The sequence below is a fragment of the Amblyraja radiata genome, chromosome 15 (genome assembly GCF_010909765.2).
Source record: "Amblyraja radiata isolate CabotCenter1 chromosome 15, sAmbRad1.1.pri, whole genome shotgun sequence".
Classification (NCBI taxonomy): Eukaryota; Metazoa; Chordata; class Chondrichthyes; order Rajiformes; family Rajidae; genus Amblyraja; species Amblyraja radiata.
The window spans coordinates 3057206-3129294 of NC_045970.1; the positions used below are offsets into that span (position 1 = coordinate 3057206).

General features: G+C 46.9%; 1 long non-coding RNA gene and 1 pseudogene across 1 annotated transcript; one reads left to right on the forward strand and one right to left on the reverse strand.

The window, feature by feature from the left end:
- Positions 1-16116: 16116 nt before the first annotated feature.
- Positions 16117-16220, reverse strand: LOC116981682 (annotated as a pseudogene).
- Positions 16221-25767: 9547 nt separating this feature from the next.
- Positions 25768-54758, forward strand: LOC116980969. Its single transcript, XR_004414131.1, has 4 exons — positions 25768-25778; positions 33494-33496; positions 36898-36905; positions 54637-54758. It is a non-coding gene; the product is annotated as an uncharacterized LOC116980969 (long non-coding RNA).
- The last annotated feature ends 17331 nt before the right edge of the window (positions 54759-72089 follow it).

Below are 72089 nucleotides of genomic sequence, written 5' to 3' on the forward strand. Positions count from 1 at the left end.
GGAAGGAAATCGGAGCACCCAGAGAAAACACACACAGTCACAGAGAGAACGTACAAACTCTAGTCCCACCTGCCTGAATTTGGCCCATATCCCTCTCAACCTTTCCTATTTCCAGACCTGTCAAAATGTCTTTTAAATCAAAGATAAGACACAAAACGCTGGAGTAACTCAGCGGGACGGGCAGCATCTCTGGAGAGAAGGAATGGGTGACGTTTCATGTTGAGACCCTTCTTCAGAGTGATGACGAGAGTGCGCACAGAGATAAAAATGTAGTCAGAGACAGTGACACTAGTGAGAGAACTGGGAAGGGGAGGGATGGAGAGAGAGGGAAAGCAAGGGGTACTTGAAGTAAGATAAGTCAATGTTCATACCACTGGGGTATAAGCTGCCCAGGCAAATTTTCAGGTGCTGTTCATAAGTTCTTAGAAAAATAGAAAATTTGAGGTGCTGTTCATAAGTTCATAGAAACATAGAAAATATGTGCAGGAGTAGGCCATTCGGCCCTTCGAGCCTGCACCACCATTCAATATGATCATGGCTAATCATCCAACTTAGTATCCCGTACCTGCCTTCTCTCCATACCCCCTGATACCTTTAGCCACAAGGGCCACATCTTACTCCTTCTTAAATATAGCCAATGAACTGGCCTCAACTACCTTCTGTGGCAGAGAATTCCAGAGATTCGCCACTCTCTGTGTGAAAAATGTTTTTCTCACAGATAATGTTTTTCATAAGTGATAGGAGCCTAATTAGGCCATTCGGTCCATCAAGTGTACTCCGCCATTCAATCATGGTTGATCTATCTCTCCCTCCTAACCCTGTTCTCCTGCATTCTCCACATAACCCCTGACACCCGCACTAATCAAAAATATATCTATCTCTGTCAGTCTGAAGAAGGGTCTCGACCCGAAACTTCGCCTATTCCTTCTCTCCATAAATGCTGCCTCACATGCTCAGTTCCTCCAGCATTTTTGTTTACCTTCGATTTTCCAGCATCTGCAGTTTCTTTCTTAAACAAAAATCTATCTATCTCTGCCTTTGAAATATCCATTGACGGCCTCCACAGCCTTCTGTGGCAAAGAATTCCACACAATCACCACCCTCTGACTAGCAGCAATTGGGAAACAGGCAACTGGATACCTCCAACCACTCTAATGTCAGGCCTCCGGAATCATACATGTTTACATGTATCCAACATTGCTAATTATGACCAATGCAGTGAGCTGCAGCCAATGCTCACGCTAAACCCACTAAATTATTTAATCTTCTTCAAACAGATCTCCTGGCAACAACTTCAAGGAAGCTAATTTCTATTTGATCGTCCAAACTCTACCTCCAATTTGCGCTGGGCCTCACTCTGACAATGGATGAGGCCAAGGACGGAAAGGTCACTGTGGGAATGGGAGGAGAATTACGTGTTGATCAACCGGGAGATCAGGTAGGTTCACCAGTAAAGTCTCGGAGGATAATCCAGAAAGGCTCTGGAACCAAAAGGCTCTACTCACCATGGAGGGCAATGTCAAAGATCAATGAAAAACCAAAGATAGACACAAAAGGCTGGAGGAACTCAGCGGGACAGACAGCATCTCTGGAGAAAAGGGGTAGGTGACGTTTCGGGTCTGAAAGTAAATCTTTCCCATCTCACCTTCAACCTATGTCCTCTGGTTCTTGGTTCCCAAACCCTGCGTAACATACTGCATTCACTTTATCTATTCCCTTCATGGTCTTGTACACCTCTCTAAGGTCACCCCTCACCCTCTTGCACACCAAACCTGCTGAAACTCTCCTATGGCTCCGGCCCAAAAGTCCTGGCAACATCCATCGTAAATAGATACAAACAGCTGGAGTAACTCAGCGTCTCTGGAGAGAAGGAATGGGTGATGTTTCGGGTGACCCTTCTTCAGACCACCAAAGTAAATCTCGATACAAATCAAAAGCACATAAATCGACAAGGCCGTAAAGTTTAATTTGGCATTTGGAAGGTGAAGTGGCAGGATATAATTAATGCTGCTGCACAAAACCCTTTGTCGAGAATGTGCCACAGTCATTACTTACGAAAGGCCCGGGGAGCCGTTGGTACGAGAAGGAGTTACCTGGAGCTGTGAGTATAAAAACAGCGCGGGGCTTGCTTCTACAGAGGCCCGGGGAGCCGTTGGTGCGAGGAGGAGTACCTGGAGCTGTGAGTATAAAAACAGTGCGGGGCTTGCTTCTACAGAGGCCCGGGGAGCCGTTGGTGCGAGGAGGAGTTACCTGGAGCTGTGAGTATAAAAACAGCGCGGGGCTTGCTTCTGCAGAGGACCGCGGAGCCGTTGGTGCGAGGAGGAGTTACCTGGAGCTGCGAGTATAAAAACAGCGCGAGGCTTGCTTCTACAGAGGCGCGGGGAGCCGTTGGTGCGAGGAGGAGTTACCTGGAGCTGTGAGTATAGAAACAGCGCGGGGCTTGCTTCTACAGAGGCCCGGGGAGCCGTTGGTGCGAGGAGGAGTTACCTGGAGCTGTGAGTATAAAAACAGGGCGGGGCTTGCTTCTACAGAGGCCCGGGGAGCCGTTCGTGCGAGGAGGAGTTACCCAAATCTGCAACGTTCCATCTCACTTCCAGAGAAGGTCTGGTGGAAGCCTCGGATTGGTGGAAGAGGACCAGAGGAAGCAGCTGATTGGCTTGTATCCCGGGTAAGGCTTTATTGTATTCGGATAAGGGGGAGATTGAGGGCCAGGGCAGTATACTGTTCTGGATGTCAGATGTGGGAGGTCATGGAGTCTGAGTGCCCTCCAGACGTCCACATCTGCGCCAGGTGCGTCGAGATGGGGCTCCTAAGGGACCGTGTTAGGAACCTGGAGCTGCAACTCGATGACCTCTGTCTGCTCAGGGAGAGCGAGGAGGTCATAGAAAGGAGTAACAGGGAGGTGGTCACTCCAAGACCACGGGAGACAGAAAACTGGGTCACAGTTAGGAAGGGCAATGGGCAGAGGCAGGGACTGGTGAGTACCCCGGTGGCTGTACACCTTGAAAATAAGTACTCATGTTTGAGTAAGGGTGGGGGAGACAGCCTACCTAGGGGCAGCGACAGCGGCCGGGCCTCTGGCACAAAGACCGGTCCTGTTGCTCAGAAGGGTAAGGAAAAGAAGAGGAGAGCAATTGTGATAGGGGACTATAGTCAGGGGGTCGGATAGGCGATTCTGTGGACGCAGACAGGAGACCCGGATGGTAGTTTGCCTCCCTGGTGCCAGGGTCAGGGATGTGTTTGAATGTGTCCAAGAAATCCTGAAATGGGAGGGAGAGGAGCCTGAAGTTGTGGTACATATAGGTACCAACGACATAGGTAAAAAAAGAGAAGAGGTCCTGAAAGAAGAATTTAGGGAGTTAGGTAGAGAGTTAAGGAGAAGGACTGCAAAGGTAACAATCTCAGGATTACTGCCTGTGCCACGCGACAGTGAGAGTAGGAATGGAGCGAGGTGGAGGATAAATGAGTGGATGAGGGAGTGGTGCATTGGGTATGGATTCAAGTTTCTGGATCATTGGGGCCTCTTTTGGGGAAGGTGCGACCTGTACAGAAAGGAAGGGTTGCATTTGAATTCGAGGGGGACCAATATCCTGGCGGGGAGATTTGCAAAGGCTACTGGGGAGACTTTAAACTAGTGTGGTTGGGGGGAGGGACTCAACTTGGGAAAGCTAGCAGTCAGTGTGTGAGGCAGGAGGCAGAGAATGGTAGCACTGACCCAAAATGTAGGGGAGAGAGAAGTAAAAGACAATAAACAGAGAATAAGAGAGGGTGGGTTTCTTACATGTGTATATTTTAATGCTAGGAGCATGAACTAGGTGGATGAACTTAGAGCCTGGATTGACACCTGGAAGTATGATGTTGTGGCGATCAGTGAAACATGGTTGCAGGAGGGCTGTGATTGGAAACTAAATATTTCAGGATTTCGTTGCTTCAGGTGTGATAGAATTGGAGGTGCAAGAGGTGGAGGTGTTGCATTGCTTATCAGGGAAGTGATTACAGCAGTGCTTTGGCAGGATAGATTAGAGGGCTCGTCTAGGGAGGCTATTTGGGTGGAACTGAGAAATGGGAAAGGGGTAGCAACACTTATAGGGGTGTATTATAAACCGCCAAATGGGGAGCGAGAATTGGAAGAGCAAATATGTAAGGAGATTGCAGATATTAGTAGTAAGCACAAGGTATTAATTGTGGGAGATTTCAATTTTCCACACATAGGCTGGGAAACACATTCTGTAAATGGGCAGGATGGGTTGGAGTTTGTAAAATGTGTGCAGGATAGTTTGTTGGCAGCAATACGTAGAAGTACCTACTGGAGAAGGGGCGGTGCTGGTCCTCCTGTTAGGAAATGAGACGGGTCAGGTGGCAGAGGTATGCGTTGGGGAACAGTTCAGGACCAGTGATCACAATACCATTAGTTTCAATATAATTATTGAGAGGGTCAGAACTGGACGTAGGGTTGAGATTTTTGATTGGAGAAAGGCTAACTTTGAGGAGATGCGAAAGGAATTAAAAGGTGTAAATTGGGACAGTTTGTTTTATGGGAAAGATGTGGAAGAGAAATGGAAGACATTTAAAGGTGAAATTTTAAGAGTACAGAATCTTTATGTCCGTGTTCGGTTGAAAGGAAATAGTAAAAATTGGAAAGAGCCGTGATTTTCAAGGGAAATTGTACACTTGGTTCGGAAAAAGAGAGAGATCTACAATAATTATAGGCAGCATGGAGTAAATGAGGTGCTTGAGGAGTATAAAGAATGTAAAAAGAATCTTAAGAAAGAAATTAGAAAAGCTAAAAGAAGATATGAGGTTGCTTTGGCAAGTAAGGTGAAAGTAAATCCAAAGGGTTTCTACAGCTATATTAATAGCAAAAGGATAACGAGGGATAAAATTGGTCCATTAGAGAGTCAGAGTGGACAGCTATCTGCAGAGCCAAAAGAGATGGGGGAGATATTGAACAATTTATTTTCTTCGGTATTCACCAATGAGAAGGATATTGAATTATATGAGGTAAGGGAAACAAGTAGAGTAGCTATGGAAACTATGAGATTCAAAGAAGAGGAAGTACTGACACTTTTGAGAAATATAAAAGTGGATAAGTTTCCAGGTCCGGACAGGATATTCCCTAGGACATTGAAGGAAGTCAGTGTAGAAATATCAGGGGCTATGACAGAAATATTTCAAATGTCATTAGAAACGGGAATAGTGCCGGAGGATTGCCGTACTGCGCATGTTGTTCCATTGTTTAAAAAGGGGTCTAAGAGCAAACCTAGCAATTATAGACCTGTTAGTTTGACGTCAGTGGTGGGCAAATTAATGGAAAGGATACTTAGAGATAATATATATAAGCATCTGAATAAACAGGGTCTGATTAGGAACAGTCAACATGGATTTGTGCCTGGAAGGTCATGTTTGACTAATCTTCTTGAATTTTTTGAAGAGGTTACTCGGGAAATTGATTAGGGTAATGCAGTGGATGTTGTATATATTACATTAAATTAGATTAGATTATTTAATGACCACACAGTCAAGCTGGTGGAATTCAGGTTCAGTACAGGATGTTACAAGGAAGGCTGATTCCCGTCAAACATAACATAAAACACAACATCATACAATATACAGTACATGCATGGGGAGGATATGTGCTGTTGTCATAGTGTGTTCAGAATTCGGATTGCGTGTGGGTAAAAACTGTTTTTAAATCGAGATGTCTTGGCGGGCAGTGAGCTGTAGCGCCTTCCTGATGGCAGCAGGTGGAAGATGTGATGAGTTGGGTGGGAGGGATCAGAGATGATTTTCTTCACCCTTGACACGGACCGTTGTGATGGAGTGATTCTATTGATGGAAGGGGAGTGCTGATGATTTTGGATGCTTTGTTAACTATGCGCTGTAATTTATTACGGGAGTGAGTGTCTAAACTGCTGAACCAGACTGTAATTGACGAATTGACTGTATATGGACTTCAGTAAGGCCTTTGACAAGGTTCCTCACGGAAGGTTGGTTAAGAAGGTTCAATTGTTGGGTATTAATGGTGGAGTAGCAAGATGGATTCAACAGTGGCTTAATGGGAGATGCCAGAGAGTAATGGTGGATGGTTGTTGGTCAGGTTGGAGGCCAGTGACTAGTGGGGTGCCACAGGGATCTGTGTTGGGTCCACTGTTGTTTGTCATGTACATCAATGATCTGGATGATGGTGTGGTAAATTGGATTAGTAAGTATGCAGATGATACTAAGATAGGTGGGGTTGTGGATAATGAAGTAGATTTTCAAAGTCTACAGAGAGATTTATGCCAGTTGGAAGAGTGGGCTGAAAGATGGCAGATGGAGTTTAATGCTGATAAGTGTGAGGTGCTACATCTTGGCAGGACAAATCAAAATAGGACGTACATGGTAAATGGTAGGGAATTGAAGAATGCAGGTGAACAGAGGGATCTGGGAATAACTGTGCACAGTTCCCTGAAAGTGGAATCTCATGTAGATAGGGTGGTAAAGAAAGCTTTTGGTGTGCTGGCCTTTATAAATCAGAGCATTGAGTATAGAAGTTGGGATGTAATGTTAAAATTGTACAAGGCATTGGTGAGGCCAATTCTGGAGTATGGGGTACAATTTTGGTCGCCTAATTAAAGGAAGGATATCAACAAAATAGAGAGAGTACAGAGGAGATTTACTAGAATGTTGCCTGGGTTTCAGCAACTAAGTTACAGAGAAAGGTTGAACAAGTTAGGGCTTTATTCTTTGGAGCACAGAAGGTTAAGGGGGGACTTGATAGAGGTCTTTAAAATGATGAGAGCGATAGACAGAGTTGACGTGGATAAGCTTTTCCCACTGAGAGTAGGGAAGTTTCAAACAAGAGGACATGACTTGAGAATTAAGGGACAGAAGTTTAGGGGTAATACGAGGGGGAGTGGTAGCTGTGTGGAATGAGCTTCCAGTGGAAGTGGTGGAGGCAGGTTCGATTTCATCATTTAAAAATAAATTGGATAGGTATATGGATGGGAAAGGAATGGAGGGTTATGGTCTGAATGCAGGTAGATGGGACTAGGGGAAAATAAATGTTCGGCACGCGCTTGAAGGGTGGAGGTGGCCTGATTCCGTGCTGTAATTGTTATATGGTTATAACATGGATAGATGACATTTCACGAGTGCTGGAGTAACTCAGCGGGTCAGGCAGCATCTGTGGAGAACATGGATAGGTGACGTTTCCCAGAGTGCTGGAGTAACTCAGCGGGTCAGGCAGCATCTGTGGAGAACATGGATAGGTGACGTTTCACAGGACAACGAAGCTAGTGGGATTACTAGGGTGGGGGAGAGATGGAGAGAGAGGGAAGGCAAGGGTTACTGTGGTGGAGGCAGGTTCGATTTTATCATTTAAAAATAAATTGGATAGGTATATGGATGGGAAAGGAATGGAGGGTTATGGTCTGAGCGCAGGTATATGGGACTAGGGGAGAATACGTGTTCGGCACGGACTCGAAGGGTCGAGATGGCCTGTTTCCGTGCTGTAATTGTTATATGGTTATATGGAAAGATTGCCGCCAAAAATGCCTTGTGCATTCTAAATGGCCACATAATGGAACAGAGCATCAATTAATTCATTATTACACGGGGCGTGCTGCGGAGTAGGAATAATTGATTACTTCATCGGTTGCCTGAACTCTGAATTATTTCCCCTCTGTGTGATGTACGGAAATAGCTTAAAATAATAAGCCAGTGGTTTCACATGGATAGTTCGATAGTAGCGGTGAATTTATAACTCGAAGAACCTGCTCAAAGAGAGATACAGCGTGGAAACAGGCTTCTCAACTCAACTTGCCCACATAATAATAATAATAATAATAATAATAATAATAATAATAATAATAATAATAATAATAATAATAATAATAATAATAATAATAATAATAATAATAATAATAATAATAATAATAATAATAATAATAATAATAATAATGGATGGGATTTATATAGCGCCTTTCTAGAATACTCAAGGCGCAACATGAGTAGCAATACCAACATGTCTCTACTACACTAGTCCCACCAGCCTGTATTTGGTACATATCCCTCTAAACTTGCCCTATCCATCCAAATGTGTTTTAAATATTGTTATAGTCCACTACCTCCTCTGGCAGCTCGCTCCACACACCTTCTATCCTCTCTGTAAAAAAGTGGCCCCTCAGGTTCCTATTAAATCTTTCCCCCCACACCTTAAGCCTATGTCCTCTGGTTCTCGATGTCCTCAACTCTGGGTAGAAGACTGTGCATTTACCCAATCTATACCTTTCATGATCTTAGACACTTCTATAAGATCAGCCTCCTGCACTCCATGGAGTAAAGTCCTAGCCTGCCCAACCTCTCCCTATAGCTCAGGCCCTCGAGTCCTGGCAACATCTCGTAAATCTTCTCTGCTCCCTCTCCTCCAGATAGACAACGTCTTTCCTCTAACAGGGTTCATATGTGAAGCATAACGGACGGGTACATGGATAGGAACGGTTTAGGAAGGTTATGGGCCAAACACAGGCAGGTGGGACTAGTGTAGATGGGACATGTTGGTCCGTTTGAGTAAGTTGAGCCGAATGACCAACTTGCATGTTGTGTGACTCTAGGCAGGAGAGATAGTTATCCAGTGTCGACTGAATCCATGAGTGGCTATTCATCCCAACCCCGGGAAAAATACCTCAAACACTAACATCAAGCAGTGCACATACGCAAACAAACACAATGTACAGGTCTACCACCGATTCTGCGGCAACTAGTGGTCCAGACAAAATTGCGAGTGCGCTCTTGAAATGCCCCCGGAACTCCCCCCGAAAATGTGGTACCCAGGCCGGGTGAAGCGGCTGATCTTAACCTCATCGGGACTTCTGTGCCGTTCGGCGGGATGAATTTGCCCCCGGCGACCAGAGCCGGCAGATCCGTTCCAATTGCCCACTTCCATGGCCGATATCTCAGCCCACCGGTGCCCTAGATGGACCGCTCCAGTTCCATTGAACTCCCCTCGGAGACCATGACCTCTTTTTGACCGGCAAAAAGGATAATTCAGAAAGGCTCTGGAACCAAGGGTGCCGGAAAATCGGTGGTGGACCTGTACATGGCAGCATCTTTGAATGGTTACATCATGGCCAGGTTCGGCAACACGAAAGCCCAGGTAAGTAGGTGATTTAAAAGGTGGTGGATACTGCCCGGTCCATCAGGGGTACTGACCTCCCCACCATCTTGCGGTCCTGAGAAAATAAGGCCTGTATACCAAAAGCTCTATTCACCATGGAGGGCAATGTCAAAGATCAATGAAAAACCGAAGATAGACACAAAAGGCTGGAGGAACTCAGTGGGACTGACAGCATCTCTGGAGAAAAGTGGCAGGTGATGTTTCGGGCTTGATTACACTGTCCTGATTACTTTTACTGGGTGTATGCCTTGTTGTCATTTTCACCCCTGCCAACAATGAACCATTCTAGTCTGCAGAAGGGTCCCGACCCGAAATGTCACCCATTCCTTGTCTCCAGAGATGCTGTCTGTCCCGCTGAGTTACTCTAGCATTTTGTATCTACCTTCGAACGAACCAATCTACTATTCCTTGATCATCATCTGCTTTCAAATGTCTTCCACATCTCTCGTTCCCCTCACCCCTGACTCTCAGTCTGAAGAAGAGTCTCGACCCTAAATGTCACCCATTCCTTTTCTCCACAGATGCTGCCTGACCCACTGAGATATTCCAGATTTTGTGTCTATCTTTGGTTCAAACCAGCATCTGCAGTATCCCCTGGCTCCGCTAGCTTTAAGAGCCCTATCTAGCTCTCTCTTGAAAGTATCCAGAGCACCAGCCTCCACAGCGCTCTGAGGCAGAGAATTCCACAGAATTCATAACTCTCTGTGTGAAGAAGTGTTTCATCGTCTCCGTTCTACATGGCATACTCCTTATTCTCAAACTGCGGCCGTTGGTTCTTGACTCCCCCCAACATTGGGAACATGTTTCCTGCCTCTAGCATGTCCAAACCCTAAATAATCTTATATGTTTCAATAAGATCTCCTCTCGTCCTTCTAACCTCCAGTGCACAAGCGCAACCGCTCCATTCCCTCAGCATATGACAGTCCCGCCATCCCGGGAATTAACATTGTAAACCTACGCTGCACTCCCTCAATAGCAAGAATGTCCTTCCTCAAATTAGGGGTCCAATACTGCACACAATGGTCTGATTAGGGCCCTGTACAACTGCAGAAGGACCTCTTTGCTCCTATACTCAACTGCTCTTGTTATGAAGGCCAACATGCCATTCACTTTCTTCACTGCCTGCTGTACCTGCATGCTTATTTTCATTGACTGATGAGCAAGGAACCCCAGATCCTGTTGCACTTCCCATTTTCCCAAATTGACACAATTTAGATAGTAATCTGTTTTCCTGGTTTTGCTACCAAAGTGGATAACCTTACATTTATCCACATTAAACTGCATCTGCCAAGCACCTGCCCACTCACCCAACCTGTCGAAATCACCCTGCATTCTCATAACATCATCCCTCACAGTTCACACTGCCACCCAGCTTTGTGCCATCTGCAAAATTGCTAATGTTACTTTGAATCCGTTCATTTACAGTAAATCATTGATGTATATTGTAAATATCTGCGATCCCAGCACCGAGCATTGCGGTACCCCACTAGTCACTGCCTGCCATTCGGAAAGGGACCTGTTAATCCCTACTCTTTGGTTCCTGTCTGCCAACCACTTCTCTATCCATGTCAGCACTCTACCCCCAATACCATGTGCCCTAGGTTTGCCCACTAATCTCCTATGTGAGACCTTATCAAATGCTTTCTGAAAGTCCAAGTACACCACATCCACTGGCCCCCCTCCCTTGTCCATTTTCCTCGTTAGATCCTCAATAAATTCCAGAAGATTAGTCAAGCATGATTTGCCCTTCGTAAATCCATGCTGACTTGGGCTGATCCTGGTACTGCTATCCAAATGCTGCTATTTCATCTTTTAATGATTGACTCCAGCATCTTCCCCACCACCGATGTCAGGCTAACTGGTCTATAATTCCCTGTTTTCTCTCTCCCGCCGTTCTTAAAAAGTGGGATAACATTAGCTACCCTCCAATCCACATGAACTGATCCTGAATCTATAGAACATTGGAAAATGATCACCAATGCATCCACAATTTCTAGAGCCACTTCCTTTACGTACCCAGGGATGCAGACCATCAGGCCCTGGGGATTTATCAGCCTTCAGTCCCATCAGTCTATCCAACACTAATTCCTGCCTAATGTGGATTTCCTTCGGTTCCTACTACATCAGGAGTGTCCTCCTTATTGAAGACGGATCCAAAGTACCTGTTCAACTGATCTGCCATTTCCTTGTTCCCCATAATAAATTCAATTTTTTCAGTCTTCAAGGGTCCAACTTTGGTCTTTACCAATTTTTACCTCTTTACATACATAAAGAAGCTTTTACTATTCTCTTTTATATTCTTGTCTGGCTTACTTTCGGACCTCATCTTTTGTCCCCGTATTGTCTTTTTAGTTATCTTCTGTTGCTCCTTAAACATTACCCAATCCTCTTGCTTCCCGCTCATCTTTGTTATGTTGTACTTCTTATATTTTACATTTAAATTGTCCCTGACGTCCCTTGTCAGCCACGGTCGCCCCTTACTCCCCTTGGAATCTTTCTTCGTATTTGGAATGAACTGATCCTGCACCTTTTGTATTATTCCCAGAAATACCTACCATTGTTGTTCCACTGTTATCCCTGCTAGGATATATTTCCAGTCAACTTTGTCCAGCTCCTCCCTCATGACTCCATAGTCGCCTTTATTCAACTGTAACACTGACACCTCCGATCCACCCTTCTCTCTCCAATTGTAGATTATACTTGACCATGTTATGGTCACTACCTCCTAATGGCTCCTTGACCTCAAGTTCCTTTATCAAATCCAATTCATTACATAACACTAAATCCAGAATTGCCTTCTCCCTGGTTGGCTCCAATACAAGCTGCTCTAAGAATCCATCACGGAGGCACTCCACAAACTCCCTTTCTTGGGGTTCAGTACCAACCTGATTTTCCCAGTCTACCTGCATGGTGAAATCTCCCATAACAACTGTAGCATTACCTATACTACATGCCAATTTTAATTCTTGAATCTACTTGCACCCTATGTCCAGGCTACTGTTTGGGGGCCTTTAGATAAGTTCCATTAGGGTCTGTTTACCCTTACAATTCCTTAATTCTATCCATACTGGCTCCACATCTCCTGTTTCAATGTCACCCCTTGCAAGGGACTGAATGTCATTCCTCACCAACAGAGCTACTCCAGCCCCTCTGCCCACCTGTCTGCCTATTCGATAGGAGATATACCCTTGAATATTCAGTTCCCATCCCCGGCCCTCTTGCAGCCATGTCTCTGTAATTCCCACAACAAGCCATGCGCATGATTTTAGTTTTAGTTTTAGAGATGCAGTGGAAACAGGCCCTTCAGCGCACCAAGTCTGCGAAGGATATTTAAAATAAAAGTGCTGTTTAACGTTCACAAGCTGAACCTTTTTTTTAAAAATCGAATTTGAAGGAAAAGTGAAGAATTATAATGAAAATGTTCCCAAGAGCTGGCATCATTCCGGGGAGCACACTGTAATTTTGATAACTAATTCGACAGGGATTTTTGGGTCTCCAATTCATGGTTCAAAGATGCAAAATGTTGGGTCTTCAAGTGAAGCTTTGACTAAGTCAAACCCTATTTTAAAAGAATTTTAAATTAAAAGGAGTCTGCAGATGCTGTAAATGAGTTCATGTGGAAGAATAAGCAATGGTTAAACAAGCCAATTTATTACATTTGAAGTGAAAATGCAATCTGTCCAATTTAAACTAGTTTGCCTGACCCATGGTTATTTGCCCAGCCTCAAAGATTCACGTTTTCTCACCCCAACAAAAAAAGCATGATTAGTCCAAAACGGAATAGATTATTCTACAGAGGCATCGTTTAAGACTTGGCTGAATCCAACATTCCTAAAGCACTACCATAATTAACTTGTTTAAGAAAGAACTGCAGATGCTGGAAAAATCGAAGGTTGACAAAAATGCTGGAGAAACTCAGCGGATGAGGCAGCATGCCTCACCTGCTGAGTTTCTCCAGCATTTCTGTCTACCATAATTAATTCACGCCCTTCACCCAGGAGGTGGGTATATGGAACAAGTTGCCAGAGGAGATAGAGGAGGCTGGCACAATGGCATTTAGAAGACATTTGGACAGGACTATTTGGACTAATTGTCTTTCTCTAATATACACTGAACTTTTTTTGCTGTTTAGTAAGGGTTTTACAGTGCAATATGTTTACACTAATGTTGTGCTGCTACGTAACCTGCTCCATGACACACTGAGGAGCACCTTCAGCAACAGACTGGTTCCACCAAGATGCAGCACAGAACGCCACAGGAGATCCTGCTTCCCCGTGGCTATGAAACTGTACAACTCACCCCCTTCTGTCATGGGGTAGACTGACTAACCCTCTCCCCCTCTCCCCCTCCCCAATCTTTGCACATCCCCAATCCTTTCCACTCATCACTTAAATAGTAAGATTAAACGATAACTGACCAGTTCGAAGTTTGATCTGTATTTTATGAGGAGTAATGTTGAGGGATTACATGAAGAACCCGCCAGCACGCACGTGTATCATTCTTCAAAGCAGCGGAGTGAATCACAGATACTTGTAATGACTTAAGCATAGTAAGATTAGAGAAAATATACCAGTTGTGTTTATGATCAAGGGTGGGAGCGGAGGGCATGTATTCCCTCAACGTTACTCCTCATAAAATACAGATCAAACTTCGAACTGGTAAGTTCTCGTTTAATCTTACTATTTTACTTCGGAGTCACGTGAGTGACTACATGAAGATTTCAAAGCTCTGTGATTCAAGCCGTGGAACGAGTCCATCATCACGTCTGCCTTGGTTTTGGGGAGAATAGTGATAACATATTGAACATCAATATGATATATATAAATAACCATAAAGTTAATAATAATTGATAGCCCCTGCTTTTTGGGGTAAATTATGGTACAGAAACTTAACAATGTTTCTGAAAAATTCCAGTTTCCATTACTGGTTAGTTATAATCTTTAGAATGTTCTTTCCGATGGCCATCCTGCAGTCCTGAGGATTTTATCCATAGGAACCTCCAATTTAAATGCTGCCGACGTTGCTGCAGCCTGGTGGAGTGAGATTTTAACCCAGTTAGCGTTTACACCAACTTTTGTCAATACTATGTTAACCATTTAGCTGGCCTGGCCTGTTATTCCTTAATGAGGCTGTCTGTCGTTGATGAGAAGTTCCTCTTCTGTGCCACTGATGGTCTGGGTTTGTTCCATGTATATTTGTAGATGTCTCACAACACAGTCAATCATCTGTAGGGTAGGCTCTAAAAAAATGTTATTTTAAGGCCTGCTGACCCCTGTCTGTTTAGTTCCCTAATTCGTGAATATAGAAGTGTAAGTTGCCAGGTGAACTGGTCAAGGTATCCAGCCTTAATTTGGTAGGGACTGAGTCCTTAGTGCCGTGACCTAAGCCATCAGCATGACAGTTTTGTAAAATGTCAAAACTGTAATGACAGCGCTGTGGCTGGAGCCCAGTTCTTCAACAACGTTAAGACGATGCTGATGTCCCATATTTGGGAATACCTGGTCTTTGGGGAATTCCCATAAAAAAGTGTCCCTCATAAGCTGTTGTTCCGTTCTCTTGCCATAGGTAAGTAGATGGGCCACTTCTGGCACAGTTGATGTCACTAATACTAAGCCCCTGTAGGTTAACAAAGCTTCCTAACAGGCTGGATGATGTATTATGGTTGCAACACATCTCCCATTAGTTTATGTATTTTGGACATTGTCTTTAGGTTGATTGTCTGTGGCCCGCTGTGATCATGTCCATTGCTCTGGCCGTCTGTTTTGGATGGTGCTGCATGGTTCTAATCTCATTCCCATTACCACCTAGAACCATGGTTTGGTAGGTCAGTCGGGTACTATTAAAACACCAGACGCAGAGTCTCGTAGTATTTCCCTTAGTACCCCCCCCCCCCCCCCCGATAATGTTGCCAAATTGTGTTGGCCAGATTGTTACATGATGTAGATTCCCTTTCACCCATGTGGTTGATATGTGCTACCACAGTAGTGTTGTTAATTTATAATCTAATAGCCTATTTAATATATTCCAGAGCAACATGACTTTAGGCCATGAAAAAACATCCAACATTTCCAGGTAGTTATACCCAGTGTTAGTAATAATGATGCTTGCTGTGTATTCCATCTTCCTCCACAACTGGAGATGGAATTGGTAACACACCATCCTAGTGCATAGTATCCATATGTAGGACCATAGACTGGTTGCTGACCAATGATAGGATTGGAGCAATGCCCAATGGTATCTTTCCACCATTTAGTTCCAATATGGCTTCTGTACGGCTTCATCATTCTATCGAAATGATCACCATTAATTTTAAGAGCTCATATTTTGGCCCTCTGTAAATCTTTATAATGTAAGGGTCTGAATTACGTGGCTGGAAACCATATGTTGCCAATATTCTTGCTACCAGTCTGATGGATGGTTTATCCTCATGTCAATGATTTTGCTGTATGCCTCTATTAAGGTTGTAACCTCTGTTGGCAAAGTTACTGACATGAGGAACTGAGTTAATGGTGAACCCCAAATAATCCCTTTACTTTGAAGGCTTTAATTTTGATTTAATTGGATGGATAATGATCCTAGTTTCCAAATAATTGTTAAGTGGCTGTTACCGTTTGTTCAGCCCGTCCTAAGTTTCCACACAATTAGTATGTCATCCAAAGAAGCCATTACCATTGTGTGGCTGGTTGTCATATTTTGTAAATAACCTAGGTGCTAATGTAAACACATTAGGTAGTGCTCTATACTGCTAGAGCTGAGCCATCCAATTAGATAAAAAATAACGTCCGTGGTCACCTGTTATGGGTACTGAAATTGTAAGCATCCTTTGAATCAATGCTTGCCATTTTCGTTCTTAAAACGAATATACTTAAGGATAGAAAAGGTTTCTGTTCTTAAAACGAATATATCGCTTTATTTATTTTCCACTTTTCTTTTATTTATTTATTTTATTTATTTATTTATTTAATTTTATAATATATGGTCCCTAGATAAGGGACATATCAGATATTTAAACTGATAAGAACATATATTATACTTGATCTTAGACAAAAAGCCGAGATCTGATCTATGATTGATGCGTCAAGCGTCATATCCTATTTTGTTAGGAAGGGAATGCGTAGATAATAATTCTTCCCTTGCAATGCAGCTAAAACCCCATCTGTTGCTGATGTCCAGTGTCTGTATCCCATATGACATATGTGGTAATTGGTGATTATGTCTGGATACGAGTAGATCGGCATCTGGTGTTCCATATCTTATAGAAACATCAGCAAATACTATAGTCCAATATCCATTTGGTGTTCTCCTCCAAATTCCTCTCTCGATATATCAGCTGGACTAGAAGAGTGTGTGTTGTAAAATTCTATTGTGTATCCCCGGATACTGTTTAAGATATGAGTGTCAAAAAGTTATTTATTCGATGTCTTCTCGCACCAACCTCCTTGCTTCCTTCTGGTTTTACTGTTTTCTTCTGGATCCCCGGGGCCGTGTGTTGTGGGTGTACACATCTTCCAGCATAGGGGCGATACCTTTGAGGATGATGTTTGGACGTTTAGATTAGCTCCAGTTTGGCTTCATTGTCCAACTCCTTGACCTAGATAGGTCACCCCCAAATAAAAATATTTGTTTCGGGTTTACACAGGCCCGCGTCAATCCCGGTTGGATGTAACCAGATGCATAAATTGATTAGTTTAGTACATTCAGGGATTTACAATCCCCGGTGGCAAGTGACAGCTATGGTGTCAGCTAATGTTTGCCCCTGCAGTAGATAGAAAACATATGGTCTATGCTGGCTTCTATCCCTCATAAGCTGTTTGTAGATCTTTCCCAGTTAGCTTTACTCACAGCTGTACTGTTGTTCCCCCTGAAACATAGACAGACATTCCTGTGTGACTTCCCAGATGGGAATGGAATTCGTCAGTAAATTTTTGGGCTGCTAAATCCTTCAGTCACAACATAAGTATTCCTGTATTTCTATCAGGAAAGGACCAATAATGCACTCTATGTACTTTGTGACTTAGAAAAGTCATCACCTCATTGTTACAGCTCTTACATCTGTTTACCTGTCCAGGGTTTGCCCTAGACTTGACCCCAGCACTCTTCTGTCAGAAGAGTCTACTGGGGAGAGAGAAGCATGCTGCTTCCTTCTCCCTGAGTCTGTCTTTTCCTCAACCACTTCCCTGTAATAGTAGAAGTGAAATACAGCCCTGTATAAGGTGCTGCTATGGGACTTACCCACTGGAGGATTTCTTCTTGGACCTGCATCGCTGCAAAACGGTATGTTCTCGCAGGTGCAGGCCCCGCAGTGCCAATGCGGTGCAGTGTACACGGTCACTGTGCCGCCTGTATCCCCGTTGGCCTGCAGTGCTCCAAAGCGCGGTGCAGTGCTCACAGCACTGAGCCGCCCGTACTGCCGTTAGCCTGCGGTGCTCCAACGCGGTTCAGTCCCTCGGGGAGCTGGCCGCTCGCAAACCGCAGGTATGGCAGTTTTAACGCGGTGCAGTGCTTCCCGCACTGTGCCGCTCCTTCTCTACTTGGGCCTGCGGTGCTCCAACGCGGTGCAGTCCTCTCGGGGAGCTGGCCGCTAGCAGCCGCAGGTCTGGTTGTTTTAAAAAACGCGGTGCAGTGCTTCCCGCACTGTGCCGCTCCTTCTCTACTTGGGCCTGCGGTGCACCAACGCGGTCCAGTCCTCTCGGGGAGCTGGCCGCTCGCAGCCGCAGGTATGGCAGTTTTTACACGGTGCAGTGCTTCCCGCACTGTTCCGCTCCTTCTGTACTTGGGCCTGGGGAGCTCCAACGCGGTCCAGTCCTCTCGGGGAACTGGCCGCTCGCGACCCAGGCCCAGCGGCTCCAACGCGTACTCGGTGCTCTCGGGCACTGACCGCTTGCCGCTATTTTTAGTGCTGCGGAAAACCCCAGCACCTTCCAGCCCCTCGGAACCATGTAGTATAGGTCCTTGGGGCTGTCGTCCGAGCCGTCGGAATGACGGCTCCAGAATGCTCCACCGCTGTCGGCGTCCTGCTGGAGCTGAGGTCGGCTCCGGCTCCCGTTTAATGGGGCTTTTTCACGGGGCGAGTTGACGTAAGATGTCACCAGAGTGAAGTGGTCGTGGTCCAGCACGAGTCTCGCACGATATAACGAGGGGTAGATAAAGAGTTCCCACGGTACTCTGCATTTCTGTTATTTGTGCGAGTGACTTGTGCGTCTCCCGAGCTTTCCCGTTAATCTTGAATGAACATCGTGAACTGTAGTGTTGTTAATCACGTGGCACAAATGATGTTACTTTGTTTTCACACACTATATTGGGTTTTTTCACACACTATATTCCTCCCTTGGTTGAATTGGCTCATTTGGAGACATGCCTACACTAAGTATTTTCGAGTACAGGATGGTGGTTATTTTCATTGACGCGCTGTATGCAGCAGCCCACTATGTGCATCGAGAACGCTTGCGTGAAGGCAGAAGGGTGAGATTAATTAAAAAGAGAATTAAGAGGAAGTCTCACTGGGTGAAGCCCATCTTTCAACGGAGACCTCAATTTGGACAATAAGTGCATTCACAAACTTTGTCAGAATTTTACCCGAGCTCTTTAATGAGCTGAAGAATAATCTGGGTTTATTTAGACAAATGTTGTTTGGTGTGATGCACCTTCTCTCAATATGTGCAAGAAGTCGTCTTTTTATTTTGTCAAATAGGAATAAAGACTTTGTCTCACATTGACCGTGATGGTTGTCTTATTTTATTATCTACTGAGAGGTGAAACTTTCAAACGTTTAACCAGTCAGTAGACAGACAATAAATAGTAACAATCGAGCCATAAATGGTGTATACAAGGTGAAGGGAACAACGCTGTGTGCAAGATAATGTTTAAAATCATGCGAGGAATCGATCGGGCAGATGCACAGTCTCTTGCCCAGAGTAGGCGAATCGAGGACCAGATTACATAGGTTTAAGGTGAAGGGGAAATGATTTAATATGGATCTGATTAAATACTGTCAGTAGTAAACCCGATCAAAAACAACACCAGGACGTCTATTAAACACCAGAGATCCCAGTAAACACCCAGCCGAGAGTTATTACAGGTCTAGTGGAAAGACACAAAGCGCTGGAGCAACTCAGCGGGTCAGGCAGCATCGTTAGACAACATGGATAGATGATGTTTCGGGTCGGGACTCTTCTTCAGCGCTGAGTTACTCCCGCATATTGTGTCTTTCCAATGCAGATTAGCGTCTGCGATTCTTTGCTCCTGCATTACGGGGTCTATCTCGATTCCCGATAAAGTCTAAAACCCTCCAGAGTTCTCAGCCCAGGGCGCCCATAAACAAGCCCTTAAAACCACACTGGGGACAGAGGCTGAGAGGTGTACAAAACCATGAGACGAACAGGCAGGGAAATAGACAGAGTCCAGGGTAATATATGTCCTTTGCCCACAGAGGGGATTCGAGGACCAGAGGGCATAGGTTCAAGGTGAGGGGGGAAGATCTAATAGGAATCTGAGTGAGGGGTAACATTTTCGGACAAAGGGTGGTGGGTGTATGGAACAAGCTGCCAGAGGAGGTAGTTGAGGCTGGGTCCATCGCTACATTTAAGAAACATTTAGACAGGTACATGGATAAGACAGGTTGGGAGGTATATGGACCAGACGCAGGCAGATGGGACTAGTTTCGATGGGACATTTTGGCCGGTATGGGCAAGTTGAGCCGAACGGCCGGTTTCCACACTGTAACTCGATAAAGCCAGTGAGTATACGATCTAAGATAGTCCGAGGGTCTCGAATGCGGTAGGTAGTAGTTCAGGAATGCTCTGTGGTTGGTGTTAGGATGGTTCAGTTACATAAGTGCTCAAATGTAGGCACCGTTTTCGCAGTGGAAGCTCCGAGACTGCAGCGGGCGATTGTCGTGTTGGCTGGGACTCCTGTTATCCATGCAGGGGATTGACCTCAGTCTGAAGAAGGCTCTCGACCCGAAACGCCACCCGTTCCTTCTCTCCAGATTTGCTGCCTGTCCGGCTGAGTTGCTCCAAGCAACTGGTGTCTATCTTCAAAGGACTGACCACCGGGCTGGATGTCGGGACTGGCGTGTTGCGTTTCACAGACCGAACTGTCCAATTAATGGTAACAGATGGGCACTGAGGGAAGTCCCCCCCCCCCCCCTGTGTATCTGCCCTTTCTTTAACGTTTGTGCCTCTATGCAAGTATCTCGCGAGCCATCCCAGACTGCCCATTTCTGCTCCCCCTCGTCTTTAATAACTACATTTCCCTAACAATTACTATCTTTGTTAGTTATAGGAGCAAAATTAGGCCATTCGGTCCATTAAGTCCACTCCGCCATTCAATCGCGGCTGATCTATCTCTCCCTCTCAATCACATTCTCTTGCCTTCTCCCCATAACCTCCTGACAGCCGCACTAATCAGGAATGTATCTATCTCTGCCCCTATTCTTCACCCTTTTGACAGTAGTTTTGTTTTATTGGAGACGCGGGAGACAGCGGATGCTGGAATACTGAGCTAAACACGAAATGATGGAGGAACTCGGTGCATTTGTATTTAAGAAGGAACTGCAGATGCTGGAAAATCGAAGGTACACAATAATGCTGGAGAAACTCAGCGGGTGCAGCAGCATCTATGGAGCGAAGGAAGTATTTCCTTCGTTCCATAGATGCTGCTGCACCCACTGAGTTTCTCCAGCATTTGTGTGTGTGGGTGGGAGTAGGGGGGAGGAGGGGGGGGGAGATAAGGCAGCCTGAAGAAAGGGTCGCCTGTCCATTTCCCTCCGTAGATGCTGCCTGGCCCGCGGAGTTCCTACAGTCTTAGAAACTGCTTTAGACAAAAAGAGACACAAACTGCTGGAGTAAAATAGCTCAGCAAGTGAGGTACCTGAACACTCAAAAATGAAAAAGAATGAAAATGTGATTATTTCACCTCCCTTCAACTATTTTGTGTTTCAGCATGAGAGGGATTATAACATTAGAGACATTCATCTTGTAGTGATGTGTTAATGAAGAATTGCAGACATCAATCTGATAGTAAAAAATATATTTATTTAACAATGAGGTAAAACAAGCAATGACAATCAAACTGCTCAGTTACTCACCGTTCGCAGGAGTTCCCACGGTACCCGCAAGAGTTATTACGGATATCGCACGGATATCGCACTGGCCACTATGTTCATACAATGTTGCAATGCTCAACCGCAAGTGTACAAGTCACACTTGGAGAAATTCAAACTTTCTTGAATTTTCTCCCGAGTGACCAAGTTACACGACTACCTGCCGTTAGCGCCACGGTGGTCCAAGGTGGTCCACGAATGCCGTACTGTTATCGCACGAGGTTCCCACGATGTTAAACTCTGGTTCACTCTTGCGTCAAGTCGCCCCGTGAAAAAGACACTTAAGGGAGATAGTGGTGCCCCCGGCCGTTGCTGGCTGCCTGCAGTTCTGCAGACTCTCCCCAGCCAGTTTTCATCAGCCTGCCTGTAAAAAAGGTAAGTCAAGAAACTAAGTTCTCCTACCTTACTTGTTGCAGGTTCAACCCTGCCGTTTGGGAGGAACGTCCTCCCCTCGTAATGACTTGTTCACAATGCGTGTAGCGATAATGGGACACGTGCGTGCTGGCGGGTTCTTCATGTAGTCACTCACGTGACTCCGAAGTTAAATTTCATGTTTCATGTTTATAGTTTAGTTTAGTTTAGAGATACAGTGCAGAAACAGGCCCTTCGGCCCACTAGGTCCGTGGCAACCAGCGATCCCCGCACATTAACACTAACCAGTGATCATCCCGTACAATAGCACTACTCCACACACTGGGGACAATTAGATTAGATTAAACTTTATTAATCCCCTTATTCAGGGGAAATTCAGATGTCCTTGCAGCACACTAATAAAAATACAACATAGTATTCAAAAAGAAGTTCAACACAAATACATCCCCGCACAGTGGTTCCCACTGTGGGGGAAGGCACAAAGTCCAGTCCCCATCCTCTTGTCCACACAAAGTCGGGCCTATTGAGGCCTCCACAGTCGCCGCCACGGCCCCCGATGTACTCTCCGGGTGATGGTACTCCGGCGTCGGGAGAACCAATTACAATGTTACCAAAGCCAATTAACCTACAAACCTGTACGTCTTTGGAGTGTGGGAGAAAACCGAAGATCTCGGAGAAAACCCACGCAGGTCACGGGGAGGACGTACAAACTCCGTATAGACAGCACCCGTAATCGGGATTGAACCTGGATCTCCGGCGTGCAATCGCTGTAAGGCAGCAACACTACCACTGCACCACCATGACCACCTTTATCTTGTGTTTTATGACTGTTGGCAGATCAATTCCCTCCTTGGATAGATAAAGTTCTATCGTATCGCAAGTCTGTATTTAATTGTTCATTTTGTGACATATGACAATAAAACACTCTTGACAGATGCATGGATAGGATAGGTATGGAGAGATGTGGAGCAAATGCAGGCAGGAGGAACTAGTGTACATGGGGCATCTTGGTCAATGTGGGCAAGACAAAATGTGCAGGAACAGCAGATGCAGGTTTACACTGAAGACAGACACAAAATGCTGGAGAAACTCAGGGGGACAGGCAGATTACAACTCAGCGATATGAATATTGTTTTCTCCAACTTCAAGTAACCCTTGCCTTCCCTCTCTCTCCATCTCTCCCCCACCCTAGTTATCCCACTAGCTTCATTGTCCTGTGAAACGTCACCTATCCATGTTCTCCACAGATGCTGCCTGACCCGCTGAGTTACTCCAGCACTCTGGGAAACGTCACCTATCCATGTTCTCCACAGATGCTGCCTGACCCGCTGAGTTATTCCAGCACTCCGTGAAATGTCATCTATCCATGTTATAACCATATAACAATTACAGCACGGAATCAGGCCATCTCGGCCCTTCAAGCCCGTGCCGAACATTTATTTTCCCCTAGCCCCATCTACCTGCACTCAGACCATAACCCTCCATTCCTTTCCCATCATATAACCATTTAACCATATAACAATTACAGCACGGAAACAGGCCATCTCGGCCCTACAAGTCCGTGCCGAACAACTTTTTTCCCTTAGTCCCACCTGCCTGCACTCATACCATTACCCTCCATTCCCTTCTCATCCATATGCCTATCCTATCGAATTTATTTTTAAATGATAAAATCGAACCTGCCTCCACCACTTCCACTGGAAGCTCATTCCACACAGCTACCACTCTCTGAGCAAAGAAGTTCCCCCTCGAATTACCCCTAAACTCCTGTCCCTTCATTCTCAAGTCATGTCCTCTTGTTTGAATCTTCCCTACACTCAGTGGGAAAAGCTTATCCACGTCAACTCTGTCTATCCCTCTCATCATTTTAAAGACCTCTATCAAGTACCCCCTTAATCTTCTGCGCTCCAAAGAATAAAGACCTAACTTGTTCAACCTTTCTCTGTAACTTAGTTGTTGAAACCCAGGCAACATTCTAGTAAATCTCCTCTGTACTCTCTCTCTATTTTGTTGACATCCTTCCTATAATTAGGCGACCAAAATTGTACACCATACTCCAGAAATGGCCTCACCAATGCCTTGTACAATTTTAACATTACATCCCAACTTCTATACTCAATGCTCTGATTTATAAAGGCCAGCACGCCAAATGCTTTCTTTAGCACCCTATCTACATGAGATTCCACCTTCAGGGAACTATGCACAGTTATTCCTAGATCCCTCTGTGCAACTGCATTCCTCAATTCGCTACTATTTACCATGTACGTCCTATTTTGATTTGTCCTGCTAAGATGTAGCACCTCACACTTATCAGCATTAAACTCCAACTGCCATCTTTCATCCCACTCTTCCAAATGGCCTAAATCTCTCTGTAGACTTTGAAAATCTACTTCATTATCCACAACACCACATATTTTAGTATAATCTGCATACTTACTTATCCAATTTACCACACCATCATCCAGATCATTGATGTACATGACAAACAACAGTGGACCCAACACAGATCCATGAGGCACCCCACTAGTCACCGGCCTCCAACCTGACAAACAACCATCCACCATTGCTCTCTGGCATCTCCCATTCAGCCACTGTTGAATTCATCTTGCTACTCCACTATTAATACCCAACAATTGAACCTTCTTAACCAACCTCCATGAGGAACCTTGTCAAAGGCCTTACTGAAGTCCATATAGACAACATCCACTGCTTACCCTCATCAATTTCCCGAGTAACCTCTTCAAAAAATTCAAGAAGATTAGTCAAACATGACCTTCCAGGCACAAATCCATGTTGACTGTTCCTAATCAGACCCTGTTTATCCAGATGCTTATATATATTATCTCTACGTATCCTTTCCATTAATTTGCCCACGACTGACGTCAAACTAACAGGTCTATAATTGGTAGGTTTACTCTTAGACCCCTTTTTTAAACAATGGAACAACATGCGCAGTACGCCAATCCTCCGGCACTTTTCCAGTTTCTAATGACATTTGAAATATTTCTGTCAGAGCCCCTGCTATTTCTACACTAACTTCCCTCAATGTCCCAGGGAATATCCTGTCAGGACCTAAAGACTTATCCACTTTTATAATTTTCACAAGTCTCAGTTCTTTCTCTTCTTTGAATCTCATAGTTTCCATAGCTACTCTACTTGTTTCCCTTACATCACATAATTCAATATCCTTCTCCAGAGATGTTCTCCAGAGATGCTTCTGAATGGGATGGCAGGATTTTCATATGAAGAAAGACTGGATAGACATGGCTTGTACTCGCTAGAATTCAGAAGATTGAGGGGGGATCTTATAGAAACTTACAAAATTCTTATGGGGTTGGACAGGCTAGATGCAGGAAGATTATTCCCGATGTAGGGGAAGTCCAGAACTAGGGGTCACAGTTTAAGGATAAGAGGGAAGTATTTTAAGACCGAGATGAGAAAATCATTTTTTACACAGAGAGTGGTGAAACTGTGGAATTCTCTGCCACAGAAGGTAGTTGAGGCCAGTTCATTGGCTATATTTAAGAGGGAGTTAGATGTGACCCTTGCGGCTAAAGGGATCAGGGGGTATGGAGAGAAGTCAGGGATGGGATACTGAGTTGGATGATCAGCCATGATCATATCGAATGGCGGTGCAGGCTCCAAGGGCCGAATGGCCTACTCCTGCACCTATTTTCTATGTTTCTGTGCTCCCTAACATTTGTCGTTTCAGGTCAGGACCCTTCCGGTTTGAGTGGGCCAGTGGAGCAGAGAAGCCAAGACAGTTGTTGCACCAACAGTGGATATAAAAGAAGCTAGAAAAGAAGCTATAAGAAAAGCTCAGACTGGCAGAAGAGCCCTACGTCCCTAGATTCCCAATGTAGGGGGAGTCCAGAACCAGGGGGTCACAGTTTAAGAATAAGACCCGCTGAGTCACTCCACCTTTTAACTTGGTCTATAAACAGATTCAGATCTACCTTAGATCTCCTTTTGTCAGCCTGCTTGGCACTCTCCTTTGTCACCGGCATTCTTGATGTTCTTTTCTAGGTTTATTGATCCGTAACTTTTATCTTTAAAATTTTGATCTGTCGTGGGTACCAGCTGTTCCAATGTCTGGCAAAATGGGTTTGGTGCACCCACTTCAAGTTGACAGATGGAATGGAGCCCGTCCGTCTCTCATGGTTACGGATGCAGTTCACTGTGAGGTCGCTGGCCAGGCATATTATGAGATCACCTCTGATTATGATGGTTAGGCTGAGGGCCGAGCATCAAAAATGTGTCTAGAAATCAGTTTTCGTGACCCAAGTCACCAAACTACATGACATTTTCCACAGATTTAGATGAAATATAATTGAGAAGGAAGTCATAACTCGTCATTGCCAAAAGTCGCACATTAATTAAGTAAACTAATTAAAAATGAGATTTGGAAAATAAGCGCCATCTAGTGGCCAATGCCCGTTTTCCACCATGGACAGCCTATTTCCGTGTTGCAGTCCATTTAAACTATATGTTATTATACCAATATATATATATATATGTAACCTGTAAATATGAATGTAATCATGTATAATTAAGTATAATTGTATTATATAAAAATAATATGATGAATATAATTTTGAGTGTGTTTTTTTAATGACACTGTCGCAGAGGTCCTGCTCCTGAACCAGCCTAATTAATGGGTTAGGGCAGTTCTTGTGGGTTCCTTCCTTTACTGAACCCCACTGACTGCCAGTGTGCAGAGTGGTGGTTACGGCCATAGTGGGACTGGGGCAGTGCCAGGCAGGCATGTTCCAGTCGCTTTAATAGGAAATTAAATTAGACTGCAGCAGATGTCCCAGGTTTTAAGGGCTCATGGACCTGCGTAATTAAAGGGTCAGGACAGATCCTCTAGGTTTCCCCATTTACTGAACCCCGCTGACTGCCAAAGTGGGGAGAGTGGGGGAAACGGCCATAGTGGGACTGGGGCAGTGCCAGGCCTGTAAGAGACCTGTCTTATTTATGATGTAAATGTCACATCCTGGCCAAGAATCGAATACTCTGATGTTTACTCGATGAATATTCATTTTAAGCTACAATGAGCCTATATTTATGTTATAGACCCCCCCCCCCCCACCCCCCACCCCGATGGGGGCAAATGATTGCTATTACCTTTGACTTAAAAGAACACTAAAGTGTTGCATTGTTTATCTCTAGTTTGTGTGTGTCTGTGTGTCTGTGTATGCTTTTCAAACGTGTATCTCAAGTTCAAGTTCAAGTGAGTTTATTGTCATGTGTCCCTGTATAGGACAATGAAATTCTTGCTTTGCTTAAGCACACAGAACATAGTAGGCATTTACTACAACACAGATACGTGTGTCCATATACCATGATATAAATATATACACACATGAATAAATAAACTGATAAAGTGCAAATAACAGAAAGTGGTTATTAATAATCAGAGTTTTGTCCGAGCCAGGTTTAATAGCCTGATGGCTGTGGGGAAGTAGCTATTCCTGAACCTGGTTGTTGCAGTCTTCAGGCTCCTTTACCTTCTACCTGAAGGTAGCAGGGCATTTGTGTGTGGCCAGGATGGTGTGGGTCTTTGATGATACTGCCAACCTTTTTGAGGTAGCGACTGCGATAAATCCCCTCGATGGAAGGAAGGTCAGAGCGATGATGGACTGGACAGTTTTCACTACTTTTTGTAGTCTTTTCCTCTCCAGGGCGCTCAAATTGCCGAACCAAGCCACGATGCAACCGGTCAGCATGCTCTCTACTGTGCACCTGTAGAAGTTAGAGAGAGGGTACACAAAATTGCTGGAGGAACTCAGCGGGTGCAGCAGCATCTATGGAGCGAAGGAAATAGGCGACGTTTCGGGCCGAAACCCTTCTTCAGACTTCAGAAGTTAGAGAGAGTCTTCCTTGACAAACCGACTCTCCGTAAACTTCTCAGGAAGTAGAGGCGCTGATGAGCTTTCTTGATAATTGCATTAGTGTTTTCGGACCAGGAAAGATCTTCAGAGATGTGCACGCCCAGGAATTTGAAGCTCTTGACCCTTTCAACCATCGACCCGTTGATATAAATGGGGCTGTGGGTCCCCCTCCTACACCTTCCAAAGTCCACAATCAATTCCTTGGTTTTGCTGGTGTTGAGGGCCAGATTATTGCGCTGGCACCATATGGACAGTTGCTCGATCTCTCTTTTATAATCTGACTCTGTGGATGCAAGTGTGGATGGATGTATGTGTGCATGTATGTTTGGATGTGTACATGTATGTCTGCGTGTGAAAGGATGTGTGTGTGTGCGGATTTATGTGTGCATGTATGTGTGTGTTTGCATGCATGGAAGTGTGCGTATGGATGGATGTGTGTGTGTGGATGTGCGTATGTATGTATGTGTGTGTGGATCGGTGGGTGGATTGTCGCAGTCATTCACCGGCATGCCATTATCAGAAGTAATTCACTCATTGTTTAAATAATTTGACCAAATAAACAGTGAGACGATCCACATTAAAATAAAACTTTATATAATCATTTTTTTCCATAATTTATTTCTTTTGTGTACTTTGAACCTTTACAAATGATGCAATGCGCTGGTAGGACATGCCTGCGGTCAGTGTGTCAACAGTTGCTGTTTGTTGACTATGACTTGTCATGGATCGAAGCAGTCTCTTTGGGGCCGGCTCATCTGCTTCACCATCAGGAACTGCTTCTTGAGGTGATACACCTGCTTCAGGCTTTTCAGCGTCTTGAACTCAATTGAAAGAGGAAAAAGAAAACAGAAAAGGAATGAAAATTAAAATAAATCAACATCCTCAAATATATCTTATAATTTTTCAAAGTAACATCATATGACCATAAATAAAAAGATTTGTTGTTTGAGTCCTATCATTACCTTTCTTCCTTCTAGACTTTGCTATCGCTCGATTTATTGTTGTTATGTTGCAGAAGTGACGATAGCATTGTGCATGATAACCCGGGATACACTGCTGCCTCCTAATAATAGAAGATAATATGTGTCAGGGTGTATTTTACATCTTTTCATGGTTTATATTATGTAAGACAATATCGACATATCAATGAGGAAATTAAACATGTCCAGGTTAGATGGGATGGCAAGTCTGCAAATTATCAAATTAGTGTTCATTAAACTGGATGATCAGCCATGATCATATTGAATGGCGGTGCAGGCTCGAAGGGCCGAATGGCCTACTCCTGCACCTAATTTCTATGTTTCTATGTTTCTAAAGCACAATGCATGTCCACACAAAACACTTTTGTGTGGACAGGCTCTGAAGAGTGGAGGGGCAGAAGCTGCAAAAAAATCTCACAGTCATTAAGTCTGCATGTACTTCAATTCATAAAATTTTAACTTCTTAATGATAGTAAATGTTGTTAATTAATAATAATTAATAAATTAATTAATAATTGTTAATAAATAATGTTAATTAATCTTAATAAAATTCCACCTCCAGTTTAAATTCAATTTGGAATATTTTGGAGGACCAAGAAACCAAGAAGAATGTTAATGAGAATAACAATAGGTTACTACCATAGAAAAACTAGTTCAAGTTCACATATCACCAATTCATTTCTACAGAAACATCAACCATTTCTGACCATTGCTCACTGCAATGGAAGCCTATAAAGTGCGATCAATATCCCTCCGTTTTTCTCCCGTTGTCGTGGCCTGAAAACGGCCGCTACAGATGGCACTGTGTACGGCAGAAGGGAGAGATTAATTAAAAAGAGAATTAAGAGGAAGTCTCACTGGGTGAAGCCCATCTTTCAACGGAGACCTCAATTTGGACAATATGAGCAACTGCTTAATGTGTTGTGCGAAGAGGATAAAAGTGCATTCAAAAACTTTGTCAGAATTTCACCCGAGCTCTTTAATGAGTTAAAGAATAATTTGGGACCTCTGCTGAAGAAGACTGACACTGTAATGAGAAAGGCACTGGAAACAGGGTTGCGCATAGCAATCACCCTCCGCTACTTGGCCACAGGCGATTCTTATACAAGTCTATCTTACAACTTTCTGGTCGCCACCAGCACCATCTGTGTTATTGTCCGAGAAACCTGTGAGGCGATCATCAAATTTTATTCAGCTGAAGTGATGGAATGCCCCAGTACACCAGATGCGTGGAAGAGAGTGGCGCTGGGGTTTGTAAACAGGTGGAACTTTGTTCACACATGTGGGGCTTTGGATGGCAAGCATGTGGCAATTCGTTGTCCACCCAGAGGTGGGTCAAATTATTTAAATTACAAGAAATTCCACTCAATTGTACTCTTGCCGGTGGTTGATCATAACTACAACTTCCTGTATGTGGATGTGGGCACACCTGGAAGTGTTGGTGATGGCCGGATTTGGAAAGAAACCTGGCTTGGAAAGAAAATGGAAGGTGGAACAGCAGGCATGCCTGATCCAGAACCTCTGCCAGGAGAAGACAGCCCGGACATCCCATATGCGATGGTTGCTGACGAAGCATTTGCACTACGGCCCTGGATTATGAAGCCATATCCACAGCGGAATCTAACTAGGGAACAGAGGATCTTCAATTACAGGCTGTCAAGGGCCAGGAGGGTTGTAGAAAATTATTTTGGCATCTTGGCAAACAGATTTAGATGCTTGCTCAAGAAAATGGAGCAGAAGCCCAAGAATGTGGAGAGTATAGTATATGCAGCATGTGTTCTGCACAACTTGATCCGAATGAGAGGTGCAGCTGCTGGATCAGCAACATCCATCCAGGACGGTGACATAGTGGACAGTGACACAGGGGAAGTAACACCAGGGACAGGGAGAAGTGGTGCGACCAAGTCGGAAATGGTCCCACTGCAGCGTTTCAAAGGTAACTCGGGCACATACTGTGTGAAAGAGCAAAGAGGCCATCTCTGCGCTTACTATAATTCACAATTGGGGAGTGTGCCGTGGCAGGACAGCTATATTGATGGGTAGCCGACCACAGGGACACTACTGCATGTTAGCAGAAATGCATCGCAAATAAGCTGACTTTCTAGTGTTGTCCTCTGAAAAGTGCTTCCTATAAGATGTTCGTCCGCAAAACCTACCATTTAGCACATTGCATTGTCCCTTTTAATGCCTGAGTTTAGGCTTGTTGCGGAGGTTAATGAATATAATGTGTTTAAAATAATCTAGCGTGCCTCATTTGTTGATTTTCGTGTTTGCGAGGCCCTTTTATAGACTAAAGTTTGGTGTGATGCACCTTCTCTCAATATGTGCAAGAAGTCGTATTTTAATATTGTCAAATAGGAATAAAGATTGTGTCTCACATTTACCGTGCTGATTGGCGTATTTTATTTTCTACCGAGAGGTGAAACTTTCAAACGTTTAAATAGCTCAACAATTGATGGACCAGAACACTCAAAACTGATAATGAATGAAAATGTGATTATATCACCTCCCTTCAACTATTTTGTGTTTCAGCATGAGAGGGATTATAACATTAGAGACATTCATCTTGTAGTGATGTGTTAATGAAGAATTGCAGACATCAAGCTGATAGTAAAACATATATTTATTTAACAATGAGGTAAACAAGCACTGACAATCAAACTGCTGAGGTAAAAGCTTTATCACACTTCAGGCTATCATAAAATGTGGAGCAACCGACAGAAACTAAGTAATGCCCAAGAGTAAAAGACACACATATTAACATACAGACATTTATAAAGGACTCTAGATGTCACACCAAATTTCAAGTGGCCAAAAACTAAAATAAACTGAAACTCAAACGGTGAATTAAACACCACATAAATAATTCTCAACGTTCGAGGGTTATACTGGACTAATTGACGTCAGCGAAACCATCTGCCCCTTCTTGAAATGGTGTTTGTGCACGGCCCTCTCCGTAAACGAAAGGCAAAGGTGAATTCCTAGCAGGCTGCTGCTCTGTAAACATCAGTGGCGATGGTGAGTGTCTCTAGAAGGAAATTAAGAAGTACATGTAAAAATTTTCTCACGGACCATAAAATTGCGGGACCTTTCATTAAAGTCCCTTTTAAAGATTAGAGTTATTTTCTTGAATCTCATTAACATAACTCATGAATAAGTTGTTGTTCATATGCGGATGCAAATCTTTATTTTTTAAATTCTATCCCACAAAACACAATTGTTTACCTGCTCAGCACGGAATGGTGGGTGTGCTCCCATTGCACGCGGAAATCCATATGTTGTGTCTGTATACTTTCGAATCACAGAGTGATGTATTAGTCAATGCATAAAAAGAAGACAGATTATGAATTAAGTTTGGGAAGCGCACATATAGTTGTTAATACCTGGTCATAGAAGTGAGGCTGGCGAGGCTGAGGAACCAGTGGACGCTGCGCCTCAGGTGCACGTGCTTCCATTAACTGCACAGACAACACCAGACATTAAAACTATGTTGCTTTATGATGTGAGAAATAAAGAGTTTTAACAGAAACGATGAATGAAGAGAAGAAGTTTAAGAATAGACCTATACCATTTTATTTCGCCTAGTGATTGCCCCAGTGATCATATTCCAAACAAAATCCCAATCTCCCTCATTGATTCCTTCTTCCGTCATAGCTTGACAGAAGTAGAATGCCCTCTGCGTAAAGCTGGTTGGTCTCAGGCGTCCTTCCTCCAACAATTTTATACCGTCTCGAACAGTATTATTGAGCTGAAAATTCACAGCGCAAATATAAAGAACAGAAAAATGCTGGGTGGGTGCATTGTCCAATAAGCATCAAGTTTATATACTCACACTTTTAATGCTGTTTCCATCTGTCCCTTCTTCAGCACCTCCGGATGTGGTGAGGTCGATGCTGGAAATGTGCCTACTGCGGTGCTGTTGGCTGGTGGATGGGCTCGGCGTGGAAGTCCCTTCCAGAGGATCATCCAACGCATGGTCAATGATGTGTTGTTCCTGTAGGAATCACATAAAACCATTTAGACATAGTGTCCAGAGCCTCATGACGACAAAAAATTGTTGTCATAAAAGTGCTTTGGGTGCGCTTGTCCTGGTCACTACACGCACAATATGCCCTGATAGGATCCGCCACCTCTCCTCGATCCACCTATTCCTCTCTGTCAGTGTGCTGCCAGCTGACCCTGTTTTGGTCCCAAGTGCGGTGACCTTTCCATAGATGGTCCTCTGATTAGTGAACCATTGCATGAGTTGGTCATCTGCATTACAGTAGAGTGGTGGAATTAAATAGAACTTCAAGCATTGGATGTATTCCGTTATATTAAAATTTCTGGACAGTAAATAGTGGCCTGTTTAAGAGCCTGCCCTCCGCATTTAATGTGCTATTTCTTGTGCTTCTTGGATCCCTGAGCACAAGTTTGTAAATACAGATGGCCTTTTTTAAGGCAAGCATTACAAGTGAGAATTGCCTGCCCTCATGAATAATTCTTTTTATGGCTCTTAGAGACATGATTCCAACTTCAAACACAGAGGGTGTAAAAGCTGCCTGCGACTTTTTTACTTTGCAGCTGCAGGGCACAGACAGACTTATAAGATAAGTTTAAGTTAACTGCAAACACAGCACTTTTATATCAATAGCAATGTATGTTTTTAAATCTTGGATAACATTAAATGGTTCTCCTCTTGATGAACTTATATATCGTTATATAAACTCACATGAGCACCCGGGAAACTCGGCAGCCTTCGTCTCCAGCAGGTTCCTTTTTCTCTCCCTGTTTCTATCATCCTCTCTGGATTTATCGTAGAGAATCTCGTTAAATTGGTACCATTCTACAAGTTCCCCCTCTTGTTCCCTGGTGAAGTTATATGGCCTTAACTTCTGCCATCTTCCCTTTACATAAGCGTCTGTAGAGGCTATTCCTACAACGGCTACTGGGGAGGCAATCTGAAATCCACCTTGCTCACCCTCTCCCTGCTCCAAGGAGCCCACAGGCAGTGTTATCTGTGGCATCTCCTGTTGCCTCTCCACCTGTCTCTCTTGCTGCGTCTCCTCCTCATTCTCCTGCATGGCAAAAACATCTCTGACACGCTTTACCCCCTTTCTTTGAGATTTTTTGGGAGCCATCTCTGCAAGTGTTCCTGTTAAAAAGATTATCCAACAATGACAATGAGGTGGGACGTCCTCGAAGGACACATGTTCCCTTGCCGATATTGAGACCACCTTTTTTACTCACCTTCTGTCCCCTCTGTCCAGCTTCCGGGTTCACCATTCGCAGGAGTTCCCACGGTAACCGCAAGAGTTATTACGGATATCGCACGGATATCGCACTGGTCACTACGCTCATATAATGTTGCAATGCTCAACCACAAGTGTACAAGTCGCTCTTGGAGAAATTCAAACTTGCTTGAATTTTCTCCCGAGTCACCAAGTTACACGATTACCTGCCGTTAGCGCCACGGTGGTCCACGGTGGACCACGAATGCCGTACTGTTATCGCACGAGGTTCCCACGATGTTGAACTCTGGTTAATGCGGCTTTTACACGGGGCGACTTGACGCAAGAGTTAACCAGAGTTCAACATCGTGGGAACCTCGTGCGATAACAGTGCGGCATTCGTGGACCACCGTGGACCACCGTAGCGCTAACGGCAGGTCATCGTGTAACTTGGTCACTCGGGAGAAAATTCAAGAAAATTGGAATTTCTCCAAGAGTGACTTGTACACTTGTGGTTGAGTATTGCAACATTATATGAACGTAGTGGCCAGTGCGATATCCGTGCGATATCCGTAATAACTCTTGCGGGTACCGTGGGAACTCCTGCGAACGGTGAACCCGGAAGCTGGACAGAGGGGACAGAAGGTGATTACATATTATCTTCAGTGGGATTGAATTTAAAAAATAAATAAAAATAAAGATTTACATCCGCATATGGACATCAACTTATTCATGAGTTATGTTAATGAGATTCAAGAAAATAACTATAATCTTTAAAAGGGACTTTAAAAGGGACTTTACTGAAAGGTTACGCATTTTTATGGTCCGTGAGATATTTTTCACATGTACTTCTTTGAGAGATACAGGTCGGAGTCCTCGGGTCCAGGGGTCCGGAACGCTACCAATCAATGTTGTGCAGAGACCCGTGTAAGGAGTGAACTGCACATGCTGGTTTAAACCGAAGACAGACACAAAAAGCTGGAGTAACTCAGCGAGTCAAGCAGCATCTCTGGAGAAAAAAAGCTGATGTTTCGGGACGAGACACATCTTCAGACTCAATTCCGATTAGGATGTCTGAAGAAGGGCTCCGATTCGAATCGTCACCTATTCTTTTTCTCCAGAGATGATGCCTGACCCGCTGACTTACTCCAGCTTTTTATGCTTTTCTTCCCAGATCTGACTTACCTGCTGAGTTACACCAACATTTTGTGTCCTTCTGTGCATATTAACCAGCATTAACCAGCGTCTGCAGTTCCTTTAGACATTACATAACTTCAGATTTTAGAGATATAGCGCGTGGGAACTCCTGCGAACGGTAAACCCGGAAGCTGGACAGAGGGGACAGAGGGTGACTAAAAAAGGTGGTCTCAAAAGGACACATGGGAACATGTGTCCTTCGAGGACGTCCCACCTAATTGTCATTGTTGGATAATCTTTTTAACAGGAACACTTGCAGAGATGGCTCCCAGAAAATCTCAAAGGAAGGGGGTAAAGCTGGTCAGAGATGTTTTTGCCATGCAGGAGAATGAGGAGGAGACGCAGCAAGAGAGACAGGTGGAGAGGCAACAGGAGATGCCACAGATAACACTGCCTGTGGGCTCCTTGGAGCAGGGAGAGGGTGAGCAAGGTTCGGCAGCCTGGCCAGCTGTTCGACCTTTAGACTTTCGCTTACCGCCGACACCTCCAGCCCTCCTTCTCATGGCCGATCATCGGTTCATGAGTTGGATGGGGTGCCGAATATTCTCCGGTGCCCGGGCCAAAACTCCTCAGCTGGCCCACCGGCTCGGTCAACGAATTGCCGTCGGCAAATTTGTCCCTTATTTTGACCCTTTGACCCTTATTTAGGAGTGAGAAAGTTGTCAACCCTAGTTGGCGTGGGCAAGTTGGGCCGAAGGGCTTGCTTCCGTGCCCAATTACTTCATGACTTTGCACAAATATGGTTAGAATTCTCAATTAATGCAGATAACTGTCTTGCTCTTCCGACCCCTGTGCATGCCTGGCACGCTTGCCAGATGTGGGCTTGGCGTGCAAGCGGCTGAGCAAATAGGGACCCATCTAGCAAGCCAGAAGGAGCTCAGAGGGTGGGTGGTCCACCGAAAGGGTCACGTGGGGAGAAGGGGGGGGGGCGGTTGATTGACAGCGGAGGCGACCATTCGCAGGCAGGCGGCGACGACGTCACAAAGGGAGGGGTCGGGGAGGGAGCGGGCGGGCCAATGGGAGCGGGCGAGGTGGGCGGGACCATGCCCCCTTTGTTACTGTAGCGAGATGGAGGAGCCGTGGCGCGGGGGCAGCAGCAGCAGCGGCGCCGCGGCAACAACAACACAACAACAACAGCAGCAGCAGCAGCAGCGGCAGCAGCGGCAGGAGATGCCTCTGGTTGCACTGCTTGTGCTGCTGCGCCCTGCTCTTCCTCCTTGTGACTCTGCAGGTCAGGCACTTTCTTGCTGCTCTGTCCCATTTGGAGACAGAGGCCCTATTGCCACCTCCCTACCCCCCTAGTCTGATCGGAGCAGATCACGGTGCAGGGATGGATCATCTGCGAGGCAGCAGTAAACACCCTCTCTGTAAAAGGTCATGTCCTTCCTTCACATCGTTTTTGCATTCACGTCCACGTTTTTAATGCAAGCTCCGAGTAAACTTGCACATTCCTGCCAATGGGTCTCTGCCCATATACTGCCAATGAACTTGCATTTACGTGGCGCCTTTCACCACCTTGGAAGATCATAAAGTGCAATTCGGCCAGTAAGTTAGGTTTGAAGCATTACAAATCAAAGCAAGTACTGGAATCACAGCATCTGTGGTTACTACTGGATAGATTAATAAAGGCACTCCCGTTATAAAAGTAAAACGAATTCACGAATTGAAAAGTTGACTGGTAAATGTGTGCACATGTAAGATTTTTATATGCATATGTGCAAGCTTCGTCTTTATGAATAGCGCCTGGGATAAACCATAGTTTAGACATTTAAATGATCGCCATACAAAAGTTATTAATTTATAAAAACTATTTTCCTCCATTTAAAAGTTTCCCATTCATTTAAAATCCAGTTGCAAACATTTTGATGGCTACGTTGCAATTTACTTTCTTGCCATAATACAGAAGACATTTGAGCCGATTCAACCAAGGGAGGATATATATAGTGTGTGAAAAAAAAAGTTACATCATTTGTGTCACGTGTAGTTCACGATGTTCATTCAAGATTTAACGCGACAGCTCGGGAAACGGCCAAGTAACTCGCACGAATAACATAAATGCCGAGTACCGTGGGAACTCTTTATCTACTGCCGTTATATCGTGCGAGACTCGTGCTGGACCACGACCTCTTCACTCTGGTGACATCTTGCGTCAACTCGCCCCGTGAAAAGGCCCTTTAACTCTTGCGTCAAGTCGCCCCGTGAAAAAGCCGCAGGTAATCGTGTAACTTGGTCACTCGGGAGTATATTCAAGAAAGTTTGAATTTCTCCAAGAGTGACTTGTACACTTGTGGGTAAGCATTGCAACATTGTATGAACATAGTGGCCAGTGCGATATCCGTGCGATATCCGTAATAACTCTTGCGGGTACCGTGGGAACTCCTGCGCACGATGAGTAACTGAGCAGTTTGATTGTCAGTGCTTGTTTTACCTCATTGTTAAATAAATATATTTTTTACTATTAGATTGATGTCTGCAATTCTTCATTAACACATCACTACAAGATGAATGTCTCTAATGTTATAATCCCTCTCATGCTGAAACACAAAATAGTTGAAGGGAGGTGAAATAATCACATTTTGCTACTTTTTCATTTTTGAGTGTTCAGGTACCTCACTTGCTGAGCTATTTTACTCCAGCAGTTTGTGTCTCTTTTTGTCTAAAGCAGTTTCTAAGACTGTAGAAATGTAGGGAAATGGACAGGCGACCCTTTCTTCAGGCTGCCTTATCTCTCTCTCCCCCCCCCCCCCCCCCCCCCCCCCACCCCTCCCCCTACTCCCACCCACACACACAAATGCTGGAGAAACTCAGCGGGTGCAGCAGCATCTATGGAACGAAGGAAATAGGCAACGTTTCGGCCCGAAACGTTGCCTACTTCCTTCGCTCCATAGATGCTGCTGCACCCGCTGAGTTTCTCCAGCATTATTGTGTACCTTCGATTTTCCAGCATCTGCAGTTCCTTCTTAAACACAAATGCACCGAGTTCCTCCAGCATTTCGTGTTTTGCTCAGTATTCCAGCATCCGCTGTCTCCCGCGTCTCCAATAAAACAAAACTACTGTCAAAAGGGTGAAGAATAGGGGCAGAGATGGATACATTCCTGATTAGTGCGGCTGTCAGGAGGTTATGGGGAGAAGGCAAGAGAATGTGGTTGAGAGGGAGAGATAGATCAGCCGCGATTGAATGGCGGAGTGGACTTAATGGACCGAATGGCCTAATTTTGCTCCTATAACTAACAAAGATGGTAATTGTTAGGGAAATGTAGTTATTGAAGACGAGGGGGAGCAGAAATGGGCAGTCTGGGATGGCTCGCGAGATACTTGCATAGAGGCACAAAAGTTAAAGAAAGGGCAGATAAACAGAGAGGGGGGGGGACTTCCCTCAGTGCCCATCTGTTACCATTAATTGGACAGTTCGGTCTGTGAAACGCCACACGCCAGCCCCGACATCCAGCCCGGTGGTCAGTCCTTTGAAGATAGACACCAGTTGCTTGGAGCAACTCAGCCGGACAGGCAGCAACTCTGGAGAGAAGGAACGGGTGGCGTTTCGGGTCGAGAGCCTTCTTCAGACTGAGGTCAATCCCCTGCATGGATAACAGGAGTCCCAGCCAACACGACAATCGCCCGCTGCACAGTCTCGGAGCTTCCACTGCGAAAACGGTGCCTACATTTGAGCACTTATGTAACTGAACCATCCTAACACCAACCACAGAGCATTCCTGAACCTACCTCATTCGAGACCCTCGGACTATCTTAGATCGTATACTCACTGGCTTTATCGAGTTACAGTGTGGAAACCGGCCCTTCGGCTCAACTTGCCCATACCGGCCAAAATGTCCCATCGAAGCTAGTCCCATCTGCCTGCGCCTGGTCCATATCCCGCCCACCCTGTTTTATCCATGTACCTGTCTAATGTTTCTTAAATGTAGGGATGGACCCAGCCTCAACTACCTCCTCTGGCAGCTTGTTCCATACACCCACCACCCTTTGTGCGAAAATGTTACCCCTCACTCAGATTCCTATTAGATCTCCCCCCCTCACCTTGAACCTATGCCCTCTGGTCCTCGAATCCCCTCTGTGGGCAAAGGACATATATTACCCTGGACTCTGTCTATTTCCCTGCCTGTTCGTCTCATGGTTTTGTACACCTCTCAGCCTCTGTCCCCAGTGTGGAGTTAAGGGCTTGTTTATGGGCGCCCTGGGCTGAGAACTCTGGAGGATGGGTTTTAGACTTTATCGGGAATCGAGACAGACCCCGTAATGCAGGAGCAAAGAATCGCAGACGCTAATCTGCATTGGAAAGACACAATATGCGGGAGTAACTCAGCGCTGAAGAAGAGTCCCGACCCGAAACATCATCTATCCATGTTGTCTAGCGATGCTGCCTGACCCGCTGAGTTGCTCCAGCGCTTTGTGTCTTTCCACTAGACCTGTAATAAGTCTCGGCTGGGTGTTTACTGGGATCTCTGGTGTTTAATAGACGTCCCGGTGTTGTTTTTGATCGGGTTTACTACTGACAGTATTTAATCAGATCCATATTAAATAATTTCCCCTTCACCTTAAACCTATGTAATCTGGTCCTCGATTCGTCTACTCTGGGCAAGAGAATGTGCATCTACACGATCGAATCCTCGCATGATTTTAAACATTATCTTGCACACAGCGTTGTTCCCTTCACCTTGTATACACCATTTATGGCTCGATTGTTACTATTTATTGTCTGTCTACTGACTGGTTAAACGTTTGAAAGTTTCACCTCTCAGTAGATAATAAAATAAGACAACCATCACGGTCAATGTGAGACAAAGTCTTTATTCCTATTTGACAAAATAAAAAGACGACTTCTTGCACATATTGAGAGAAGGTGCATCACACCAAACAACATTTGTCTAAAAAAAACAGATTCTTCTTCAGCTCATTAAAGAGCTCGGGTGAAATTCTGACAACGTTTGTGAATGCACTTTTATCCTCTTCGCACAGCACATTAAGCAGCTGATCATATTGTCCAAATTGAGGTCTCCTTTGAAAGATGGGCTTCACCCAGTGAGACTTCCTCTTAATTCTCTTTTTAATTAATCTCACCCTTCTGCCTTCACGCAAGCGTTCTCGATGCACATAGTGGGCTGCTGCATACAGCGCGTCAATGAAAATAACCACCATCCTGTACTCGAAAATATTTAGTATAGGCATGTCTCCAAATGAGCCAATTCAACCAAGGGAGGAATATAGTGTGTGAAAAAACCCAATATAGTGTGTGAAAACAAAGTAACATCATTTGTGCCACGTGATTAACAACACTACAGTTCACGATGTTCATTCAAGATTAACGGGAAAGCTCGGGAGACGCACAAGTCACTCGCACAAATAACAGAAATGCAGAGTACCGTGGGAACTCTTTATCTACCCCCCGTTATATCGTGCGAGACTCGTGCTGGACCACGACCACTTCACTCTGGTGACATCTTGCGTCAACTCGCCCCGTGAAAAAGCCGATCGCAGGCAGCTCCGAGATTAGCTGTTAAAACCTTATTACTCTACAACAAGCTGGCTTTGGTGACAATGTTTAATTGACTGTGTTATGGATACATATAGTTTAGGCCCTCAACTTCATGAATGAATGAATTTATTCACATTATAAAAGGGTGCAATTAAATTAAGTAAAGTCCATACAGATAGATTTTCATAAATTCAGACTTTAGATCTTACCTTTCAGTTAGAGTTGATTCCTGGCTGTCTTCTTTGTGTTCCAGCACCTCAGCAGCGACTTTGCTTTCAAGGCTTTCTTCCACTTAGCAGCACATTCTTCAGCCTTTTTAATGCTTTTCTCACCAAATTCAATTACCCTGCTGCAAGTTTCCACGACATGTATTCCACAGAACAACAATTCGGAATCTCCAGTAAAACAGGCATCTGCAGAGGCACCCTCAGCCATTTTGTGTGCTAGCCTGAAGCAAAGCGCGTGATTGGCCAACTGGCAGACAACTCAATGTTAAACGTGCTGTGATTGGCATAAAAATTACCCGACATTTTTCCGGTTTTTCTCTAATTTAATAAAAATGTGCAAGTCTTCTTCATGACGAGTTTCAGGGGTGATTTATATAATTTTTTTTACACAATATGTGAACATTTCATGTAGTTTGGTGACTTGGGTCATGAAACTGTAGAATAAAGCTCCTCCGCCCACAGCCTATGTATAGCAATGTTACAAAATTTTGAGATTTTAAAAATCAAGTCTGTAATTTATCCCATCAGATAAAGCATAAAAATAAGTTTAATTTGACACCTAATTCACTTTCATATCTCAAGTATTTAAAAAGTTATGGCCATTTTCATACTCGGAAATGAGCATCTTGTTCCTATTGATTTTCTATGGACATAACAAAAAAGCTGTGATCTTGAACAGTCAAAAGCCCATAACTTTCTTAAAAATTAAGAAAACTGAATGAAATTTTCAGTTATCATAGATTGAAGCATTCTGAAACAAATATAAAATAATCTTACTTGGATGACCTGAAATTAAAGCATATAATTAGTTAGTTACCTAATTGTAGCTAATTTCAGACTTCAATTACTAGATCTAAACATCTATCCATTTCTTAATAAATGATTAACATTTTTAAATAGCCTAAATGTCCAAATAATATTCACAAATAATTCACAATAAAACATGATTTTTAAATCTCATTTACATTAATTTATAGGCCAAATGGAAGGAATTTAGTGTTTAATTGCTGTAAATAAATGTCCATTTAAATCAGCTTTCCAGTGGGTCCCTGTGGAACGCGCTGGTTTAGAACGTTCACATTGCGGTAGATTTGTGCCCCAAATGCCCAGAAAAATACTGCGCGATATAATGGGCCCAAATTGAGCTACTCGCAATATTAAACTTTGTATAAAGGGATCTTTAGAAGCCCTTTTTAATGTAAATATATACAGCCTAACTTCAGCTGTTTGCTTTATGAGACTCTGCGGTTGCTGGCGGTCACGGGTTTAGAGATTGATTTTTAAACTACTATAACTATTTTACGAGGCCTTTAAAACTAATAATAGCTTTTGCGACGGGGTCTTCCAGCGATTTTTCGTTAATAATTAACTAGGCTGAACATCTTCGATTTGAACAGCCTAGAGAAAATCGCGTTTTAAACCCGCCCCCTCTAAACGGCGCCAAAATCGCGCACACCCGTAGCGGCAGATTTTCAAAGACGCTTCAGGTAGGCTTTGCAACATACCTACTATGTACATCGCTACACGGGACAATAAACTACACTCAACTCAAATGCTCCATTTTGATTTAGGAAATGTCAACAGAGTGGAACAAACGTACACGTGTGAAGATCCAGTCGTTCGAACTGTAGCGATAAACGTGACTTTAAAACATTGTGGAAAACCTGCTCATGTATCTGTTAATGTAAGTGTTTTGAGAGAGAGAGAGGGGGAGAGAGAGAGGGGGAGAGAGAGAGAGGGGAGTGTGAGAGAGAGAGAGAGAGAGAGAGAGAGAGAGGGGGGAGAGAGAGGGGGAGATAGAGGGGGGAGAGAGATGAGAGAGTGAGAGAGAGGGGGGAGAGAGAGAGGAGGGGGAGAGTGAGGAGAGGGGGAGAGAGAGAGAGGGGAGAGAGAGGGGGAGATAGAGGGGAGAGAGAGATGAGAGAGGGAGAGAGAGGGGGGAGAGAGAGAGGAGGGGCAGAGTGAGGAGAGGGGGGAAGAGACGGAAGGGGTGTTTGAAACTCCCGTGATCGGGGTGTTTGAAACTCCCGTGATGCCGTTTTTGACGGGAGCCCCTCCCCTCCGCACGACCAACGGTTTAAATCGCCGCTCGGACCCACGTGGGAGGCAGGGAACAGGCCAATGGGAGGCTGTTGGTACACAAAAATGCTGGAAAAACTCAGCGGGTGCAGCAGCATCTATGGAGCGAAGGAAATCAGACTGAAGAAAGGTTTCGGCCCGAAACGTTGCCTATTTCCTCCGCTCCATAGATGCTGCTGCACCCGCTGAGTTTCTGCAGCATTTTTCTGTACCTTCGATTTTCCAGCATCTGCAGTTCCTTCTTGAACACAATGGGAGGCTGTTGCCGGGCAGATCTCAGGGCTCGGACACGCTGGAACCGGCCAATGGAAGGCAGTTGCCAGGCAGATCTCAGGGTTCGGACCCCCAGGAACCGGCCAATGGGAGGCTGTTGCCGGGCAGATCTCAGGGTTCGGACCCACAGGAACAGGCTCCCTCAATAAACGCTCAAAACGCCCTCAAAATTGCTAAAAAAACATTAAAACTGCTCAAAAACCCTTAAAACTGGTTACAAAACCCATCAAAACTGCTAAAAAAAAGAGTTACAGGAGCATAAGCTGCAAAACCAGCAGGATGCTGCACAGCTGCTTTCCACAGGCAATAAGACTGGTTAACGGACTATGTCCCTTCCACATACATCATACAACAATACATCTAACCTCGCCCATAATTTGACAGCTAGGCACCTGTCAAAGCAAAGCCACTGTTCGTTCTGAATGTCTGTTTTTATTTCAATTTTTAGGCCTATTTTAGATATTGTAGCGGTGCCAGCTAGCGCACGCAGATATCGAACCCGGCGTTCGGAAGCCGCGGTCACGTGATTCGGGAGGGGCTGTTTTTGCGCGTTTTTTCCCTTCCGCGCGTTAATTCAGCGCTGACCACCTATGTGGCAGACGTGTCTGATTTACCTGTATGCTGAAACTTGAACTTTCGACTAAAGTTTGGTTGAAAACCTCAGTAGTCGTTCTTCAGACCGCCAAATTGGTGACCCCGACCTGAAAGCCGGTGAGCCCTGCCTCGGTACGGCCGATTTGCCCATGTGGAGGTACAGTTCCACCAACACCGAATCGATGATGATTGCACCAAGTATTTCCATGCGGCAGGAGCATTACCACAAGACTGTGCCTCGAGGCTGTTGCCCTTTATCAGAGACCCTCCGTCCAGCGGCAAGTACGAAGGGTTGAAGGCCCTGTTATTTCACGTCTATGGTCTTACCCGTAGAGACAGGGCGGCAAGGTTGCTACACATGGACTGCATCGGCCACCGAAGGCCATCAACGATCATGGCGAATATGTTGGCCCTGATGGACGGCCACCGCCCCTGCTTGCTTTTCGAACAGGCGTTCTTAGAGGAAATGCCCGACGAAGTGCAGCTGATGCTAGCAGGAGCCGATGACAATTAAAATATATTATTATTATTATTATTATTATTATTATTATTATTATTATTATTATTATTATTATTATTATTATTATTATTATTATTATTATTATTATTATTATTATTATTATTATTATTATGTCTTCGACCCACAGCGGCTCGCCGAAAGAGCAGATGAACTGTGGGTGCTCAGACGGCGGGACCTACACGCCATCGCCCGCCCCATGGTCACACAACGGGTACAGCCGCTCCTACACCGAGGAGAAGAAGAGGTGACCCAGCCCAGCGCCAAAGACGAATCGCCGCGACCAGTGGTCTACAACCAACGCAGATGGTGCTACTACCACCAATGGCACGGGCTCGGATCCCGAAGATGTCAGAGCCCTTGTTCGTTTCCGGGAAACGCCTCGGCCGATCGTCCGTAGAGTCGAACGCGATCGACCCCAACATACGCCTCTTCGTCCGTGATCGCCATTCCGGCCACCGTTTCCTGGTGGACTCCGGTGCCCATGCCAGTATCCTGCATCCAAACCCCCGTGACTGTCATGCGGGTAAGGTGGGACCAGTTCTCTCGGCCGTAAACGGGAGCAATATTCGCATGTACGGCAAGCCGACCGCAAAACTAAATTTCGACTCCCGCCAGTACAGGTGGAAGTTTATCGTTGCTGAGGTCGCCCAACCGATCCTGGGGGCCGCTTTCTTGCGCGCGTTCTCCCTGTTGGTCGATGGTCGCATGATCCCTGCGTCGGGCCCACGCCCTGACAAGCATCACTACCCGTCAGCGCCCCTGCAGCAACTCGTCGAGGTAGCTGAGAACCAGCAACATTTCGCAGCCCAACTCGCCGACTTCCCGGGGTTGCTCACGCCCCGGTTCAACGGGGCCGTGCCCCATCAAGGCGCTGTCCGTCACATTCCCACCGAGGGTCCGCCGGTACACGCCCGCGCACGCCGTCTCCCGCCCGATAAACTGCGCATCGCACGAGACGAGTTCCAACTCATGGAGGACATGGGAATTGTCCGGCGGTCGGATAGCCTTTGGTCTTCCCCGTTACACGTGGTGCCCAAAGTGTCCTGGGGTTGGAGACCTTGCGGCGATTACCGGCATTTATTCGCCGTAACTACAGCCGACAGGTATCCGGTCCCGAACATCCAGGATTTCTCGGCCCATCTAGAAGGTGCGACCATCCTCTCGAAGGTCGACCTAATCTGCGGGTATAATCAAATCCCGATACATCCCGACGACGTCCCTAAAACGGCCACCATTACCCCTTTCGGCCTTTTTGAGTGGCTCAGGATGCCTTTTGGCTTGAAGAACGCTGCTCAGGCGTTCCAAGGGCTAATGGATCAAGTCGGCCGGGGTTTGCCGTTTGTCTTCATCTACCTGGATGACATCCTGGTAGCCAGCCGCTCGCAGGCGGAGCATACCAAGCACCTCCGCCTACTATTCCAACGGTTGCACGAACACGGGATAATTATCAACCCAGAGGAGTGCCAGTTCGGACTGTGCTCCATCTCGTTCTTAGGGCATAACATCACCTCCAAGGGAGCGCAGCCACTGCCCAAGAAAATCGACGCCATCCGTCAATTCCCCAAGCCATTATCAATTAAGGGTTTATAGGAGTTTATCGGGACGGTTAACATTTATCACCGTTTGGTCCCGTCTGCAGCCGCCGTCATGCGGCCGTTATTCCAATACCTGGCCGGTAAGCCCAAGGGTTTGGTTTGGTCTAAAGAGGTGCAGAAGGCTTTTGAAGGACCTAAGACCGCATTGGCCAACGCCACTATGCTGGTACACCCCAGGGCTTCAGCCCAAACAGCTGTAACCATGGACGCCTCCGACGTCGAGGTAGGCGCCGTCTTTGAGCAGCGGGCAAGTGATCGCTGGGTGCCACTGGCATTTTTCAGCAGACAGCTGCGAAACCCAGAAACCAAATACAGCACTTTCGACAGGGAGCTCCAGACGCTTTTCCTCACGATCCGCCATTTTCGTTATTTCCTGGAGGGGCGTGCTTTCACCGCGTTTACCGATCACAAGCTGTTAACGTTCGCTTTGATCTTGGTCTGCCAAACGGCACCTTGCCTACATTTCCGAATTCACATCTGACATTCGGCATGTGGCAGGGAAGCTGAATGTCGTGGCCGACGCATTGTCCCGTCCAGCGCTGCCCGAGGTCTCCGTGCTTAGTCCCGCCGTTGAGTACGAGGAACTGGCTGCTGCCCAACGGGCAGACACCAGTATGGGGATGTATCGCAATGCTGAATCAGGACTGTAGCTGGCTGAAGTGCCTTGCGGCACCTCCGGCGTGCGAGTCCTTTATGATATTTCCACCGGTAAAGCCTGTCCGGTTGTCCCGGTTGCTTGGCGGCGTCGAATATTCGATACCATCCACAGCCTAACGCACCCGTCCATTCACGCCACCTCCGCTTTGGTCGCGGTGAATTTCGTCTGGCATGGGCTAAGGAAGCAAGTCGCTGTATGGGCTCGTTCATGCATCCCATGCCAGACCTCCAAAGTGCAGAGACATGTGCACCAGCCGGTCCAGGATTTCGCCGTCCCGGACGGCAGGTTCCTGCATATCCGCGTAGACGATCTCACGGGGCGACTTGACGCAAGATGTAACCAGAGTGAAGTGGTCCTTCCTGGTCTAGCACGATATCACACGATATAACGGGGGTAGATAAAGAGTTCCCACGGGTACTCGAGATTTCTGTTATTTGTGCGAGTGACTTGTCCGTCTCCCGAGCTTTCCCGTTATATCTTGAATGAACATTGTGAACTGTGAAGTGTTGTTAAATCATCACGTGGCACAAATGATGTCACTTTTTTAAGACGAGCATTACAAGTGAGAATTGCCTGCCCGCATGCATAATTTATTTTATGGCTCTTGGAGACATGATTCCAACTTCAAACACAGAGCATGTAAAAGCTGCCTGCGACTTTTTTACTTTGCAGCCGCAGGACACAGACGCACTTATAACAGAAGTTTAAGTTAACTGCAAAAAACAGCACTTTTACATCAATAGCAATGTATGTTTTTAAATCATGGATAACATTAAATGGTTTTCCTGTTGATGTACTAATATATCGTTATATATACTCACATGAGCACCCGGGATACTCCGCAGCCTTCGTCTCCAGCAGGTTCCGTTTTCTCTCCCTGTTTCTGTAATCCTCTCTGGATTTATCGTAAACAATTTCGTTGAATTGGTACCATTCTACAAGTTCCCCCTCTTGTTCCCTGGTGAAGTTATATGGCCTTACCTTCTGCCATCTTCCCTTTATATACGCGTCTGTTGAGGCTATTCCTACAACGGCTACTGGGGAGGCAATCTGAAATCCACCTTGCTCACCCTCTCCCTGCTCCAAGGAGCCCACAGGCAGTGTTATCTGTGGCATCTCCTGTTGCCTCTCCACCTGTCTCTCTTGCTGCGTCTCCTCCTCATTCTCCTGCATGGCAAAAACATCTCTGACACGCTTTACCCCCTTTCTTTGAGCTTTTCAGGGAGCCATCTCTGCAAGTGTTCCAGTGAAAAAGATTCTCCAACAATGACAATGAGGTGGGACGTCCTCGATGGACACATGTTCCATTGGCGATATTGAGACCACCTTTTTTACTCACCTTCTGTCTCCTCTGTCCAGCTTCCGGGTTCACCGTTCGCAGGAGTTCCCACGGTAAACGCAAGAGTTATTACGGATATCGCACTGGCCACTACGTTCATATAATGTTGCAATGTTCAACCACAAGTGTACAAGTCACTCTTGGAGAAATTCAAGCTTGCTTGAATTTTCTCCCGAGTCAACAAGTTACACGAGTACCTGCCGTTAGCTGTGGTCCACGGTGGTCCACGAATGCCGTACGGTTATCGTACGAGGTTCCCACGATGTTCAACTCTGCTTACCTCTTGCGTCAAGTCGCCCCGTGAGAAAGCCCCATCGTGGACAGGTTTACCAGGTGGGCGGAGGCAATCCCGTTGGCCGATACCTCCGCCGAGGCTTGTATCGCAATGGGTCGCTCGTTTCGGGGTCCCTTCAGTTATTACGACAGATCGTGGGGCCCAGTTCACGTCCTCCCTGTGGTGTGGTATGGCGCAGCTGTATGGCACGAAGCTACATCAAACCACCGCTTATCACCCGGAGTCTAACGGGTTGGTTGAGCGGTTCCACAGACACCTTAAGTCGGCTTTGAAGGCACGACTAACCGGCCCTGATTGGGTTACCTTGGGTCCTCCTGGGCATCAGAACAACGCCTAAGGAGGACCGCAAAGCCTCCTCGGTCGAGTTGGTTTATGGCTCGGGTTTGCGGGTTCCCGGGGATTTCTTGCCTGTCCCCCGGGACCAGGAGACAGTTGTTGGCGGACCTTCGCGAGTGGGCGTGCGCTTTGGTCCCGGTTCCCACTTCCTGGCATGGTTGACCTTCGGTTCATGTGCGAACTATGTTACGGGATTGTGCTTATGTTTTTCTCCGTAGAGACACTCATCGTTCGCCGTTACAGCGGGTGTACGAGGGTCCGTACAGGGTGCTCAGTACCGGTGTTTCGATATTCACGTTGGACATGGGGGGCAAAGAGGAGTTTGTCTCCGTGAGCCGCCTTAAGCCTGCACATGTGGATGACGATTGCCCAGTGACAGTGGCCATTCCACGGCGTAGAGGACGTCCACCTGTTGTTTTGCCGCCCTCTGCACCTGTTACCTCCGGTCACGTTTCTCCGGTTCCCTTTGTTACGCCCGTCCCTCATTCGCGTTTTTCGCGACCCTCCGGTCCTGTTGTACCGGTCCCCTATGTTACGATCGCCCCACCACTTCGGACTACGCGTTCCGGTCGTACCGTCCGTTTGATGTAGCGGCGCCAGCTAGCGCACACAGATATCGAACCCGGCATTCGGAAGCCGCGGTCACGTGACTTGGGAGGGGTTGTTGTTTTTGCGCGGTTTTACCCTTGCGCGCGTTAATCCAGCGCTGACTACCAATATGGCCAGACGTGTCTGATTTACCTGTATGCTGAAACTTGAGCATTCGAATAAAGTTTGGTTGAAAACCTCAGTAGTCGTTTTTCAGACCGCCAAAATATGTTAATTTTAATTTTAAAGCTATATGTATTTATTCTGTTTTTATTAACTGCACTGGCGGGAACTGATAGAGAAACAATGTACTCAGTTAAAATAACATTAAAGTAAGTACTGAATACTGAACTGCTCAAAAACCCTTAAAACTGCTCAAAAACCCTATGCTCAAAAAACCCTTAAAACTGCTCAAAAACCCCTCAAGACTGCTCAAACCCTCAAATAAACCTTCAAAACAGCTCATGAATCGTCAACACCTCAAAAACCTTCAAAACTGCTGAAAACAACTGAACCCCGATCCCATAAAACTGCAAAAAAAAACTAAAAAACCATCTAAACTACAAAAAAAACTCTTAAAACCGCACGTTTCATCAACCCTCAAAGGCCCTCAAGACCCCTGAAAAAACCCCTCAAAAACCCTGCTTAAAAACCCTCACCAACCCGCAAACCCCTCAAAACTGCTCCAAAAGCCCTCAAAAACCATCAACACTTCTAAAAAAAAAACCCAAAGCTGCTTAAAAAACCCTCAAAATAGCTAAAAATCCCTCAAAAACCCTCAAACCTTCTCAATCCCACGCCAAGCCGCAACCCTGAAAACTGCTCAAAACCCTGAAAACTGCTCAAAAATACCTCAAAACTGCTCAACAACACCTCAAAAAATCAACCCTCACAAGCCCAGAAAACCCCCCTCAAAACTGCTGAAAAACCCGTCAACGCCTCCATTCCTCTGGCCCCTCTCTCTCTCCCCTCCCCCACACCCCTCCCCTACACCCCCACCTCCACACCCCATCCTCCACACCTCCTCCCCTACACCCCCTCCCCTACATCCCCTCCCCTACATCCCCTCCCCCACACCTCCTCCCCTACACCTCTCCCCTACACCCCTTTCCCTACATCCCCTCCCCTACATCCCCTCCCCCACACACCCTCCCCTACACCCCCTTCCCTACACCCCCTCCCCTGCATCCCCTCCCCCACACCCCCTTGCCTACACCCTACCCCTCCCATACACCCCCTCCCCTACATCCCCTCACCCACACCCCCTCCCCTACACCCCATCCCCCACACCCCCTGCCCTACACCTCTCCCCTACACCCCCTCCCCTACATCCCCTCCCCTACACCCCATCCCCCACACCTCTCCCCTACATCCCCTCCCCTACAACCGTTTCCCTATTCCCCTCCCCTTCACCCCCTTCCCTACTCCCCTCCCATACCCCACACCCCTTTCCCAACTCCCCTACCCTACATCCCCTCCCCCACACCCCTCCCCTACACCCCCTTCCCTACTCCCCTCCCCCACACCCCCTCCCCTACACCCCCTCACCCACACCCCCTTCCCTACACCCCTTTCCCTACTCCCCTCCCCTACACCCCCTCCACCACCCTTTTTCTTTCTTCTAAACTTAATATTAGGGAGAGACAGACAGGGGAGAGAAGAGCCACTGCGCAGGCGCGTGGGAAGCGTTGAGGGTGTCGACGGTCGCGTCTACGCATGCGTGGGAGTGTCAGGGCACCGGCGCACTTCATTGCGCAGCCGCCAAGTGCTTCAGTATTGCCGGTGGTCATAGTGCGCATGTGTGTCAGGGACAATGAAACTACAACTCCCAGCAGCCTTCACTGTTTGATTCAACATGGAGCATGGAGCAACAAAATTACTACATAAACTGTTTTCTCTCTAATTACTAAAATAAACTTTTTCTCTCTTCTAAACTTTTGTTAATTTTCATTTGAAAAATAAACTCTTTCTATATTTCCTACATTAACTTTTTTTCTCTCCAATTACTCAAATTTACTTTTTTTCTACTAAAATAAACATTTTAATTTTTTTAATTTGAAAAATAATCTCTCTCTATATTTCCTAAATAAACGTTTTTCTCTCTAATAACTGAAATAAACTTAAAATTGTTTTTATTTGAAATATAAGCTCTTTCTATATTTCCAAAATAAACTTTTTTCCCCTCTAATTACCAAAATATACGTTTTTAATTTTTATTTGAAAAGCAATCTCTTTCTATATTTCCCACATAAACATTTTTCTCTCTAATTACTGAAATAAACCTTTTTCTACTAAAATAAACTTTATTTTTTTTTGAAAAATAAACTCTTTCTATATTTCCTAAATAAATGTTTTCTCTCTAATTACTAAAATATACTTCCTGACATCTGTATTTGAAAGCAAAGCTTTCTATATTGCCTAAATAAACTTTTTTGCCCTCTAATTACTAAAATTAACTTTTTTCTCTCAAAATACTTAAATAAACTTTCTCAAAAGTAATTTATTGGCAGAGCTCACCTGATAACATTTGTCTGTGATTGGAGAAAGCGAAGAGAGATAAAAGGATGCGAGAAAGAGAGGGAGAGAGAAAGAGAGGGGGAGAAAGAGAGGGAGAGAGAAAGAGGAGAGAGAAAGAGAAGGGGAGAAAGAGTATCTGAGAGCGAGTAGGAATTAGGAATAAAGAGATGAAAGAGTACTCCCGACGCTCTCCCCTTTTTTCTCCCTCTCTTCCCTCTCCCTCTCCTCTTCCCTCTCTCTCTACCTCTCTTTTCCTCCCTTTCTCTCCCTCTCCTCTTCATCTCCCATCTTTTTCTCACTCTCTCTTCTCTCCCTCGTTTCTCTCCCTCTCTTCTTTCCTCTCTTCTCTTCTCCCTTGCTTCTACCCCTCTCTTTTCCTCTCCCCATCTTTTCTCTTTCCTTCTTACTGCTTCTTCTCTCTCCTCTCCTCTCTGACTCTCCCTCCTCTTCTCTCTCCCTCCTCTTCCTCCCCCTCTCTCCCTCTCTTCTCTCTCCCTCTTTCTCCTTCTCTTCCCCCTCTTCTCTCTTTTTTGCCTCTCTTTCTTTTCTTTCCCCTCTTTTCTCTATCCGCCTCTCTTTTCTTCTCCCTCGTTCTCCGGGCACAGCTATCTTTTTCGCTCCATCGCTTTCCTTTCTCCCTGTATATTCCCAACTAGGTCTCTCTTTTCCGCGATCGCGAGCTTGGCCGAGAGAGGAGCGCGGCAAGGAGGGAGTGAGAAAGAAAGTGGGGGAGTAAGGTGATAGGTGAATAGATAAGGGGGGGGCAGATTTTGTGGTGTGCACCCTTTAATTTAGTCTCATACCACAAAATGTTCCCCCCTCCTTTACCTATTCACCTTAAAAAGTTACCCCTCAGATTCCTATTCAATTTTTCCCCATCCCCGCATCTCTCACCTTACACCCATGTTCTATGTTCCTCGATTCCCCTACTCTGGGCAAGACACTCTATGCGTCTACCCGATCTATTCCCCTCAGATTCCTATCTAATTTTTCCCACCCCCGCGTCGCTCACCTTAAACCCATCTCCTCTGGTCCTCGATTGCCCTACTCTGGGCAAGAGACCCTGTGTGTCTAACCGATCTATTCCTCTGGTGATTTTGTACACCTCTATAAGATCACCCCTCATCCTCCTGCGCTCCAATGAATAGAGTCCCAGACTGCCCCAACCTCTCCCCGTAGCTCAGGCCCCTTGAGTCCCGGCAACATCCTCGTAAATCTTCTCTGCGCCCTTCTCTCCTCCAGCTTCCTGTTTCACCTCCTACTCCAGCTTCTCTCCTTCTCTTTTTCTCTCCCCCCTTTCACTTTATAGGGACTTTATCCCATTTTGTCTACCTTTATTTCACGCTCCCTTTCTTGCTCAATCTTTTGCCTTTTCCTTCTCCTCTCTCCCTCCCTTGTCTCTCTCTCCCTCCCCCTTCTCCCTCTCTCTGTCTCTCTCTTCCTGTCTCTCTCTCTCTCTCCTTCTTGCTGTCTCTATCTGTCTCTCCCTCTGTCTGTCAGTCAGTCACACACACTCACCCCCACCCCTCCTCTCTCTCCCTGCCACACTCCTCCTGTGTCTGCGTGTCTGTCTGTCTGTGTGTATGTCTGTCTGTCTGTGTGAGTGTGTGTGTGTGAGTGTCCGTGTGAGTGTGTCTGTGTGAGAGTGTGTGTGTGAGGTGGAGGGTATGTGTGTGTGAGGTGGATGGTGTGTGTGTGAGGTGGAGGGAGTGAGTGTGTGAGGTAGAGGGTGTGTGTGTGTGTGTGAGGTGGAGGGTGTGAGTGTGAATGTTCAATAAATAACAAATAGTACAAATAATAGTTTTTTGTAGTTCTGAGCTTATTCGCTGTTTAATAGTCTGTACACAAAAATGCTGGAGAAACTCAGCGGGTGCAGCAGCATCTATGGAGCAAAGGAAATAGGCAAAGTTTCGGGCTCCATAGATGCTGCTGCACCAGCTGAGTTCCTCCAGCATTTTTGTGTATCTTTGATTTTCCAGCATCTGCAGTTATTTCTTAAACACATGTTTAACAGCCTGATGGCTGTCAGGAAGAAGCTGTCTCTGAGTGTGTGTGTGTGAGTATGTGCGTGTGTGAGTCTGTGTGTGTGTGAGTGTATGTGTGTGCACTCTGTTTGAAATGCTGTGAAATTGGATTTGCTAGCCTGCACTCTGCTTGAAGTGCTGTGAGATTGGATTTGCTGTCTGCACTCTTCATGGAGTGCGATGAGGTTGGACTTGCGACCTGCACTCTGCTTGGAATGCTGTGAGGTTGGATTTGCTGCCTGCACTCCTGCTTTGAGTGCTGTGAGATTAGATTTGCTGCCTGCACTCCGCTTCAAGTGCTGTGAGATTGGATGTGCAGGCCTGCACTGAATGACTTTTGAGGTAAATTCTCAGATTTTCTTCGTTAAAATTTGACCGCTCAATGTCTCCATATTAAAATAGTCTTTTTTTTATCAACAGCAAAGAGCCATCAAGAGGCAGTGAGCAGCAGATAACAAGAGACTCAACAAGAAATAACTTAATAAATCTCATCTTTAACATTTAAATTGTTGTTATATTTTAAGAATCATTCACATTTTAAACTTTAATAAATCCTTTTTCCATGCCTTCATGTTCTTCATCACAATGGGAACCTAATAGGCAGGAATGGCTGCGCTGGCGGAGAGCCACTAAGACTTACTGAGCCTGAGTTACTGAGCTGCCAGGCCCGAGTCACTGAGCTGCCAGCCAAAGAATCCATTCGGTCCACAATGTCCATACTAGCACTCTGGAAACCAGCCCCTTCAGCCCACAACAAACACCCTAGCGCTCCAGAAAGCCCCCCTCCTCAACTGGCCAGCAATATTGGAATTGGTGGAGAGGTGGAATATTGCGTTGGGAGACCAGCCCTCTCGTGTGAAGCTGCTACCCAACAGGTCCCACTTAGTCTAGTTCTCTTTTAAATTTGACCGCTTTCTGTTTTTCAGCAAATCTCCATTTTTAATTTGTGAACCAAACTTGACCAAATTAAACTATTTCACAATGAGGTCAGGATAAACTTGCTTTATTTGTTACGTAAGGAACAAATGCACCAAAATTTTCTTTAAAAAAAAAAGTTTTTGGGCTAGTGGCAGCCAGCTGGTACTATGAGCAGTAGGCTGTGTGCAACTTGGCTCACTTTAGCATTTTCACGGGTACAGTATGAATGAGATGGTGCTGGTATTGTTGATTGTCTGCTCCACGAGAGGGGCAAGGAGGGCTTATATTCGGAACACTTCTCCATCCCTTTCCCACCCCGGATGGCTGACCTGCTGAGTTCTACCGGCACTTTGGAGGGGAATGAACGGGTGACGTGTCGGGTCTGGACACTGCTGTTCCTCCAGCTTTTGTGTCACCTTGTCAAAGTTCGTTTCTTAAAAAGCAGATAGCAACAAAAATGTTAAAGGTTTAATTGATTCATCAGACGGGAGTGGCAAGATCTACAATGAGCACAACCGTTGCTCAATGCTTCTCGGGCTCCACTCTCACAACAAAGGAAACTTAGCGCAATTATACATTTTTCTTATCAGTAAAACACTCCTACCAAGTCTGAATATGGCATGACTGAAATATTCTGTAGCCTTTCAGAATATCGGAAAAGCTGGATCCAAATCAAGCTCATCCAATAACAAGTTATTATTTATCTCTGGAGCATCGGCTATTTTATTTAATCTTTGTTTCTTTATGGCCTTGAAAGAAGCAGATGTTATTACGCAGGCTGCCATCTTAATGTCTTTATTAAAAAGACAACCTGTCCTCCATATTGTTCCATATCATTTGCAAAGTCATTCAGACTTGGCACCGAGCCATTCTTTTGTTCTACTAGACCATGCTTTTGTAGAAGATCGACTCCATTTTAGATTTGGCTATTAACTCTTTCAACCTCACTCTGGCAATGGAGGAGGCTCAAGACAGAAAGATCAGTGTGGGAGTGGGAAGGGGAGTTAAAATTGTTGGCAACCGGGAGATGCAGCAAGCCTTGGCAGACTGAGTGCAAGTGTTGGGTGAAATGCACGCCTAGTCTAGATACAAGGAGAGTGTGTGTGAGGGAGCGTGAGTGAGAATGTATGTGTGAGAATCTGTGAGTGAGAATGTGTGTGTGAGAGAGTGTGAGAGTGTGTGTGTGAGTGCGTGTGTGAGAGCAAGAGAGAGGGAGTGTGTGTGAGAGAGAGGGCGTGTTTGTGTGTGTGTGTGAGAGAGAAAGAGAGAGGGGGTGAATTTGGAGTATTGCATACAGGTCTGGTCACTTCATTACAGGACTAATGTGGAGGCTTTGGAGAAGGTGAAGAGATCGTTAACCAGAATGGTTTAAAAACAAGGAACTGCAGATGCTGGGTTACAAAAATGGACACAAAATGCTGGAGTAACTCAGCGGGACAGGCAGTATCTCTGGAGAGACGGAATGGGTGACTGAAGAAGCGACCCGAAACATTACCCATTCCTTCCAGCATTTTGTGTCTACCTGAACAGCACCTATCCACGTGGCGGTGTGCCAGCAGGCTGGAGGAGCGGGCAAAGGCCTTGCCACAGAGCGGGCAGGTGAAGGGGTGCTGGCCGGTGTGGACTCGCCGGTGCTCCAGCAGGTGGTCAAGGCAGGTGAAGCCCTTACCACAGGACAGGCAGGGGAAGGGAAGCTCACCGCTGTGGGTACGCCGGTGGTGCCACAGCCTGGACATGTGGGTGAAACACTTGACACACTCAGCGCACACAAAGGGTCTCTCTCTGGTGTGTATCCGCTGGTGCTCCCACAGCTCCCATGCTCTCTTGTCACAGTGGGAGCAGCTGCTCGCCGGCGTGGGACCGCTGATGCTGCCGCAACCCCCGTGAGCTGTCAAACTCCTCACCACAGTACGGGCAGTCGTAGGGCTGACCACTGGTGTGCACGCGCTGGTTAGACAGGGTGTGGGAGGCCGTGGCAAAGCGCTCTCCACACACCGGGCTGGGGATGGGACAGTCGCCGGCATGCACCCGCTGGTGGGACAGCAGCTTGGTGGAGCAGGTGAAGCCCTTGCCGCACTGGGCGCAGGTGAAGGGACGCTCGCCAGTGTGGATGCGCTGGTGCTTCAGCAGGTAGCTGGACTGGGCAAAGCCCTTGCCGCTCTGGGCGCAGGTGTAGGGGCGTTCACCGGTGTGGGTGCGCTGGTGCACCAACAGGTAACTGGACTGGGTGAAGCCCTTGCCGCACTGGGCGCAGGTGTAGGAACGCTCGCTGGTGTGGATGCGCTGGTGCTTCAGCAGGTTGCTGGAATGGGTGAAGCTCTTGCCACAGTCATTGCAGGTATGGGGTCGCTCCCCGGTGTGCACGCGCCTGTGCCTCTTCAGGTGCTTGGACGACTTGAAGCCTTTGTCGCAGTCGGAGCAGGTGAAGGGCCGCTCACTGCTGTGCACCCGCCGGTGCTGCCGTAGCCCCGCCAACTGAGCAAAGCTCTTACCGCAGGTGGAGCAGCCATAGGGCTTCTCGCCCGTGTGCACCTGCCGGTGGATCTTCAGCACATCTGCCTTCTTGAAGCTCATGCCACAGTCGGAGCAGGTGAAGGGCCTCTCGCTGGAGTGCACGCGGTTGTGCTGCACCAGGGAGTCGTAGCGGGTGAAGCTCTTGCCGCACTCCGAGCAGTCAAAGGGGCGTTCTCCCGTGTGCACCCGCCGGTGGGTCTCTAGCAGGCTCGGCTTCTGCCAGGCCTTGCCACACACGTCACATTTATAGCGCTTCTCCTTGTTGTGCCTGGTCATGTTGTCCTTCATCGAAACTCAGCCCGCACACCGAGCAGATTGGGGAGGCTCACCGGCACCCTGGCCGCCCTCTATCTCTGCTCACGTCCCCGTCTCTCCGTCCACAGCAACCCTGCAGGAGGGGAAGACAGAGGGTCAACAAGCTGGCAACTAGCACATATTGGGTGCGTTTATGGCGGAGGAAACCATTATATAATTCTGCGCGGCACAGTGGCGCAGCAGTACAGTTGCTGCCTCACCGCCAGAGACCCGGGTTCGATCCTGACTACGCAGGGCTCGAAATTAACGGTTGCTCGGGTGCCACTGACCACTCAAAGCGCCGCCAGGCAACCTAAACACCAAGTCATTTTGCCCGGCTTGGCAACCAGATACTGTTTTGTACCGAAGACAGACACAAAAAACAGGAGTAACTCCGCGGGTCAGGCAGCATCTCTGGAGAAAAGGAACGCGACGTTTTTGTCGGCGGTGACGGCTGTATTGCGTGGGAAAGACACTAGGTGCGGGTCGGAGCGAATGACGGGCCCCGAACAGCGGCTCCATCTCCTCCTCCTCCCGCCCACCCTGATAGCGGCCGCTGCTTGCAATTGCGCTAACTGCGCTTTCAATACAAACCCTCCCGCACGCCGAGGCAGGGAGGAGGGAGGGAGGGGAAGGCCTCGGCGTGCGGGAGGGTTTGTATTGAAAGCGCCATTAGCGCATTTGCAAACAGAGGCCCTTATCAGGGTGGGCGGGGTGCGGGAGGAGGTGATAGAGCCACTGCCGCGGCCGCTGCTGCCGCTGTGCGGGACCCGTCATTCGCTCCGACCCTTCTGAAGCAGCTGCACCAAAGTTACTATCGCTATGGGATCTTTGAGCTGCACCGCTCGGCCCCGCACCTTGCTGTTGGCTGGCGGATGAGGGAGGCGGAGGCAAGGAGTTCCCAACGGCCAAGGCAGCGGGGCGATGGTGTCCGAGGAGCGCTGACCCTCCTTCCTCCGTACCTCGCCCCCCTTCTCTCTCGTACGCTCCCTCCACCCCACCCCCCTTATCCCAGGACCCCTCGTCTCCATCCCGCACTGATCCCCATTCCAGCCTCTATTCAGTCCTCACTGACATCCCCTGTGCTCCCCTCCCCATCTCCCCCCCCCCCAAATCTATTCATCCTGCGCTGATCACCCTATCCACCTCGCATTGATTCTCCTGCCACCCCCACCCCCATCCATCCTACACTGGTCCCCCAATTCATCCTCTACTTACCCCTTTCCCAGCCATCCTGCACTTCTCCTCCATCCATCCTGTACTAATCCACGCATTCATCCCGTACTGACCCACCCTCCATTTACCCTGCACCTTCCCCTCATTCACCCTGTAGTGATCTCCCATTCATCCTGCACAGCCCCTCCGATCCACACTGTACTGACCCCCCCACCCATTCATCCTGCGCTTATCCCCCCCCCCCCATCCATCCTGTACTGATCCTCCCATTCAAGAAGAATGGGGGGAACAGTCTGAAGAAGGGTCTCGACCCGAAACATTGCCTATTTCCTTCGCTCCATTGATGCTGCCTCACCCGCTGAGTTTCTCCAGCACTTTTGTCTACCCCCATCCATCCCTCACTCTCTCGCTCTGTCTCTCTTTCTTTCTCTCTCTCGCTCCTATCTCTCTCTTTCTGTCTCTCTCTCTCTCTCTCTCTCTCTCTCTCTCTCTCTCTGTCTCTCTCAACCATATAACATATATCCATGTAACAATTACAGCATGGAAACAGGCCAATTCGGCCCGACTAGTCCATGCCGAACACTTACTCTCACCTAGTCCCATCTACCGGCACTCAGACCATAACCCTCCATTCCTTTCCCGTCCATATACCTATCCAATGAATTTTTAAATGATAAAATCGAACCTGCCCCCACCACTTCCACTGGAAGCTCATTCCACACAGCTACCACTCTCATGAGTAAAGAAGTTACCCCTCATGTTACACCTAAACTTTTGTCCCTTAATTCTCAAATCACGTCCTCTTGTTTGAATCTTCCCTACTCTCAATGGGAAAAGCTTATCCACGTCAACTCTGTCTATCCCTCTCATCATTTTAAAGATCTCTATCAAGTCCCCCCTTAACCTTCTGCGCTCCAAAGAATAAAGACCTAACTTGTTCAACGTTTCTCTGTAACTTAGGTGCTGAAACCCAGGCAACATTCCAGTAAATCTCCTCTGTACTCTCTCTATTTTGTTGACATCTTTCCTATAATTTGGCGACCAAAATTGTACACCATATTCCAGAATTGGCCTTGCCAATGCCTTGTACAATTTTAACATTACATCCCAACTTCTATACTCAATGCTCTGATTTATAAAGGCCAGCACACCAAAAGCTTTCTTTACCACCCGATCTACATGAGGTTCTACCTTCAGGGAACTATGCACAGTTATTCCTAGACCGCTCTGTTCAACTGCATTCCTCAATTCGTTACCATTTACCATGTAAGTCCTATTTTGATTTGTCCTGCCAAGATGTAGCACCTCACACTTATCAGCATTAAACTGCATCTGTCATCTTTCAGCTCACTCTTCCAAATGGCCTAAATCTCTCTGTAGACTTTGAAAATCTACTTCATTATCCACAACACCACCTATCTTAGTATCATCTGCATACATAGTCACCGGCCTCCAACCAGACAGTTATCCTCCATTACTCTCTGGTATCTCCCATTCAGCCACTGTTGAATCCATCTTGCTACTCCACCATTAATACCCAACAATTGAACCTTCTTAACCAACCTTCCATGTGGAACCTTGTCAAAGGCCTTACTGAAGTCCACATAGACACCATCCACCACTTTACCCTCATCAATTTCCTTAGTAACCTCTTCAAAAAATTCAAGAAGATTAGTCAAACATGACCTTCCAGGCACAAATCCACATTGACTGTTCCTAATCAGACCCTGTTTATCCGGATGCTTATATATATTATCTCTAAGTATCCTTTCCATTAATTTGCTCACCACTGATGTCAAACTAACAGGTCTATTGTTGCTAGGTTTACTCTTAGAACCCTTTTTACACAAGGGAACAACATAGAAACATAGAGAATAGGTGCAGGAGTAAGCCATTCGGCCCTTCGAGCCTGCACCGCCATTCAATATGATCATGGCTGATCATCTAACTCAGTATCCTGTACCTGCCTTCTCTCCATACCCCCTGATCCCTTTAGCCACAAGGGCCACATCGAACAACCTCTTAAATATAGCCAATGAACTGGCCTCAACTACCTTCTGTGGCAGAGAGTTCCAGAGATTCACCACTCTCTGTGTGAAAAATGTTTTTCTCATCGCAGTACATGCGCAGTACACCAATCCTCCGGCACCATTCCCGTTTCTAATAACATTTGAAATATTTCTGTCATAGCCCCTGCTATTCCTACACTAACTTCCCTCAATGTCCTAGGGAATATTCTGTCAGGACCTGGAGACTTATCCACTTTTATATTTTTCAAAAGTGTCAGTATTTCCTTTTCTTTGATCTTCATAGTTTCCATAGCTACTCTACTTGTTTCCCTTACCTCACATAATTCAATATCCTTCTCCTTCTTCGGTGAATACCGAAGAAAAGGAATTGTTCAATATCTCCCCCATCTCTTTTGGCTCTGCAGATAGCTGTCCACTCTGATTCTCTAATGGACCAATTTCACCCCTTGTTATCCTTTTGCTATTAATATAGCTGTAGAAACCCTTTGGATTTACTTTCACCTTACTTGCCAAAGCAACATCATATCTTCTTTTAGCTTTTCTAATTTCTTTCTTAAGATTCTTTTTACATTCTTTATACTCCTCAAGCACCTCATTTACTCCATGCTGCCTTTAATTATTGCAGATCTCTCTTTTTCCAAACCGTGTCCAATTTCCCTTGAAAACCATGGCTCTTTCCAATTTTTACTCTTTCCTTTCAACCAAACAGGGACATAAAGTTTCTGTACTCTTAAAATGTCACCTTTAAATGTCCTCCATTTCTCTTCTACATCCTTCCCACAAAACAAAATGCCCCAATTCACTCCTTTTAAATCCTTTCGCATCTCCTCAAAGTTAGCCTTTCTCCAATCAAAAATCTCAACCCTTGGTCCAGTACTGACCTTCTCCACAATTATATTGAAACTAATGGTATTGTGATCACTGGACCCGAAGTGCTCCCCAACACATACCTCCGCCACCTAACCTGTCTCATTTCCTAACAGGAGGTCCAGTACTGCCCCATCTCTGGTAGGTAACTCTAGGTATTGCTGCGAAAAACTACCCTGCACACATTTTACAAACTCCAAATCATCCAGCCCTTTTACAGAATGTGTTTCCCAGTCTATGTGTGGAACATTGAAATTTCCCACCATCACTACCTTGTGCTTACTACTAATATCTGCTATCTCCTTACATATTTGCTCTTCCAATTCTCGCTCCCCATTAGGCGGTCTATAATACACCCCTATAAGTGTTGTGACACCTTTCCCATTTCTCAGTTCCACCCAAATAGCTTCCCTAGACGAGCCTTCCAATCTATCCTGCCAAAGCACTGCTGTAATATCTTCCCAGACAAGCAATGCAATACCTCCACCTCTTGCCCCTCCAATTCTATCACACCTGAAGCAACAAAATCCTGTAATATTTAGTTTCCAATCACAGCCCTCCTGCAACCATGTTTCACTAATCGCCACAACATCATACTTCCAGGTGTGAATCAAGGCTCTAAGCTCGTCCACCTTTCTTACAATGCTCCTAGCATTAAAATATACTCATTTAAGATACCCACCATTCTGTTTATTATCTTTTTCGTCTTTCTCAACCTCAGGCTCCTCTCCCTCCCATTTCAGGATATCTTGGACACGTTCAGACACATCCCAGACCCTGGCACCAGGGAGGCAAACTACCATCCGGATCTCCTGACTGCATCCACAGAATCGCCTATCTGACCCCCTAACTATAGAGTCCCCTACTACAGGTGCACAACCTTTTATCCGGAGTTCCGGAAACCGAAAAACACCGAAAACCGGCCATTTTCCCCAGGATGTCGTCTGCACACCAAAGCTCGCGTTTGGCGCCAAACTTGACCCGAAACGACCCACGGTCAACCCAGGTCTCTACTACTGTAGCGGCTGCCTCCTCCCCGAAGACCGGGGAGACACTTAAACATCTGTAAATCATTGCTTAAATGTTAGTCAGTTAGTTTGGAGGGCTTTTATGTGAAGGGGGGGGGGGGGGGCGAAGGGGGAAACTTTAATTCTTAGTCCCCTACCTGGTCGGAGAGGCGGGGAGCGGTCAATGCCTTACCGGGTCGCCGTGCAGTAAGCTCCGCAGTGCTGTGGCCGCCAACTCCCAGCTGGGGCTGCGGGCGTCCGGCCGCGGACGGCGCCGGTTGTAGCTCCGACCCCGGCAACTCTACCCCTGGATGCACGGCGCTCCAAATCCAGCGCGGCCCGCGGCCGGACACCCGCAGCCCCAGCTCCGCGATGTTGTGTGTCGGCGGCCACAGCGCTCCGGAGCTTACCGCACGGCGACCCGGTAAGGCATTGCCCGCTCCCCGCTGGTATCCCAGTGCTACGACGCCGCCGACTCCCAACATTCGCGGAGCTGGGGCTGCGGGCGTCCGGCCGCGGGTGGCGCTGGATTTGGAGCGCCGCGCAGCCAGGGGTAGAGTTGCCGGGGTCGGAGCTCCAACCGGCGCCGCCCGCGGCCGGACGCCCGCAGCCCCCAGCTCCGCGATGTTGGGAGACGGCGGCCATAACGCTCCGGAGCTTACTGCACGGCAACCCGGTAAGGCATTGCCCGCTCCCCGCCTCTCCGACCAGGTAGGGGACTAAGAATTAAAGTTTCCCCCTTCACCCCCCCCCCCCACCACATAAAATCCCTCCAAACTAACTGACTAACATTTATGCAATGATTCCCCGGTCTCCGGGGAGGAGGCAGCCACTCCAGACTTTTCAAGCCGCCAGCGCTACCTACCTAATCTACGCTAAATCCGAAATCCGAAATCCGACAAGTGTCTGGTCCCAAGGCTTTCGGATAAAAGGTTGTGCACCTGTACTATTGCCATCCTCTTCTTTTCCCTACCCTTCTGAGCAACAGGGCCGATCTCTGTGCTGGAGGCCCGGCTGCTGTCGCTACCCCCAGGAAGGCTGTCCCCCCCCAACAGTACTAAAACAGGAGTACTTATTGCCAAGGTGTACAGCCACCGGGGAACTCTCTAGTCCCTGCCTCTCCCCCTTGCCCCTCCTAACCGTGACTCACTTGTCTGCCTCCCGTAGTCTTGGAGTGACCACCGCTCTATAACTCCTCTCTGACCTCCTCGCCCTCCCTGACCAGACAGAGGTCATCGACCTGCTGCTCCAGGTTCTTAATACGGTCCCTTAGGAGCCCCATCTTGACGCACCTGGCGCAGATGTGGGCGTCTGGAAGGCTATCAGACTCCATGACTTTCCACATCTGACATCCAGAATAGTAAACTGCCCTGGCCCTCATTCTCCCCTCTTATCCTGGATACAATACAAAGTGCTGGAAGAAATCATCAGGGCCGGCAGTATCTAGGGTTACTCCCAATCAGTTGCGTCCTCTAGTCCGCTTCCACCAATCAGAGGCTTCCTTTTGTCGACTTATTTTGAAGTGTGATGGAAGGTTCCAGAGTGGGCAATGCTGCTCCAGCGCCTGTGTGGAACAAAGCCCCAGGCTCCGTGTTTAAAGTAACTGCCTCTCTCTCTCCCCCCCCTCTCTCTCCCCCTCTCTCTCTCTATCTCTCTCTCTCCCCCCCTCTCTCCCCCCCCCCCCCACCCTCTCTCTCCCCCTCTCTCTCCCCCTCTCGCTCTCTGTATTGAGTTTAGAAGTTGGGAGGACAGGTTGCAGTTGTACAAGACGTTGGTGAGGCAACATTTAGAGTATTGCGTTAAGTTCTGGGCACCGTGTTACAGGAAAGATGTCGTCGAGCTTGGAAAGGGCGCGGTGAAGATTTACGAGGCTGTTGCCGGGACTCGAGGGGCCTGAGCTACATGGAGAGGTTGGGGCAGGGCTGGGACTCTATAGGGAGGTTTCACGGCAGTCGGGTCATGACCCATGACCCGTACTGTTGCTACCCTACGTGGCATACACGCGATGAACCGCAGGTAGGCATTTACTATTGTTTCCAGCGTAGCGGGCCCGTTAAAACCCGCCGAAAATGTCAATTTTTGTGCTGTAAATAGTTATGGAAATCGGGATAAGCATGTGAGACTTCGACCCGTCCCCGCGGCCTACCAGCGGGCCTGGAGCGGCGTCTCCTGAGGGGACCGCCTGGAGCTTCGGCATCGGCTGCGGCGGCGGCACCGGCTCAGCGGCGGCGGCACAGAGGCGGCGCCGGCTCAGCGGCGGCGGCACCGGCTCAACAGCGTCGGCGGCACCGGCGGCAGCGGTACCGACTCGGTATCGGTGGCGGCAGAGCTGCGGGTCGGAGGACGGCGGTGCAGCGCTGGAGCGCCATTGCGGGGCTGGTGGTGACTTCGCTGAAACTCCGGTAACTGGAGCTGGGTCCGTTGCGGAGCTGCGGGTCTGTGGAGCGGCTGCGGGCGGCGGCGCTGAACTTTCCATCGGGAGCCTGGGATCTCTTGATGAGATCGCCAGTTGAGCTCCATTCGGCGCGGCCCTGTCGGCTCCGGAAGCCACGGTCTCGAGTAAGGAGGCCCGACTATGGGTGGACATGGGGATGGGACTGGACTTTGTGCCTTTCCCCACAATGGGAACCATTATGGGGGGATGTTTTGATGTTGAAACTATCTATTTCTGTCATGTTGTATTCTTTTTTTTATGTGCTGCATGGCAAAAATAATTTCACTACACCTAAAGGTGTATGTGACCAAATAAATTTGAACTTTGAACTTTGAGACATTTACCTACTTCAGAATTCCAAAGGTGAGGAGAAATTACGGTAGATAGAAGCGAGAGCTGAAGGGACAACACAGCCAGAGAGCTTGGCGAACATTGGCCGTTTGCTCACTGCATTTCATCAACCAAGGCATTATTTGTGTTTTTTCTTGATTCCTTTGGCATCTAAAAAGTTTCAGATAAATCTGGCTGTAATTTTTTAAATCGCCCATGGTTCTCAAAACGCATCTGAAGAAATATTTACAGCCAGATTGATCACTTCTGAGACTTTTTAGTTACCAAAGGAATCAAGAAAAACACAAATAATGCCTTACTGTTGATGAAATGCAGTGAGCAAACGCGATAATTCACAATATTCTCAATTCCGATATCTGCACAGCCAATGTTTACCAAGCACTTTAGCTGCTGTTGTCCCTTCAGCTCTCGCTTCTATTTACCTACATTTCGCTTCACTTTTGGAATTATAAAGTTGGGCACACTTACCCCGACTTCCACAATTTTTTTCAGCGCACAAATTCAACATTTTGGCGGTTTTTAACAGGTAGGAAAGTACGCGTTTCTTGTATTAATAACATATACCGGAAGTGACGGATGTCTTCCAGATGGATTGAGCGGCTCCATGCGTCAAGCCCTATGACCCAGTGACCTTACGTGCAACCCCCCTATTCCTTGGAGCACAGGAGGATGAGGGGTGATCTTATAGAGGTGTACAAAATCACCAGAGGAATAGATCGGGTAGACGCACAGAGTCTCTTGGCCAGAGTAGGGGAATCGAGGACCAGAGGAGATGGGTTTAAGGTGAGAGACGAGGGGTGGGAAAAATTGAATAGGAACCTGAGGGGCAACATTTCCACAGTTGGGTGTATGGAACGAGCTGCTGGAGGAGGGAGTTGAGGCTGGGACTATAACAACACTTGGACAGGTACATGGATAGGGCAGGTTTGGAGGGATATGGGCCAAACGCGGGCAGCAGGTGGGACTAGTGTAGATGAGGCATGTTGGCCGGTGTGGGCAAGTTGGGTCGAAGGGCCCGTTTCCGCCCTGTATTACTCTGTCTCTCTCTCTGTTTCTTTCTTTCTTTCTCTCTCTCCCTGTGAAGGGCCTGTTTCCACACTCTATGACCAAGTGACTGCAGCATTTTACCTCCAGTGTGGGGCATCATCATCATCAGGGTGTGGCCCTGAAACGACGCCCAGTTGTTGTTGTTGTTGTTGCTGCATCCTCTTGTCTCCACAGTCGCTGCCCGTCCGTCTGTCGCTGCGTCACATTCACCGCCGCCACCATTTTGTGTCCGCCTTCACACTTAAAAACAAGCAGCCGCCATCTTGCAGCTTCCGGCTGAAGCAACGGCATCGCACTGGCGGTGACGTCACGGCGCAGGGTGGGCGGGTCGGGTAGACGTCATGGCGCAGGGTGGGTGGACGTCACGGCGCAGGGTGGGCGGGGCGGGCTTGACGTCACGGCGCAGGGTGGGCAGAATGAGACAGAGAGGGGAGGGGAGGGGAGAGACAGAGAGAACAACTTCAGGCCCCAGTGACGTTGCCGCGTCAGTAATGTCCTGTTTACCAGATTGTTGACCCTCTGTGTCCCCCTCCCCCCCATCTCATCTGGTGGGGAGTAGAGTCGGGGATGAGGGGAGCGGGAGAGAGAGACAGAGAGAAGAGACAGAGAGAGAGAGAGAGAGAGAGAGAGAAGAGACTGACTCCGAGAGAGATAGACACAGAGAGCGAGAGAAACGCAGACAGACAGAGAGTGAGAGACAGACAGAGAGAGTGAGAGACAGACAGAGAGAGTGAGTGAGAGACAGACAGAGAGAGGGAGAGAGATGATAGACAGAGACAGATAGAAAGAAAGAAAGAGGGAGAGAGAGAGAGACAATGGGACACAGAGAGAGGGATAGTGAGACCGAGAGAGAGATGCAGAGACAGACAGTGAGAGAGATGGAGAAACATAGAAACTAGGTGCAGGAGGAGGCTATTCGGCCCTTCGAGCCAGCACCGCCATTCATTGTGATAATGGCTGATCGTCCCCTATCAATAACCCGTGCCTGCCTTCTCCCAATATCCCTTGACTCCACAAACCCCTGGAGCTTTATCTAACTCTCTCTTAAATCCATCCAGTGCCTTGGCCTCCACTGCCCTCTGTGGCAGGGAATTCCATACATTCACAACTCTCTGGGTGAAAACGTTTTTTCTCACCTCAGTCTTATATGACCTCCCCTTTATTCTAAGACTGTGGCCCCTGGTTCTGGACTCGCCCCACATGAGAGAGAGAGAGAGACAGAGATAGAGAGGGACAGAGAGAGAGACAGAAATAGAGAGAGGGAGAGACAGAGAGAGGCAGACAGAACGAAAGGGAGAGACGGAGAGACAGAGAAAAAGATAGAGACAGAGAGAGGCAGTAAGAGAGAGAGGGAGAGAGAAAGAGCGATAGATACTCAGAAAGAGAGAAACAGAGAGAGAGACAGAAAGAGACAGAAAAAGAGAGACAGTGAGACAGACAGGAAACAAAAAGAGAGAGGGAGAGAGAGGGACAGAGAAAGAGACAGAGAGAGAGACAGACAGATGGAGAAGTGAGTGACAGACAGGAGAGAGAGAGAGAGACTGGGAGAGAGGGGGAGGCAGAAAGAGACAGAAAGAGAGATAAACAGAATCAGAGAGAGGCACAGAAAGAGAGAGAGACAGAGAAACAGAAAAAGAGTGGGAGAGAAGGAGAGAGAGGCAGCGAGAGGGAGAGAGAAAGAGAGAGACACAGAGAGAGACACACGGGAGTGAGAGAGAGAGAGAGAAACAGATAGAGACAAAGAGGGTCAGAGAAAGAGACAGAGAGAGAGAGACACTCAGAGAGAGATAGACACAGAGAGACGGAGGGACAGAGAGAGGGAGAGAGACGGAGAAAGAGAGACACACAGAGAGAGAGAGAGGGACAGACAGAGAGATACAGAGACAGAGAGAGATAGACAGATTCAGAGACAGAGTCACTGAGAAAGATAGAAAGAGAGTGAGAGACAGAGAGAGAGAGAAAGATACAGACAGACACAGAGGGGGGACAGAGAGAGAGAGACTGAGAGACAGAGATAGAGAGACACACAGAGAGAGAGAGATGGAGAGTGAGACAGACAGAGAGGTTGCAAGAGGGAGAGAGACAGACTAAGATAGAGAGAGAGAGAGGGAGACACAGAGGGAGGGAGACAGGCAGAGAGAGACAGTGAGAGAGAGAGAAACAGAGATGGTAGAGAGAGAGAAAGAGGGAGAGAGAGAGAATGGGACACAGACACAGAGAGAGGAAGAGATGCAGAGACAGTGAGAGAGAGAGCGACATAGAGATAGAAACATAGAAATTAGGTGCAGGAGTAGGCCATTCGGCCCTTCGAGCCTGCACCGCCATTCAATATGATCATGGCTGATCATCCAACTCAGTACCCCGTACCTGCCTTCTCTCCATACCCTCTAATCCCCTTAGCCACAAGGGCCACATCTAACTCCCTCTTAAATATAGCCAATGAACTGGCCTCGACTACCCTCTGTGGCAGAGAGTTCCAGAGATTCACCACTCTCTGTGTGAAAGGATTTCTTCTCATCTCGGTTTTAAAGGATTTCCCCCTTATCCTTAAGCTGTGACCCCTTGTCCTGGACTTCCCCAACATCGGGAGCAATCTTCCTGCATCTAGCCTGTCCAACCCCTTAAGAATTTTGTAAGTTTCTATAAGATCCCCTCTCAATCTCCGAAATTCTAGAGAGTATAAACCAAGTCTATCCAGTCTTTCTTCATAAGACAGTCCTGACATCCCAGGAATCAGTCTGGTGAACCTTCTCTGCACTCCCTCTATGGCAATAATGTCCTTCCTCAGATTTGGAGACCAAAACTGTACAGGGTTACAGGGTTTCCTTTATCATTCAGACCGAAGTCTGAACGAAATTTCGTGCCTGCAGTCATACATACATACAATACAATAAAAAAACAACAATAAACACATATTAACATCCACCACAGTGAGTCAACATAGCACCTTCTCACTGTGATGGAGGCAAAAGTCTTAGGGCTGCAGTCTCTTCCCTCCTCTTCTCTCTCTGCGCTGAGGCCACCGGGCGATGTAGCAAACAGTCCCGCGGCTCAAACACCGCGGCCCCGGGGTGGTCGAAGCTGCCGTCCACCAGTCCTGCTGACACAGCCGCTGGCCCGCTGCCGAACCCCGGACTCAGGTCACCGCCGCCAGAACGCCGTCCCAGCCACCGGACCACTGCTCCAGCCCCGAGCCGGATCGCCCTCACGTGAGTACCGTTACCGTCTCAGCCTCGCGCCAGGCCGCCCCGACATGGGCGCCGCTCCTCCCTCGGGCCGGGCAGCCCCGACATGGGCGCCGCTCCTCCCTCGGGCCGGGCAGCCCCGACATGGGCGCCGCTCCTCCCTCGGGCTGGGCCGTCCAAACATGGGCGCCGCTCCTCCCTCTGGCTGGGAGCGCCGCACCTACCCGAGCTCGGCCACTCCGACGGGAGCACCGTTCCTTCCTCGGACCAGGCCGCCCCCCGGGAGCGTCACAGCCCCTCACGGAAGCCCTGTTCCAGCCCCAGAGCCGGGCCGTCCTCACGAGAGCGAGCCCAGGTACGCAATACTCCAGGTGTGGTCTCACCAAGACCCTGTACAACTGCAGTAGAACCTCCCTGCTCCTATACTCAAATCCTTTTGCTATGAAAGCTAACATACCATTCGCTTTCTTCACTGCCTGCTGCACCTGCATGCCTACTTTCAATGACTGGTGTACCATGACACCCAGGTCTCGCTGCATCTCCCCTTTTCCTAGTCGGCCACCATTTAGATAATAGTCTGCTTTCCTGTTTTTGCCACCAAAATGGATAACCTCACATTTATCCACATTATACTGCATCAGCCAAACATTTGCCCACTCACCCAGCCTATCCAAGTCACCTTGCAGTCTCCTAGCATCCTCCTCACAGCTAACACTGCCCCCCAGCTTAGTGTCATCCGCAAACTTGGAGATATTGCCTTCAATTCCCTCATCCAGATCATTAATATATATTGTAAATAGCTTGGGTCCCAGCACTGAGCCTTGCGGTACCCCACTAGTCACTGCCTGCCATTGTGAAAAGGACCCGTTTACTCCTACTCTTTGCTTCCTGTTTGCCAGCCAGTTCTCTATCCACATCAATACTGAACCCCCAATGCCGTGTGCTTTAAGTTTGTATACTAATCTCTTATGTGGGACCTTGTCGAAAGCCTTCTGGAAGTCTAGATACACCACATCCACTGGTTCTCCCCTATCCACGCTACTAGTTACATCCTCGAAGAATTCTATAAGATTCGTCAGACATGATTTACCTTTTGTAAATCCATGCTGACTTTGTCCAATGATTTCACCACTTTCCAAATGTGCTGCTATCCCATCTTTAATAACTGACTCTAGCAGTTTCCCCACTACCGATGTTAGACTAACTGGTCTGTAATTCCCCATTTTCTCTCTCCCTCCCTTCTTAAAAAGTGGGGTTACGTTTGCTACCCTCCAATCCTCAGGAACTACTCCAGAATCTAAAGAGTTTTGAAAGATTATTACTAATGCATCCACTATTTCTGGAGCTACTTCCTTAAGTATTCTGGGATGCAGCCTATCTGGCCCTAGGGATTTATCGGCCTTTAATCCATTCAATTTACCCAACACCACTTCCCGGCTAACCTGCATTTCACTCAATTCCTCCAACTCCTTTGACCCACGGTCCCCTGCTATTTCCGGCAGATTATTTATGTCTTCCTTAGTGAAGACGGAATCAAAGTAGTTATTCAATTGGTCCGCCATATCCTTGTTCACCATGATCAACTCACCTGTTTCTGACTGCAAGGGACCTACATTTGTTTTAACTAATCTTTCTTTTCACATATCTATAAAAACTTTTGCAGTCAGTTTTTATGTTCCCTGCCAGTTTTCTTTCATAAACTATTTTTCCTTTCCTAATTAAGCCCTTTGTCCTCCTCTGCTGGTCTCTGAATTTCTCCCAGTCCTCCGGTATGCTGCTTTTTCTGGCTAATTTGTACGCATCATCCTTCGCTTTGATACTATCCCTGATTTCCCTTGTTATCCACGGATGCACTACCTTCCCTGATTTATTCTTTTGCCAAACTGGGATGAACAATTGTTGTAGTTCATCCATGCAGTCTTTAAAAGTCTTCCATTGCATATCCACCGTCAACCCTTTTAGAATTAATTGCCAGTCAATCTTGGCCAATTCACGTCTCATACCCTCAAAGTTACCTTTCTTTAAGTTCAGAACCATTGTTTCTGAATTAACAATGTCACTCTCCATCCTAATGAAGAATTCAACCATATTATGGTCACTCTTGTGAGATATGGAGACAGAGTGAGATGCAGAGGGACAGTGAGAGAGAGAGATGGTAGAGAGAGACAGAGAGAAAGAGAGAGAGAAAGACAGTGGGACACGGACACAGGGAGAGATGCCGAGACAGTGAGAGAGAGAGAGAGACAGAGATAGAGACAGAAATAGAGAGAGGCAGACAGAGAAAGAGAGAGAGAAAGAGCGAGTCACTCAGAAAGAGAGAAAAAAGAGAGAGAGGGACAGAAAAAGAGAGAGACACAGACAGGAAACAGAAAGAGAGATGGAGCGAGACACATAGAGAGAGAGACAGAGACAGACAGGGTCAGAGGCAGAGAGAGAGAATGCGAGGGAGAGAGAGACAGAGAATGAGAGAGAGAGACAGAGAGAGTGAGATATGGAGCCAGAGTGAGATGCAGAGAGGGACAGTGAGAGAGAGAGAGAGAGAGAGTGAAAAACAGAGAGACACAGAGAAACAGAGACCAGCGACAGAGAGAGACAGAGGAGAGGAGACAGAGAGAGAGAGAGAGTGAGAGAGGCAGCGAGAGAGAGGGGGGAGAGACTCAGAAAGAGACAGAGAGAGGGACAGAGAAAGAGACAGATTGAGAGGGAGAGAGTGACAGACAGAGAGAAAGACACAGAGATGGAAACAGAGGGAGATAGAGAGAGGGACAGAGGGAGAGGGAGAGACAGACAGTGAGAGAGAGAGAGAGAGAGAGATA